The following is a 72089-nucleotide window of genomic DNA, read 5'->3' as shown; positions in this document are numbered from 1 at the left end:
TTATGGTTTTGATGGTTGCAATACATCTACTCCTTTCTGGAAAATTGTGGGGATCTCCAGCTAGGGGCAGAAATATTCTTCCCTTCCAAGTACAGGCAGGAAATAATACTTTTGTTCTAATTGGCATCAGAATGTAATTACTCTGTGAAATCTGTTTGTCCCAAAGTTTGTGATTTCAGCAAGAATGTAGAAAAATATTGCTGTTCTACTAAAGTGATTTGTGACAGCATCACATCCCTCAGTCTGGCTGTGGATGATCTCCTTGTGCAGTCGTACTTTGTTATTTGAAACTGAGTGACGCTCATGAAATCCTTCTCTTTGCTGGACTCAGTTTGCTTTGTGAGTTGATTTTGCCAGTGACTTTTAACCACAAAGAAGAATGGTTTGACCTGTGCAAGTGTGCAGAGATAAACCTGATCTAAATAAACAAATGCCCTGAAGCCTGTAATTGCATTCTATGACTTGCCAAAAATGGGCTTCTATTACCTCCTACTTCTTCTGCAGTTCCCAGATGTGCCTCTTGTTGACAACCAAAACACAGCAGATGTATTGTGCTGTTTGTCAGGTGTTTACTAAGCACCAACTGTGTTTTGCAAAACTGCCACCATCACAGTAACTCATACCTGAAATTGCAGATCTGCCCTCATCTAGAAAGTAAAACAAAACAGTAATTATAGTTCTCTTAGCAGTGCAGTGGGATCATGCACTCTCTTCCACCAATCTGCATTTCACCTTTCTAAGGCTTGTACTGGAAACTGGAAGGCTTGTAGAAGCTCTAGAGCAGTGTTTTTCAACCTTGGCAACTTTAAGATGTCTGGACCAGAATTCCCCAGCCAGCCCCAAGACACCCCAAAAGTTGCCTTAAATTATTACTTTTAATGTGAAAAGAAGGGGAACATTATTAAAGACACAGAGAGTACTCATATTCTTTGCATTTAATTAAACTGAATTGAAAGTAAATTAAATCACCTTCCTAGTCTTTGTTGCAGCTTAATATACTTTTTGGTGTGTTGCCCCAGATGTGCCATTCAGAAGCCTAGTGCAGCCCTCAGCTTGAAGAATGATTGACAGAACAGACGGCAGTTTGCTTTTGTCTCGTCTCTTTTCATTTCTGTTCCCTTTGAATTACACATCGCTGCTGCTGTATTTAAGAGACCAGACACCATTTGCTGTTTTAGAAAGGATTACATCATACCTGAATCTAGAAAGATGATTGCATTTATATTGGCATTATGATTGAATACATTCAGGTTTCTTCAGATACAGCGACAGACTGCTGCTGCTGGCTTAGCTCTTATCATTAAATTGTCCTAAATCTTCCTTCTGTCATCTTATAAATATTGCCACTTCCTTTTTACTCTTCAGGCAGCTGCTGTCTTGCCAAAAGAGAAATTTATCATTTTGCTGTGTGATAATAATTCAAAGTGGCAGTAAAGGCTTAATTAATGGCCCGAAATGGAATGAGTTCTTTAACAGTCCTTAGATTTCCCTGGCTGAATTGTCAGCTTCTTTTTGAACAGTCAGGCAAATCCCTAATTTGCATTAAAAGTTGAGAACAGACTTTTTGCAATGATTAGGAAAATGTGTTTTTAATTTTAAAAACTACAGAACAGCCATCATTTGTGAGTCTCTTTGTATCTCTTTGAAGGAAAAGAGAAGGAGAAATCCAAATAACCTTCAGATTTCAGTTTAAATAAAGGGGCAGCACAGGCATTTGTCTTTGGAAATAGGTTCAGTGAGACTTACTTCCAAGTAAGTGCACATCTTATTGTTTCCTTAGATTGCGGTCTTTGGTTTGGTCTGTACAAGGACCAAATAATAGAATTTGGACAATAGATTGCAGCGCTTCACACTGAGATTGGGTTATTTCTGAAGTCTCTCCGTTACTTTCCTTTGAATAAGATACACTGGCATATCAGGGGAGACAACTTGAGTTAGGTCATTCTCCATTTTGCCTGGTGAGTTCTTAGGCACAGAAGCCATCAGGATGAGTTTGGGCTAGTCGCTCTCATACAGCCCAACTCACTTCACAGGACTACAGTATACCGTAGGGTAAAGGTTTCCCTTGACGTAAAGTCCAGTCGAATCCGACTCTAGGGGGCGGTGCTCATCTCCGTTTCTAAGCCATGGAGCCGGCGTTGTCATAGACACTTCCGGGTCATGTGGCCAGCATGACGACACGGAACGCCGTTACCTTCCCGCCGAAGCGGTACCTATTGATCTACTCACATTTGCATGTTTTCGAACTGCTAGGTGAGCAGGAGCTGGGATGAGCAACGGGAGCTCACCCCGCCGCACGGTTTCGAACCGCCGACCTTCCGATCGACAGCTCAGCGGTTTAACCCACAGCGCCACCGTGTCCCTACAGTATACTGTACCTCTGCCTATTTGTGAGGAAGATAGGCAGAGGTACAGTACACTGCCTTGAGGCATACAAAATAAAGGTGGGGTGTCAATCAGTCAATCAATCAAATAACGAAACAAAAGCTGCAATGTTATACATTATTTTCTGGGAGTAAATCTAGGAAATGGGAATTATGTCTACTGTATTACTGTAAAAGATCTTCAGTCATGAAATAGTGTCCTTATGGCTTCCAATATGAGATAAAGGGGTAATTGGCTTATTTTGGCTGGTTGCCCCATGTGAAAAATGTATATAAAGGTATACATGTAAATGTATAAAGGTATGTAAAGTTGGGGTCTCCTTCTGTGTTGGTACAGGCCATACAGGAAGAAATATTGTGAGCCCAGAGAACTCTTCAGCTATGGCGCGGCTAGTTTCTGACTCTGCCTCCCAACATGCTCCACCTCCATGTGGAAGTCAAGGCAACATGATCATTTCATCAAGCTGAGCCAAGGGGAAGGTGTCCATGGGAGGAGTCATAGTCGGCAGGATAGCAGGCACAGCTTCACAGTCAAGGCCTCCACCTTTTATACATAAATATATTGTCCTAACTTAAGCAAAAAACCACGCTGAGACAAGGAATTAGTCTCTAGTGTTTATTAACTGCTCTAGTAGACAAAAATCCTACCAAACTGAAGGAGTGTGGGAAACTCAGACAGATAAACCCCAAAACTCAAGGCAGGTCTGCTCTGAGTTTCTTTGAAGGACAGTTCAAAGCCTCTAAGCTACGCATGCATTTTCCCCCCTGGATAGGGGCCCCCTCCTGCTCACCATCTGTAAGGTAAAGGTAAAGGTTTCCCTTGACGTAAAGTCCAGTCGAATCCGACTCTAGGGGGCGGTGCTCATCTCCGTTTCTAAGCCTTGGAGCTGGCGTTGTCATAGACACTTCCGGGTCATGTGGCCAGCATGACGACTCGGAACGCCATTACCTTCCCGCCGAAGCGGTACCTATTGATCTACTCACATTTGCATGTTTTCGAACTGCTAGGTGAGCAGGAGCTGGGATTAACAACGGGAGCTCACCCCGCCGCGCGGTTTCGAACCGCCGACATTCCGATCGACAGCTCAGCGGTTTAACCCGCAGCGCCACCATCTGTACTCATGATATAATCATGCAGGTATTGAGACCTCAGATGCCCCTGACTGAGGAGAGGGATTTTCCTTAATGCAACAAACAAACAAACAATTTAAAAAAATTCACAGAGGCCAGGTCAAGGATTGGGAGTGGGTAGAATTTTTAGATTTTCCTGTTTGATCAACCATAGGGAGTTCATGGAAGGTCTGGGCATATCAAGGATGATAACTGTGGGACATTGGTAGGGTGGCCTAAACAGGTTGGTGGATGGGTGGGATATGAAACCAGTGGCTCTGTGGAAATGTCCACAATTAATTCAGTAGAACATTAAGTCACCTCAATCCAGAAGACTAAATATATTACATGTAAGGTAAAAGAGTGACAGAACAATGCATTTTCCTTGGTAATTGAAAAGGCAGAAGTCAGCACACTTAACCTGATTGAGAGGCTTAATTTATTCTACAATCCAACAAACTCAATTTGGCTTGTCCAGCCAGTGTTAAAGGAGGGGAGAGGTCGGGCCTGAAGCCCCTGGGTTACAGAGTACAACAGGATTCAATACTTTTGTCCCTCCTGTTTTGAACCTCTAGATGATGTCATTCAGGGTTGGGTATCATCAATAGGCAGATGATACCTAGCTGTATATCTTGACCCTTGGTCAACAAATGATGCTATTAAGGTTTTGTGTCAGTGTTTGGAGGCTGTTGAGGTCTGGAAGGGGAGGACAGCTTAATCTCAACAAGACCAAGTAGCTATGGGTTTGTGGTTCTGGTGCCAGTGTTCTTCCATCTTCAGTTCTGAATGGGATGGTACTTCCACAGAGAGTATTGATGCACAGTTTGGGGGCCTTCCTGGAGTCATAGCTCCTTCTTGAAGAGTAAGTGGCATTTTGGCTAGGAAGGCCCTTGCACAGATTCACTTGGTATACTAATTGTGCCCTTTTCTGGAGTCCCTTCTCATGGTTGCTCACACCTCAGTCACCTTGTGAGTGGACCATTGCAATGAGATCTCCATGGGGATCACTTGGAAGCTACAGCTGATCCAGAATGCAGCAGCACGAACAGTTATGGATATGTTTCAGTATGCCTACATAATACCTCTGCCACATGAGCTGCAATGATTACCACTGAGCTTCCAGGTACAATTCAAGGTGCTGATTATCTGAGGGACTGCCTTTCTCCCATAGTTTCTACCCATCTCATAAGATCCAACAGAGTGGCCTGACTCCACATCCCATCTTTCCAGAAATGCCATTTGATAGGGCTAAGAAGCAAGCTTTTTCTGTTGCAGGGCCTGCCCTCTGGAATAGCAACTTCCTAGAGATTCAGACAGCTTCAGCTTTGCTATCCTTTAGATGGATGTTGAAGTCCAGGCCCTGGGATAGGTTGTGGTATGTGCCCACCTGGATCAACTATGTGGATTTGTTTATGGTGTAAGTTTGTTCCCCCATTAAAATATTTTTTAAACTTTTAATTAATTTAATTCTATCGTAGTTTTGTTTTTAATTTCTGAGCCCCCCAGAATTGCTGTTGAGTTGGGTGGCCTTAGAAATCTAAATGATAAATAAATGAGTTTTCTTTTGGCATGAAAATCCTATCTCAGTCATTTTTGTAGTTACTGTTTTTCCTTCTCTAGTGAATAGTAAATGTTGGCAGGACATTCTAAGGACATGCCTACTACAGTAAAGTTCTGCAGCTGTGGATGTTTTCTAAAAACCGATGGGCTCAGAAACCTAGGGACTATTGATAATAGCCATCAGTTTAGCTAATGCTTTTTAAAAGCTACCTAAGCTAATGTGAATACGATGGACTCTTGTGGCAGTAAATGTCCTAAATCAGTTATTCACTGCACAAGAACAGATATTACTGGGTGAGAAATGACTGAAATTCAGATGAAGTCCAACCCAATGAATGCATGAACAATCCCTAAGTATAGTTCTAAAGTGAAATTGTTTCTGTTGTAACATTGGCTGTGAAGATGGCAATTATTCTATTCCCCCTCAGTAGGCAAAATAACTACCCTTTCATGAAGAAAGCAAGCATGCAATGTTGGGAAAACTGGCATTTCAGATGGCACTGGAAGCAATATTATGGTATGAACATAGGATTTTAATATGATCCTTTGCAATTCAGCCCTCCATTTCCAGAGAATAAGACTCATAAGTGTTTCCATTAAACTTTTTTTTAAGGGCTCCAACAACAACACCTGTCAGACTTGTCCTGTCTGGGTGCTGAGCTCCAGATCTTCATTTCTGAGGAAGTCTATGTTAAAATCCATTTCTTGGTAAAAATGTTTGCCAGCTTCACAAGCTGTCTCTGCAATAAAGAATATGTAAGGTGATCCCCTCCAGGAAGGCAGAAAGTAGCAATGAAAGGAATGAAATCGACTTCAGTACTGGGCTAGCAAACTATTTTTCTCTGGCAAGAGATACGGGCAGATCATGAAGTCAGAGCCAGATGAAAGTGATTTGCACTTTTCTTCATAATTTTTAGGGTGCAACAGTAAGCAAGAAATGGGCTTTGATTCCGCTCAGTGGTCTTCTTGGGCCCTTCCCTTCATTCTGAGATTTATATTTCTTTTTTTTTAGCTCTTCTGGGTAGGAGAAATTACTTGCTCAGAAGGCATAAATCCAATATGCTGAAGCAAATGTAACACCATACTGTACTATGGTTTCATATTACACAAGCAGTCCTTGGGTTCATGTACAGTATTCCTTTTTCTTCCTTCTAACATACTGTAACTCATAATCTATCTAATCTATCCTTTTCACAGCAAATCATGGTTTGCCATACTTCGGACTGTTCGAATTGTGGAGTGTAATAGCCATATAAACTAGTACCATACTGAAATCATGATCAGACTATAGTCTTTTCGTTCTGGCTTGCAGGTAAACAAAAGTTAGTCAAGCTTTTATTAGCCCACTTTGAATGAAAAAGGAACCATGGAGACATGAGACAATTACATAGAGTTATGTAAAAAGATGGCTATTTGCTCTTGGCTAGATCATTTCAATGGGTGGGTTTGCATATCTCTCTAAGCCATGATTTGTAGGACATTGTTTTCTGAGTAAGCCACAATGGTCTGGGTTCACATGTTGCACCATGGTAGGAGAATGCAGAAGGTGGCAAATGGAGAATAATATCTGGATCTCCAGTAAGAACCTATAAATAAGACAGAATGGTTGCACAATACAATATTTAACTTAGCCTTGTCTTTCTTTTCATGTGCATTAATTTGTGACACTATCACAAGTAATCCAGTAGCTATGTTCATGCATAAATCTAAACTTTTTTTTTCACTCTGGTTTGTTGAACAAAGCATAATGGGCTGGTTCTCACATAGTGCTAAATTATATATAATGGTTTATAAAGCATAATGGGTGAATTCACACATTTTGCTAAGCCAGTAAGCATGATTGTGTTTGGGTTTGGCATAGCCTGATGTGGAAAACCAAGCCTATATTACTTCTATTTTACTGAATTGTATCATCCTTGTGTAAATCTCTTGCTAGTCTGTTAAGCTAGCAATTTCATTACTTCAGCTGTCCAGCATGATTTCTGCAAGTCTTTGAACCTATTAACATCTTTGGCACAGTTCCCTCTGGTGGCATGTTTAGAGGATATTAGTTCTCGCTTCCACAGCGACATTTGTAGCATTCCATTCTACATTTGTGGATTTTTGCTACATGCTTGTTCTTTGCAAACTGTCATGAAACTTCTCTTCCATTCATTAATCACATTTCTGCTGCAGATTACATTTTCATCCCAAATGAATTGCTTCCTTCTGCCAGTAGTAAGAAGGAAGGGGTGAAATTACTGAGTAGCTTAAAAATTTGTAATTTGCCTTTCAAATGCTTGGAGGGCTGTTACCCGGAAGAAGACAAAGACTTATTTTCTGCTGTGCTAAAGAGGAGGATTAAATAAAAGGATTTTAAATAGGCAGGGCATACACAAAAAAGATGGCATCATTAGCAAAGCCCTACCCTGTTTTACGTGTGTAAGTTAAGTTATGTTTGCATTCTGGCAACTTGAAACAAGCACCCAGAACTCCGAATTTCCTGCTTTGAGAAGGGGTTGACCTAGATAAGGGTGTGGGTGGTGGAAAATAATTAAATTCCTGTTCCCATTCACCCATAAAGGCATTGTCAACCCTGCTAGGTCAACCAGACAGGAAACACAACTAGATGAACTAATTCTACTTTATCATAAGGCTACATTAACAGAATTTTGCAAGTCTGAAAGTACAAATCTCCTACCGTCTCCTTTATAGCCTGGGAAGATAAGGAAGGTCACTTCTGAGCCTCTTTTTCTACCCATTATGCAGCTGCGGGCTATTCCCTCTCTTATCTGACCTGACAAACTATGATTATTGCTATTTGGTGAGTAAAATCAGATTTTGTTGCTATTTGAATCTTATAGCCTCAAACTCTCCGCAAAGGATCGTTACCTTGTCGTGGTGCTGGAGCTTGAGCACCTCAATGATGCCATGAGCTAAACCGTGAAGGGCCACCCAAGATGGGAAGGTCATGACAGAGAGGTCAGACTAAATGCGATCCCTGGGGAAGGTAATGGCAACCCACCCCAGTATTCTTGCCGTGAAAACTAAATGGATCAGTACAACCAGAGATATGTCGGTATACCATCGGAAGATGAGACCCCCAGGTCGGAAGATGGTCAAAATGCTACTGGGGAGGAACAGAGGATGAGCTCAACTAGCCCCAGTCGTGATGACGCAGCTAGCTCAAAGCCGAAAGGACAGTTAGCGGCCGACGGTGCTGGTGGTGAACGGCGAATCCGATGTTCTAAGGATCAACACACCATTGGAACCTGGAATGTAAGATCTATGAGCCAGGGCAAATTGGATGTAGTTATTGGTGAGATGTCAAGATTAAAGATAGACATTCTGGGCGTCAGTGAACTGAAATGGACTGGAATGGGCCACTTCACATCAAATGACCACCAGATCTACTACTGTGGACAAGAGGACCACAGAAGAAATGCAGTAGCCTTAATAATTAATAGTAAAGTGGCTAAAGCAGTGCTTGGATACAACCCCAAAAACGACAGAATGATCTCAATTCGAATTCAGGGCAAGCCATCTAACATCACAGTGATCCAAATATACGCCCCAACCACAAATGCTGAAGAAGCTGAAGTAGAGCAGTTCTATGAGGATCTGCAGCACCTACTGGACAACACGCCTAAAAGAGATGTTATTTTCATCACAGGAGACTGGAATGCTAAGGTGGGCAGTCAAATGACACCTCGAATTACAGGTAAGTATGGCCTGGGAGAACAAAACGAAGCAGGACATAGGCTGATAGAATTTTGCCAAGACAATTCACTCTGCATAACAAACACTCTCTTCCAACAACCTAAGAGACGGCTTTACACATGGACTTCACCAGATGGACAACACCGAAATCAGATTGATTACATCCTTTGCAGCCAAAGGTGGCGGACATCTGTACAGTCGGTAAAAACAAGGCCTGGAGCTGACTGTAGTTCAGACCATGAACTTCTTCTTGCACAATTTAGGATCAGACTAAAGAGATTAGGGAAGACCCACAGATCAGCTAGATATGAGCTCACGAATATTCCTCAGGAATATGCAGTGGAGGTGAAGAATAGATTTAAGGGACTGGACTTAGTAGATAGGGTCCCGGAAGAACTCTGGACAGAAGTTGGCAGCATTGTTCAGGAGGCGGCAACAAAATACATCCCAAAGAAAGAGAAAACCAAGAAGGCAAAATGTCTGTCTGCTGAGACACTAGAAGTAGCCCAAGAAAGAAGGAAAGCAAAAGGCAACAGCGATAGGGGGAGATATGCCCAATTAAATGCAAAATTCCAGAGGTTAGCCAGAAGAGATAAGGAATTATTTTTAAACAAGCAATGCACGGAAGTGGAAGAAGACAATAGAATAGGAAGGACAAGAGACCTCTTCCAGAAAATTAGAAACATTGGAGGTAAATTCCAGGCCAAAATGGGTATGATCAAAAACAAAGATGGCAAGGACCTAACAGAAGAAGAAGAGATCAAGAAAAGGTGGCAAGAATATACAGAAGACCTGTATAGGAAGGATAACAATATCGGGGATAGCTTTGACGGTGTGGTCAGTGAGCTAGAGCCAGACATCCTGAAGAGTGAGGTTGAGTGGGCCTTAAGAAGCATTGCTAATAACAAGGCAGCAGGAGACGACGGCATCCCAGCTGAACTGTTCAAAATCTTGCAAGATGATGCTGTCAAGGTAATGCATGCTATATGCCAGCAAATTTGGAAAACACAAGAATGGCCATCAGATTGGAAAAAATCAACTTATATCCCCATACCAAAAAAGGGAAACACTAAAGAATGTTCAAACTATCGAACAGTGGCACTCATTTCACATGCCAGTAAGGTAATGCTCAAGATCCTGCAAGGTAGACTTCAGCAGTTCATGGAGCGAGAATTGCCAGATGTACAGGCTGGGTTTAGAAAAGGCAGAGGAACTAGAGACCAAATTGCCAATATCCGCTGGATAATGGAAAAAGCCAGGGAGTTTCAGAAAAACATCTATTTCTGTTTTATTGACTATTCTAAAGCCTTTGACTGTGTGGACCATAACAAATTGTGGCAAGTTCTTAGTGGTATGGGGATACCAAGTCATCTTGTATGCCTCCTGAAGAATCTGTATAACAACCAAGTAGCAACAGTAAGAACAGACCACGGAACAATGGACTGGTTTAAGATTGGGAAAGGAGTACGGCAGGGCTGTATACTCTCACCCTACCTATTCAACTTGTATGCAGAACACATCATGCGACAAACTGGTCTTGAGGAATCCAAGGCTGGAGTTAAAATCTCTGGAAGAAACATTAACAATCTCAGATATGCAGATGATACCACTTTGATGGCTGAAAGTGAAGAGGAACTGAGGAGCCTTATGATGAAGGTGAAAGAAGAAAGTGCAAAAGCTGGCTTGCAGCTAAACCTCAAAAAAACCAAGATTATGGCAACCAGCTTGATTGATAACTGGCAAATAGAGGGAGAAAATGTAGAAGCAGTGAAAGACTTTGTATTCCTAGGTGCAAAGATTACTGCAGATGCTGACTGCAGTCAGGAAATCAGAAGACGCTTAATCCTTGGGAGAAGAGCAATGACAAATCTCGATAAAATAGTTAAGAGCAGAGACATCACACTGACAACAAAGGTCCGCATAGTTAAAGCAATGGTGTTCCCTGTAGTAACATATGGCTGCGAGAGCTGGACCATAAGGAAGGCTGAGCGAAGGAAGATCGATGCTTTTGAACTGTGGTGTTGGAGGAAAATTCTGAGAGTGCCTTGGACTGCAAGAAGATCAAACCAGTCCATCCTCCAGGAAATAAAGCCAGACTGCTCACTTGAGGGAATGATATTAAAGGCAAAACTGAAATACTTTGGCCACATCATGAGAAGACAGGACACCCTGGAGAAGATGCTGATGCTAGGGAGAGTGGAAGGCAAAAGGAAGAGGGGCCGACCAAGGGCAAGATGGATGGATGATATTCTAGAGGTGACGGACTCGTCCCTGGGGGAGCTGGGGATGTTGACGACCGACAGGAAGCTCTGGCGTGGGCTGGTCCATGAAGTCACGAAGAGTCGGAAGCGACTAAACGAATAAACAACAACAACAACAAGCCTCAAACTGGGGGACAGGAGGGGGAAATCAGGAGAAGTCTGTAGCCTCTTTTCTGACTAACAGATTTTATTAATGGGCATAAGCTTTTGTGAGCTGCAACTCATTTGTCAGCCCTTCCAGGTAAACCAGACAGGAAACACAATTAGATGAACTAATTCTACTTTATTGTAAGGCTACATTAGCAGAATCTTGCAGGTCTGAAAGTACAAATCCCCCGCCCTCCCTATTTATCGCTTGAGTGTTCAGGGTGGGTCTTTCCTAAGTTTCTTCTTTAGACCATCACCCTCTCTCCAACTCCCTTTCCTTTTATCTGATGGTTCCCTAGGCAGCATCTCTTCCCTCTGTTCTCCAAGGTCACCCTCACATTCCATCGCAGGCATTTACTGAAAGCAGGAGACTCTTCCACTGTTTTTTGAAAAGAAAATAATGAGAAAATCCAAAGTTCTCTTTATCTGGTAGTTTGACTCTTATCCTTCTGAAGGTCAGAATGAAGACAAGCATGATATAAAACCACAACTCTGTGAAATCTTTAGCTTTGGTATGACCCTGGGTTCTTACAGTTAAAATGATAGATAAAACACCAATAAATCAGTTGCTGGCTCTGCTGGCCTGCTGTAAACAGACTGAGATAGTGCAAGCAGACTTACAGGCCTTTTGCTCTTGCCTGAAGCTGAGTTCACAGTACTGTGCTAAACCTTATTTAGTTTTGGCTTAGTTGTTGTGTGAATCTACCCAATTTTTCTCTGCTCCATTGCCAAACAAACCATGCCTGAATGAGCTTTATGAATCCAAGCTCTACAAGGAGGCATGAGATACATGGGTTCAGGGGGAGTATTACAAATTTCCCATTCTTGTTCAGCATTTAACCTCATATCAAGGGGTGCTAATTTCTGTAGTAGTTTCCCAGGTCATCATAGCAGGTGGCAGCACCAAGCTGACTTTGAAGAACTAATGAAAGTCAGATCAGGTTAATATTTGCATGGGAGACTATAATGGAATTTCAGGGCTATTGGCTAGACCGAAAAGTCAAAAACCACTCTGGAAGAAGGCAATGGGAAACAACTTCCATATCACTGTTGCCAAGAAAATAACATGTCCATAAGATCAGCAGATGTCAAACCAAGTCAAGGAACTTTACTTTTATTCCAGGTTTCCTGAAAACTGAGCAGATTAATAACTGATATTAAATAAATAACTTGGTTGCAAGCCATATAGACTCTAGCATTTTGAATACGATCCATAGTACCTTCAAAGTTCTCCTTAATTTTCATGTAAAAAGGTGGAAAATTGTTGTACAAAGACTTTAGCAATCAGAAAATGATATAAAATCTATTTTCTACTGCTGAATAATTCCATTTTGTACTTGTCAGTAATTCATAATAAATATTTACTTTAGTGAATCTGCTGCAGTTAATCAAATAACTCATCTAAAGAAACCCATGTGGGAGAGATTCAAAGATTAGAGGAAAACCTGTTATATAACACAATGGCTTCCAAAATCAAACATATTGAAGCAATATCTTCCATTCAGCTGAAAAATACTATCTTTTTTGCAGTTTATGGCTTCTGCTTTTAGATTCAAATATTTTTGTCCATTTAGGGAACCATCTACTTAGTATACTTCTTTTCTTACATGTTTAGGCATTTTTTCCCATACAATCATAGACCTGGATTGGATCATTTCAAGTTCAACTTTCTGCTCAGTACAGGGAACAATGGATTTCACTAGTGGATCACTTAAGTCTCCTGCATTTTATAAAAATAGAAACAGGTTATATGGACTCAACTTATTTTATCCCAGTGTAGCAATAGAAAAATTGCAAAATGATGCAATAATATTTAATTATTCTTCACCTGGCCACTAAGTATGTTGACTTCATGAAGATCTGCAAAATTCATTCATGATTTTGAGTTTGCAGGTTGAAGGAGATAGTGATCTAACATTTTTGGAAGGCACCAAGTTGATAAAACCTGGAACAGCTATTTACTGAGACATTGGCCACTTCTAGTTACTCAACCTTGTCCAGAAAATGCTTCCTGGAACTTTCCTTTTACATATTTATCTTGGCAAAACCTAAAATGAATCTGTTTCATGGTTGTGAGTATAACAGTTAGGTTCATGAAAACCTTGTGTTTTGTAGTGTTTTTTTTTAACGTAGAGAAAGTGTGTTACAAATATGCACAATAAAATAAGAGCTAGGAATGACAAGATGTGATTGGAATCTTTCAAATACTTTTAGCAGCTCTGATAATAGGAAGTGCCAAGCTTTCGTTATAATGTCTCCATGTGGTTCTGTGATCTATTTTACTTTTGTCCTTGCCTGTAATGTGCACGAGAAATGAATGAATGCTGCTATAGGAAATAATTGAAAACAAAATAATAGAAAACTACAGGGCAGGCAACTGTACAAAATATTGTGAAAGCAAGCACCAAGATGGACACAAAGCGGGCGGGTTCTTATAACTAGATGAAGCAAGCTAGGATTCCCCCTGCTTGAGTATGGGGGACTTTTATTTTGGGGCGGGGCTTATACTGCAGGAAATCACATGCTCCCAATTTTCAGCAACAGTGGACAGAGGTGGCTGAAGGCAGAAGCATCCAGAGGGGAAGACAAAACAAGTGTTGTGCCATCACAGTGCAAGTTCTGCCCCTTTTTTACAGTATGTCTGGCATGATGCTTATCATTCTGATGAAACCATTGGATCCTTCAGATGCTGTTGGGTAAGGGGCTGAGGAAAATATAAGAACATTATAGAGTTTGCCTTTCTTAGAGGAACAAAAAAACCCCTGTAAATCTAACAATGTTAAATAAATGTAGGCTGTGTTCGGAGTAGTAGTTCCACCACATTGTGAAGGTGTCAGATTGCAAAAGCCTAATGCAAGAAATTATTGTAATGTAGCTACTGAGGGGAGAAACAAGGACTAAAAGGATCAGAGAAAGGGGAGGATATTTTCATCAATCTGTTACATCGTTATTTCAAGCAAAACCTGAAAGATAGCGTTTGGAAGCTTGTCACAAAAATCCAGTTTGGAATAAAGCAGTTGAGCATGCCACATTAAAAAGCAGATCTCCAACAAAAGCTATGAAAATCCCTTCCCACCCAGCACTGGTGATCTGCCATCTGCCTTACTATAATTGTGAATACCACCCTTGTGAAATGTTGCTGTGTTAGAACAGCAGGAGTATCAGCAAGAGAAGGATGTTCACTTGTTTCAGCAACCTGAATGGAAAGTATCACAGCAGCTAAGGCTTGGTCTTGACTGTCTGTTTCTAACACGATGTGTGATTAATATGGAGATTCGTGGCTGCAGATTGTTTTGTGCAATTGTTTCTGCAGACATTTGGCCAAGTGTTTGCTATTAGTGAACTGATCAGCATCTATTGGCGATTTTGAAATCAAAGTTGCATTTTATTGGCTGTACTACTGTAGTCCTAATGAAGAAGGTAACGTTGCCATTTGGTTCACAGTCCTATTGATCTAATGTGCCCTAATAGACCATTCTTCTGATATGGCTCTCACCTGGATCATAGCAGTTTCAAACCAATTGTCATAAACTCTCTTGCAATTTAGGCAGCTACCCCCTACTATCAGTAGGACAGAAACAGTAGAATGAGAAGCAGTCATGGGGTTACCTTCATCCCCACTGACTTTCAAAGAACTGTGGTTCCAGACATCTAATTTCTCTCTTCATTTTAAACACTTCTCAACTATAATCTAAAATATCAACTATAATCTAAAATATATTTATTCACTAATAAAATTTACCTAAATCTCATTGCAATTTCCATGTGCTGTATGAGTAGCCTGATTCATTTAACATATGCAGAAACACATTATTAATACATATCTTATATACAGACACAACATACAGGTTTTTACTGTATTTAAAGATACGAAATCTTGCCTCTTCTGGATGGGTGGATGCAGATTGCAAATACTTCAATACCAAAACAGAAAGCATTACAAAAGAAGACATTCTACAGCCATCTTGAAATTAAAGACATCTTGAAACATCCTTAAGGGAAAAAAAACTTTGAAGAGGAATAAATGTATCTCTGAAAAAAATAATTGTGTAACAACAGATTTATGACACATGGCATGAGTATAAGTTCAGTTCCCACCATTTCCAACTAATATAGCCACTAGTCGGTAACAATGTGAGTAGAATGCAAAAGCATTTCTTATCCTAGGTATGCCATCCCAGTATAAAGTATAGATAACAGGTAAAAGGGAGGAAGGAAAGGCATTTCACATTAAAAGGATACAAAATGAGCTGGATAAAAGAAATAAGAATAAAAAGACAGCTGCACACAAGGAAGGAGAGGTAATCAAATATGACTAGACACTTCATGATAAAGAGTGAAGGGAAACTGAAGACCATAAACTTAAATAAGGGGGAACACAAGGAAGAGATGAAAACATAGACACATCTAGAGAGAGAGTCGTTAAAGACTGGCTTATGGGGTGGAACATAAGAGAATGTTGAGATGCGTAACGTGATGATTAGAACCAACATTTAAAGGTATTATAGCAGGAAGTAATCATTCAGCACAAGTGCAGCATACCCACTATTCTTTACAACTTTCAGTACATCGAAGAATGAAAAACAAAAGCCCTGAGTAAAGTGCAAATTAATGAAGTTACTAACAATACTTGTGTCATGCTCCCCAAACGTTCCCAGAACATCTGATCAAACTCGCATGCATGAATAGAATCAACAAGTGTCAAGCCTTGTGAGTCACTAGAAGTGGGAGTGGGGCAAGCCAGGAGTGTGAAACCATCTTGTTTGGACTATCTCTGGCATTCAAGGTCAGACTGCTGAGAGCCATTGGAGACATCTGCACGGAGCTGAATGAACTGGCATGGGAAAGGGGGACTGCATAACGAAAGGAGGAGGGGTTGGTTTCATTGACCTGTTTAACCTGGGGAAAGTGCAAAAATTTCTATTTGCAACTTTTTCACTGTACTGCACACTGCACTCCATTGAAGAGATTTCTACTTTAACCATGTATGAATTGAATTTAATGAGAAGCTGGCTAGGGCAGTCATTACAACTTGTTTGTTTCCAAGTGTTGAAAAGGATATTATTCTCAATGTACCAAAATGTGTAATGTCACCTCAAAGAGATATTTTGTGCAATACCCCTGTCATGGAAATACAATTTTTGTATTTGTGAAATGAACTGTTTTGACATTTTGAAAATCTTTAATTGCATAAGTTGATCTGTACCTTTATCGATGCTTATTAAAATTAAACACATCCACATCACCAACAAATTCAGTTTTTCACTGAATTACCCCAGTGATCAGCTTCAGGGTTACAAATAATACATTATGAAAAGGCAATTGTACAGTGACATCTGAAAAACTTTGCTTTGTACACATTTGGAAGTTACTTGATTTGAAAGTTCAATTTTTCTGTTTTTTTAAAATCCATTTACATTTTCAGTAGTATTGGCAGTGTGTGGTGTTTGTGGAAATGCCCCTTGGGGAACTTCAAACTTATGAACAGAATGATGTTTACAGTATGAAAGGCTTTAAAACAAAAGGGTAAGCCAGGATGGATTTGGATGATACCTGGACAAATATTCAGAAGGCTATTGAAAATTTTAAGAAGCTAAGAAAAAGTATGCATACAGCTACATGGATGAAAGACACACATAACAGGCACTCTAACGTTTTACAAATCCAAAGATAACACATAGGATGACAACTATTGAGCATCCATGACTGCAAATGATTCTGTGATGGGTTGAACCAACATATAGTTTGCCTGTGAGAATTCAATTATGTAAAAACTGTGGTTTTGAAAACTGTAACTTGATTCAATTTTCAAACCCAGCTTGCAAGTTCCATTTTCCTCAGAATTGGCAATAAATGCAGTAATTCAAAGGCTAGGAGCCAAGATTGCAGAAAGGCACTGAGACTGCAGATTTTCTGTACTTCTTTAAATATGACTTACAGAATAATCCACCAGGACCTCAGCACCATAGAACATCTTTACATTTCTCCAAGTGCATTAAAGTCAATGTAAGATGAAACTGATGAGTTACTGTAACACAACAGGAAACTCAGGCAGAATCATGCTGGGGAAATCTGGCAGTTGATGTCCATACATCTGAAAGTTGCTGAGGTTGAGAAACACTGCTCTATTCAACTCTCAGTCTTGACTGTGGCTGGTTTACACATGGTTGTATGGATTCTTGTTTTCAGCTTAGCATGATAAGTGAACCCAACCTGTATTGCTTAGTGCTATGCATGACTCAACACTAAGTCTTAGTCCTACAAAACAAGTAACAAGATCACAATCCAATGCCCTGTGCTTCTGGGAACTGGAAAGAACAGAATCATTAACAACATAGGGATGTGGATTTAACCGTTTATTGGAAATGCAGTTTTCCAGAGTAAAATATTTTTGTTCTTAAATTATGCCGAGAAATACATATCAAGCATGTGTTGAAGATCAAAAAAGGTATTATTTAATGGGATGTACAAAATGGTTAACAAAAAAACACCCTTATAATAGTTCTTTGTTTACTGAATGACAACATCCCCAAGTTTAATGACAGCATACATGAGAACCAAATATTTATACCCCAAAGATAGAGCAATTCCAAGCTAGACCAGAAAGAATTACGGCATGAAGAACATATTTAAAAACACTGAAGAAAGTAAAAGTATCAGCCATTAACAAACAATTGCTTTTTTCATATTGCTCTTCTCTGTACTAATTCAGAAACCTGTTTCAAAGAGCTGCCTGGATATTTTGTATGAAACAGAGGAAATTGTTAAAAGAAGACATAAGCAATTATTGCAAAGATATAATTGATTCCTCTCGAAACCTTTAAATACATGACTGAATGACTTTTCATGGTACTGTATCTCAAAGCTTTCTGTAACATGAAATAAACAGAGCACCTTTCATCATGTACTTGTAGAAACAAACTCCAATTAAATAGAGTATTTGAACTGTGAAAAAAGTTTCTTAAAAAGTGTACTTTTGATGCATTTTTCCTTAAATCACATACAGATTTGACCCAAAGAATTAAGTCCATCACTTAGATTTAACTCTTGTCCTGTGCAAGCAGAAAGAGCACTTCGGTTCGTGCAAAGACCAAACCAACAACTGCCCCTGTAAGTTCTACAGTCCAGATGCTGTGGAGCAAAGGTCCCAAATCCCATGAGCCCCAAATGGAAATGGCACCTCCACCCCTCTTTTACAGCCCATAAAGCTCTGCAGCTCACAGTGCTGAAGTCCAGAGGCATGATGAAAAATAGTAATTTGCTCTTAAAAAAAAAAGGTTATGGTTCTGATTAGGAACACTTAACATCCCCACCCCAAAATAATGAATAGGCAAAATATTATCAGTTGCGCCTTCTCTGGTGTTGTCATTCTCTTACTATCCACTCTTTGAGATTCTCTACTGGAAAAATAATTTTCAAAAGTGTGGCTTTTGGCTGCCAAAAGTTGCCCATCTCTCTTTTGAAAATCTCTGGAGTCAGATTTAAGATTGATGTGAGATTACAAACATTACTTCTTCTGGTATCTCATTTTTCAAAACGTACTCTTTTATTCCAAGTTGTAATGACAAGAATTCAAAGAGCTACATAGCCTACATCACATTATTTTGGAGGAGAAAGATTTTTATTTCCCATCAGCGACTTTGAAGAGAAGACTGTCATATTTTTAATCTCTTTTCTATTTTACCAAATAAAATAAACATTTTTTCCTGTAAAACACAAATCCTAACACTCCCTGAACACATGGAACTAATTGTTAGGGCAGTGTAGCACTTTGGAACTAATTTTGAAAAGTGGATTCTGAGGCACATGGGAGTGTGAATGTGGCACTCGTATGCAACTCTCTAAAGTGCACATCTGGTCCGGGGATTGCATGGGTGCCCTCTGCATCTGCAACAAGATACTGGGAATGCTATGGCTGCTTTGAAAGAGTTGCAGATAGATGTGGCAGTCATAATCCCATGTGTTCCAAGGTACTTTTCTGGAATCGAAGCCATAGTCTTACCCAGCCCTAGTAGTTGCTTGCTTCTTTGGATCCTGCTCTACCAGTTTTAACCAGAAGGATTAAAATAAATAAGAGCCGCTAAACCTGAATTAAACCAAAAATTAACAGAGTTTACCTTGGACTTTCATTACATAACTAGTGGGTGATATTTTCATACATTTTTTTGTATTCACAATCTTTCTGTTACAAAAATGCTTTTTGGACAGCTGTTTTAAAATTAGAGTACTTAAATGTTCCTTTTAAAAATTATTCTAGAATCTAGTAGGCTTGGATTTGCAAAGAGATACTGCATTTATCTGCTTGTTAACTGCTTCCAGTTTTGAATTATTCTATATTTAAGACTGAACCCATTTTCTATTATTTAATTACACTGTAATTATTTCATGGAGATGCTTTTAAAAAACACTCAAATTCAATGCAAATAATCTAATGAATGTTAAGTTTAGGATTGGTTAAAAAAAACTCTTAAGTATGAAAAGAAAATTTGTGAATTCCAATGTTATTAACAAAGAAAAGAAAAACATTTTTATTACTCAGGGGCCTTCTTGAGCAGCATCTTATAAAACTGAAGGACGCTGTCACATGCATTCATCTACTTCCAAATGCCACTCAGTAGGTGGCAACATCTGACCAAGCTCAAAAGCTAAGAAGGGTTAGACCTGGCTAGCATGTGGATGGGTGATCACCAAGGAAAACAGGGTTGTAGCCTAGCCTGTGGAGTTAAAAACATCCTGAGGAAGGCAATGGCAAGCTGTTTCCATACTATTGCCAAGAAAACTATAAAGTTCCAGTAGTCACTAGCAGTTGACCTTGACTCAAAGGTGTCTTTACCTTCAAGTACAAGTAAAAAGACTTTGTGAACACAATCAGGACTTGCACCTCCTAAATACAGCTTAGCCAAATAGGCTAGTGCAATAATCACAGTTCGGTAACAAAGTATGACTTAAAATGATGAATGGGAATTTCTGGATAACAAATTCCAATCTTACTCAACTTCTGCTGAGATTTGTTACCAAAAGCATCTTAAACAGCTTGAAAAATAAGACTAAAATTTCATGAAAGCCCTCGGGAGCACATCTGTTACAAAATATCATGATCTATGTTGGATTTGTGCATTGTTATTTTGTCCCATAATTTCCAAGTTGGACTTGGGTAACATGTGAAAGATTTGGTTTGTTACTCTGAAAAAGCACCATGATTACAAAGTTTGGTTTAATCGTCCTTTTCTACAATCACTTCACCATGAAGCACTTTCCTTCTCTGACGCAGCATGTGAAAATACAGTTGTGGAAACACTAGAAAAGCAAAAAACAAAACAAGTTAGACTATGTTGAAAATGAAGTAAATGTGCAATGAAACTTCAGTACACTAAATTGGTAGAATATGGAATTGAATCTTAGATTAGTAAATTGGCTAGAATGATCCATATCTGGAAGTGTGACAATTACTTTCAGCTTATTATATATTAGACTCTGAAAAGGCTTTTATTACTATTTCAAAATGCTAATTGAAATAATATATTCATTAATAATTTAATGAATAAAACTGGATAGTAACTTTCCATATATCACTTTGAGCATCTGGGAAGACTTATTAACTTAATAATGATCCTGATTTATAATGAAGGCATGCTGGGAAGGAATTCTAGGTTTTGCAGATCCAATACATCTGGAACACCTGAAATATACCACTGGTCCATCTTGTGCAGTATGTATTGTCTGCTCTACTGAACAGCAGCCCTTCATGATCTCTGGCTCATTAAAAGTTTTTCCAGGCTATTCAAAATCCTTTTTAATTCTGGATACCAAATCTGAGAACTTCATCCCCAAGGCCCATGTTTAATCATTAAACTATAGTCCATCTCAAATAAGTATTACATTTATAGAATTCTTAAGAACTAGCACTATACAACCCAAAAACGATTATTTACTTACATGGTATGTAAGAGGCCATGACAATGAGCAGAAAATAGTAGTAGTCAAAAGACACATTGTATTTGTTGGGAAGTCTCACTGAAAACATGCCTGATCTCTTCACATAGGGTAATGCGGCATAAATCGTTAGAAGCTCACCAACAACTCCTACTGGATAGAGGATGATGAAAAAATTATACCTAGAAGAAACAACAAATAAACTGCTCCATCAATTACTTTATGTACGCCTTGTCCTCTAATTTGCCATAACACAACAAGTAGTAAAGTCAAGCAAGTCTATGCGCACTTATCAGAAATAACTTCTGGGTAGGATGGTTTGCTGTGTGAAGAATATGTTTGTGTCCAACACAGTGCTCTTAACATTGCTTTAAAATGTGTGTATGTGCTGGTGGGTGAGCCAGCAGAATTGAATACACATCCTTATTTTGTAAAATCAACATTCAGTAATAAAGAGAGCGGCATGCCTTTTCGCTATGTTGGCTGATAAAGTTGTCAAGGACCAGAGGAACACTTCAGCATCTTTTTCAGCTATTCCTGTTATTCTGAAGGCCTGTCTGAAAACCCACTCACAGAGATGTCAGTGGGGAGGGCCTTGTGGCCATCAGTTAAAGCTCCATCCTGCAGGTGCATGCAGATAAAAAGGGCTCCAATCATGCAGCTGTGGCTGCCATCCTGACTCCCCCCTTAGAGACACCCCTGCCCATTTGAAATGTACTTGTGTTAATGTACCAGCTATCTACTCAGAAGCAGGCTTTTTAACATGGAATGCCTCTATAAAGAGATCCACTGAATCTTTATACCAGGCAGAAAACTTAATTCTCCAAGATAAAATATTTTAAAGATTACTATCTAAAATGTTCTAAAATGTTATTGCTATGTTCATTCCTTATTTGCTTATAAATGTTTTTGTTCATTTATTAGTTTTTTCCTTCTCCATCTTCTTTCCCTATAAGAACTCGAGGCCTTAGATTATGGTGATACTTATAAACTAATATATAAATTATATTTCCCCTATTTGTCATCAAACTTAGAAGTTCAAGCTTTAGACTTTGGGGAAGCTTGGAGGATTTGCTCTAGTAGTTTAGGATGGCATTAAAAATGCTAGGTCCAATGTTTTAAAAATGAACTAAGGAAATGGTAGCCCAAGAACTCCCCACAGCTGTTTCTTATAGGCAACTATTGATGTTATACGGATAAAAGCTCACTACCAAAGGAAAAGCATCTTGGGAAGTGCCAGGATGAATTTTTGAAAATGAAAGACTCCAACTGCCTTGAGAAGCACTGCCTTATTTGCTTGTTGTCAAGTCACACACTGAAAACCTTTAAAAGGATATGGAAATACTTGAAGAGGTTTCATGCAAGATAAAGCATGCAAATGCAGTCTTCATAAAAAAAAGAAAGCTTTCTTCAGCTCATGCTGGGAAAAGCAAGGAGACAGTTAGCAAGAACTGTACAAAGGGCATTCCATGACCAAAATAGTTAAGATTTAAAATAGCAGCCGCCGAATCTGAAGCCTTCATTAAGATATGATAGACTTAGAGAATATATAGGTCAACTGCAATGGAAAGAATGGGATTCAACAAGAAGCCCAAAAAATTGCCTTGAAAAAGGAAATCGTTAATGCAACTTTAACAATTGCAAACCAATAAAGTGTAGGCTAAAGCCCTACATAGGCAAAGTTTTTGTAATTGCAAAACCAAAATTTGAGAGCTCAAACCACTGCAGAGAAAGTCAGCATAACATTTATTCTCACCATAATATTTAAAATGCACTGAACTAAAAAGTCCCTTGAATTCTGAGCACTCATTTAGAAAAAGACACAGTGGAAATGTTTAGATTAGGGCTGCCATTTTCAGGTCAGAAAAAATGTCTGCCACCTAATCGCCATATGGACTTTTGCAATCCTGTTTTAGATTATAGTTGTCTACTTTGTTCTGTGACATTCAGACAACTTGCAGAACTTTTGCTTTACACTCAGAGCTCAATCCCAGGATCTGAGAGTTAGTAAGATTGTGCTAGACAATAAATAACTTTTACTGTCATTGTGGATTTTCTTAGGCTTCAATCAACTGAACTCATTTGCTTGCTTTTTTTAAATCAATGAAGTACAGTAATCTGTTGCTGTTGTATATGGATCTTCTTCTGAAAAATAATCTTAAAATTGTTCTAGCCTTTACAAGTATGCAATCCTGTAAATCAGGTTTAGAAATTAAAATCTTTATACTCACAAGGAACATCCCAGCTGAACAATGTTTAATTTATTTTTATAACAAAGGACATATGTGAAAAAATAGTACATTCCATCAAATAGAACTACCAGTAGGTTTTTTCTCTTTCCTTTTAGTGCCATTCAAATGTTTGAAAATTGAAACTGCTAATTTACTGGCATTCTTTACTTCGTATTATTTATAATTTATTGCTAATTACTGCACATTTATGTAGTATTGCAATGATATACAGCAATCTTAACATTTAGCTTAACATCTAGTACAGCTTGGCGGAAAATGATCCGAACTTGCTGAAGAGACCCAAGTTCAACTCTCCATTCAGCTCTGAAGCTTTTAATAAAATTCAACTAATCTTATTGTTAAAATAAAAACTAGATCTACCTTGTGAAGAAAAAAATATGCCCCAAATGTTAATTGTATAGGCCTTTACAAAATATACTATGATTGGATCTCCAAAGTGAAGAGCATTTTTACTGGATGGATATAAAAGCAAGGTACATAATATATATCCATCATTACCATGATGTCCAGAGCCACAGTTTCAATCCACAGAGTAATTGGAAAACAGCATGGCTGCAACAACTGGCTACTGAAACATGCTTACCTGGGAGTATATCTCATATATATTTAACGTATTTCTGGGTTTTAGCTTTTTATATTCGATTTTAATGTACCTTCTATGTTTTTAACTGACCATACCCTACCCTTCTTATGCTGGTCTTTGACTGTAATAAAGATTTGTTTGTGGGTATCTCATGTTGGGTATTAATAGAATATTTGAAATTTGAGTTCTCCAACAAGTCACTTTCCAATTTTCTAGTTAAGATATGATCTGCCTTCCCAGAAACTGTACCCCACATATTTCTATTACTTCTTCTTCTATTACATTTAAATCCAGCAAAATGCTGCAAAATGACAAAACAGAAAACTTCTTAGGTTTTATATTAAGCAACATTTTGCATTGCAGCATACAAAAATATAGGACACCTTAAAATGGTACACTGACCAGCTTAAAAGCAGCAGGAAATAAACAATTTGTAATTGAATTCAATGTACAGTTTTCAAAAGACACACAAACACTCCCTAGGAACATTACCAGCATAAGCAAAGGGAAAGCTAAGGAAAAGTTAGAGAACTCTGCTTTTCAAACAAACCCAATTCTAAGAATTTACATATAGTTTTTAAAGCACATCAAATCATTTTATGCACATACATGAAAAGCTCTCAAATTTCTCCCTTGCTGATTAAGCATGCATGAAAAAGCATGCCCAGAACAATGAGAAACTAAACTGCGAGGCATTCTCCACCTGGCCCATTTTATGAAGTATGGCAAATGGTTGAGCATATTGAATGTGTAGAAGGAATATCGAGTAATCTCAGTCACAGTCCATACAACCAGAAAAAGAATAACACTGTCCTCATTCTGGATCTGTGGAAGTACAAAGAACCAAAGTTTTCTTGGATCCTTAGAATTGCAACAGACTCTCAGATCATTCACCAAAGCCAGTATCGTTTAGGATGAATATAGGTGCTATCAGATTTTTACTCTAAGTGAACAGGTTGTTATTGAACAGAAAAAGATGCAGAAGCAGAGAATTTATTTAAAGCTAACCACTATTTTCTGTTTCTAACAACCCTTTTTAAGATGGTGTCTATATTGTTTCTATTTGGTTCTATAAACACTACCTTCTGTATCAGCCTTCTCTAACCTGTGCTCTCCAGATGTAATGGAATTCCAACACTCGGAATCTCTCATCAAAAATGCCCAAGCTAGGTAGGGAATTCAGGATGTTTATTTATTTATGAAATTTCTATCACCACCCATCTCCCCCCCACGGAGGGACTCTGGGAGGTTTACAATAAAAATAAAATTTAAAATTCAGTACAAACTATAATTAATACATTAAAATAGAAGGTAAAAATATAAAATGCAATAAAATCCAGATGGCAGTAAGGTTCTACTTCAGTCCATGAATATACAACGGGCCATTCTAAGGTGCCAGCCATCTCCAAAAATGACTATTCCCCTCCCCCACCCAGGCGCACTGACAGAACCAGGCCTTCAGTTTTTTACGAAAGTCCAGGAGAGAGGGGGCTTGCCTCACCTCCGGGGGAAGAATGTTCCAGAGGGCGGGAGCTACTGCATAGAAGGCCCGTTTCCTGGACCCTGCCAGGTGAAATTCTCTTACAGATGGGGTCCGTAATGTTCCCTCTCTGCATGACCAGGTAGGATGGGTTGATGTAATGGGGACGAGATGGTCCCTCAGGTAACCTGGACCCATGCCATGTAGGGCTTTAAAGGTGATGACCAACACCTTGAATTAGACCTAGAAGCAGACTGGAACCCAATGCAGCTCGTGCAGCAAAGTTGTTACATGTGCCGATCTTGGGGCACCTAGAATTGCCCGCGCAGCTGCATTCTGGACCAGTTGTAGCTTCCGGATACTCTTCAAGGGTAGCCCCATGTAGAGCGCATTACAGTAGTCTATGTGGGAGATGACCAGGGCGCGAGTGACCGTTTGAAGGGCCTCTCGGTCCAGGAAGGGGTGTAACTGGCGCACAACATGAAGTTGAGCAAAGGCCCTCCTAGCCACAACTGCCACCTGCTCTTCGAGCAGGAGTCGTGAGTCCAAGAGAACCCCCAAGTTACACACTGGGTCTGTCTGGGGCAGTGCAGCCCCATCCAGAACTAGAGATGACGATTTCCCAGATCCCGAGGAGCCATTAACCCACAGCCACTCCGTCTTACCAGGGCTCAGCTGAAGCCTGTTGTCCCCCATCCAGACCCCCACAGCCCCCAGGCACCTAACATTTGAAATCCTAACATTTGGGGAGCAGTAGGTTAAGGAAAGCTACTATACATATTTTCTCAGAAGCAACTTCTATGATAAGTAGATGTAGGAATGCAAGTGACACTATTTAAACAACTGACAAAATAACTTTATTTTTCTACAGAGGTACTGCTTTCAACTGGACTAGCATGTCCTCTTTCTGAACTTATCCGCAACTTCTCAATCAGACCTTTTTTCCATTTATATTATATTCTCCACTGGTCTCCTTCGTACTGGCTCAGGTTTTGAGGGATTCTTTGGCAGAACACCCCTGAACCACAAAGGGATGAAACATACAAATTAAGAATTCTTGCACACTCTTTTCAAAATACAAATATTAACACTGCTACAATGACAAACTTTTCTACTGTTCTTTGGCTGATGGAAAATAGCCCTAAGTCATCGCATTGCCTCAACAGCTTGTATTGATCTAGCCACTCTTTTATGACATCAGCATCTATTGCAGATTAAATTAATTCCCAGCTCTACAAAATAAGGTGGGTAGGAATCTATTGACTACTTTCTGAGAATCGTTACAGACAAGTAATTTTCCTTTCATTAAAATGGGAAGAATTTTATAATAGATCTTCCTGCCCAAAGACTAACACACATTCCAAAGGTGTCTGTGAAATAAAGTACGGCAATACAGTTTGTTGTTGTTGTTTTTAAGAGAGAAAAGAGGACTTTGGATGCTTCCAGCTAAATGCACCATAATGACTAATCCAAAGACTGCACATTAGACTTAAGAATATTAATTCTGTCATTAATAAATGCATTCATTTTTTTCTATATTCAGGTAAAAGGAACACTATTTTTTTTTTTACTTCTGTACAAAAGTTTTTATATGCAGCAAAGCAAATATAAACCCTTAAGTATGGTTTTGGGGGAGGGGGATAAATGCCTATAAACACTGCGGATTGGTTGAGGCATAAAGAAGGGGAAAGACAGAAACCAAATAGCTTTTTAATTTTTTCTCTTTTTTCCTTTCTAATATGCATAAACAACAATAAATAACAATACAGTGAAGACCTTAGTATTAAGCTTAAGATAGAAACCTTTATTATATAACAAATAATTTAAGCATTTTGCAGTTATCAGCTCTAGATGTAAAATTTAAGCAACCTTATGTTTAGCAACGTTAACATTTTAGAAAATACAGTTAATATTGACATAAACCCTTTTTCTTTCTCTTTAAATGTTTAAGTTATCTAAATCATCAGTGTTAATAATCTCTAGTCAACACTGTATAAATACCACTGTACCAAATTCTGTAAGGTACTACTTGTGTTTTATAATAACACAATAAAACAATATTAAAAAAAAGACAAAGCATATATCATATGCAGGCAAGATACATAACCAGCATGGCAACATAGCTGAAATTCTAGTGCAAAGGATTAAGAATTTAATTGGAATTGTAATGAACCGAAGGTAGGCAGAAGGTGTTAAATACTTTTCCTTTCATTTCAATATGATCTCTTAGCTCTTTCTCACCTAAAGAGGAAAAGATAGATACTTGTGGGGAAAAACAACTTCTACCAGCTACCTTGTAAAGAATTTGTGTACCATATCCTGATTACTACTAGAGAAGAGTTAGCATGGAATTGTTAAATAATTGCCAGCATTTATGTTTTCAAAGCAATGGCTCTTTTGAAGCCTGAACTCTTGTTTTGTATCTGGCATAGCATAATTTAATTCTATGCATTATAAATCTCAAAGCTTCATAGCCTTTTTGTTGTTGCTACAAACAATATCATCCTATAATTATTTTTAGATTTTTTTTCCCTGTTGGACAGCCTTTTACTGTTCCCTCCTTTTTCTTCCTATATTGACCATTGTATGCTCCTGGAATCAGCGTGTTTTACATTTTTCTTTCTGGAAAACATAAACCTAACATAATCAATATCTTAGAAACAATGCAATAACTTCTATTGATGCTGAAAAAGTCTGTGTATAAAACATGTTTAATTATCTAGTCTAATAAAAAACTGTTTTAAAAATTTCAAATAGCATTTTGAAGAGATGGAAGAAAAAACCACAGGAGTTTTAATCAAAGGGAAGAGGCCATTGCTATTTATTATCCCACATAAGGAAATCACCAAGTGCCATCTGCTGGTGAGAGACTCAACCATTTAAAAATGCATATGGGTATACAAAAACAAACCAGCCTTACGTGACCAAAAGTCTAAATCTAAGATGCATTCACACTGTAAACACAATCAAATTAATAACTGACCCTAAATACAAGTATTGATCCAACAGGTTACGAGACAGCATAAAGCACTTTTTACATTACTGTAATTAAATCTGGGCACCATCCAACCAAAGTGGTATAAGGCAATCATGAATATTTTAACTCAGACTTTTTTCCCAATTTGTGGGATAAGAAATTATCTTCCAGTGAATACATTTAAGACTGCCATTTCAATGTCCACCTAAAGAGAATTTTTTCAGTTGAGGAGAATTACAGTCTTGATCCAATACATTAACTGATTGGATTGATAACATACCATGAACTGACAAGAATCCTCTTGTGGTATATCAAAATAGAAGGAAGCTACAAACTCTTATATGGGAGTAAATACAACAGAACTCAATGGGACATAGATAGGATTAGGTTCCATTCTTCTGTTCACTTCTATTTTCCAGCAAGTCAAAAGCATAGAAATACTACTCAATGCATAGCAATTCCTCTTAGGATAAATCCAAAAACTCAGTTGCCTAAAGCTGCATGTTTCTCCTCAAACCCAAATATCTTTGTCCAATTCCACTTCATAATATACACTGCAAGAATGGATACTTTTTCTTGGTTATTTCAACATGGAAGACTTTATTATTGGAATGGCAAAACATAAAGGTCATATATCCAGCTACAATGGCCTTTACAACCTCTTCAACCCTATGTAATTAGGGACTCTTAAAGCTCATCTTATAGGTCTGTGCACAGTTACAGTCATTCTTTATTTCAGTCACTCTTAAGACCATTGACAATGGGTCTATTCTAACTTACATTTTAAAAAATACAATATACCTCTAAATGCTTAACTGTTTCTGTGATACTAGGATATTATGAACTAAACATAGCAATGTTTACTCTGACACTTACCTGCTTTATACTATGTGTAACAAACCACACCATGAAGATTCTGGAACTCACTTGGACCCCCGTCACAAGCACAGAAGTGTGCACTACTCCTTAAAAAGAGAAATAGGTCACCGTTGTCCAATAAAGTAAGATGGGGCTTAGTTAACTGAGGAATTGAAAAGAGACTCACCAACAGCACAGTGGATTATCTGTAAAAATGAAAGGAAGGGCAGACAGAGGGAATACGTGAGTATTTAGAACTGATTTATGGCTCAAAAATCTCTTAGTTGCATTCTTTTCATAGATGTTTTTCATGAACTGCAAAAACACAAACCCTCAAATGCCTGTTCTTAAGTTTGAAGGTATATATACACAAAAAAATGGAAATAATTCCTTTAATTTGTACATCTTGTATACAAATTCCTTTAATTTGTATATCTTGCATCAAGGATGGGTTTTAATATGGAAAATTCAATTTACACAAGACACACAGTAACCATGGAGAAATTACTGGAAAAGTATGCTCACTTGCCAATTTTGGAGTATGACTCTGACAAGAAAGAGAGAATCATTACCTAATATAACTTTAGGAACAGTAATAAAAACCAGCATTATTAATGAAAAGGAAGGTAAAATAGCAGGCCATCCTTTCCTCATCTCAGCTAAGATGCATCAAATTTAGATTATACAGAGGATTATTGTTTATGGCACTTTCCCCTACCTGGCACCTTCCCTATAACTTGAAGATGCCAAGTTAGGGAAATGTAATGCAACACAACTGAATGGGAAGAGGCAAGCTGTGATGTTCCTCAAATATATAAGAAGTGGATAAAATAACATAGCCTGACTTGTTGGCACAGTGCTTACTACCTGTGCTATTTGGTGTAAAATAGTGTTATTTATCTATTAATATATTTTTATTTTTCTCTCCCTCTCCCTCTTTCATAGTTATATGATTGATATGTATCCCCAACTCAGCCATGACATATATATTGTGTATGTGGTTTCTCTATTAACTGCCTTTAGTATCCTAGGAAAGAGAAGCGTGATTACAAGCTGAAAAAGTAAGCAAGTATAAGAGTATTAGAATCCAGCATCTAATCAACCAATCCTGTGGTCTGTAGAATTCTGTAGTTAAGAGCTTGAAAAAACATGAAAATAAATCTTAATAAAAAAATAGCAAAAGTGGGAGAATTATATGGCCGCAACATACATAAGGGAGCGTATCCTAAAATAGAATGAATGATACTTTCAACATATCCCAGCAATCTTTACCAATGGCCATGCTGGCTATAGCTGATGGGAGGAATTCCAAAGAATCTGGATGGCCACATGTTGTCTATTCATGCCTTAAAGTAAAGTCCACCTTGAACAGCTAGGAGATTGTGCAAACTGAGATTCAAACACAGACTACAGAAGGTTGGTTTATATGATTTCCCAAATTTCTCCAGCACCTACATTCTAAGAGGCTTAAGGGACTAGAGCAAACCTGAAATTTAAAGGATTACAGTTAGGATTAGTGTTCTCTATTGTGGAGAAGTCAATTCATTTAAAGGTAGTCCTTGCTTAATGACTGGTCGCTTAATGACCGTTCAGCCTCGGAAAGGGTGCTTTACGGCCTGCAAAACACTTCTGGCCGTCATGAAACATTGTGCCACCCCCCCCCCCCCGTGGTCACGTGACTGCATTTTGGGCACTTGGCAACCAGCTCGCATTTACAACCAGTTCCCAAGCGCCCTGCGATAGTGTGATCACCATTTGCAATCTTCTCTGCCGGCTTCCCCAGAAAGTCAATGGGGAAGCCGGCAGGGAAGGTTGCAAGTGGAAGGGACGGAGGGGAAACCCTTCAGCAGGCTGAAGGAACAGAGCAAAAATCCTGAAGATTTATGTTTGTTCCAGCAGCCCCACAAAGGATTTCCCCTCTGTGCATGGAGGGGAGGGGAAACTCTTCACAAGCAGCTTTTTTGCTCTGTCCACTTAACAACCGGGGAGATCGCTTAATGACTGCAACCAGAAGTGTTGGGATTGCAGTCATTGAGTGAAACAGTCACGTGGGCATCTCGCTTAACAATCAATTCGCTCAACTCCTGAAATTCCAATCCGAATTGTGGTCATTAATCAAGGAGTACCTGTATTAGATTTTTATTCCGCCTTATCTCTCAAGGCAACTCAGTTGGGGGTTTCCCCTAAGTTCATCGCCACAGCAGGAACCCCATGAAGGAATTTGAGCTGAGAGAAAGTGATTGGCCCAAAGTCACCCAATGAGCTCCATGCTTGCATTGGGACTTAAACTTGAGTTTCCACAGTTCTTAACCACTATATCATAAGTGATGTGCTTTACTCCCTTCCAATCAGTGCATTTGTCATTGGGCATATATGATTACAAATACAAATTCTCAGGTTATCACAGCACAGGAAAACTCTCCCCATATTACTGCAAATAAGTGTGAATGGATTATAGTATTGATGAACTTAAAAAAAAACTCAGAAATAGACATTAAACCACCATAAGTCAGAGATTGACTGACAGGAGCTACATCATAATGGATAGAAGGGACAGCACAAAAAATAGAGGACTGGGTATCTGGAAATACAGAAGCCCAACAATGCAGATCTTCCTGATCCTTTAGGAATTCCTGAACTATTTTCAGATGTATCACAAAATGTATTCATGAATTTAGATTACACAGCAGCCACCTAGACAAGTGCTAAATGAACATACAGAGTTACTACCAAATTTGCAGCATTAAAGCCTGTAGGCTGAAGTGTTGTCACAGCACTTCTACATGGGATGTCTGTGAATTATATTGTGTTAGATCTTGATATCTCACAAAAGAACTGTTAGAGTCACACATATATCAGTAACAGGCAAGTACAGCTCTCATCTGCAGGCACTAGTTCATACAAACAACTCTTCAGTGTACCTCTGGAATCCTCTGGCAACTTCCAGGACTTCTCATTTTAAAAAGGTCTTGGTCTGGAAACCATCTTTTTAATTTCCCACAATATCCCACAGAGGCATTGTGGGAAATTAACTATCAACTCTGGGTCCAACTCCTTTTGGTGGTAATTGGTGCCAGAAAAACTAAGTGTCACAGAACAACTAGCCAAGGGCACCCTCAAAGCTACAGCTGACACTACAGATGTGTAACTATCTTCTGAGCTCACCAATGGCCCAACAGTCTCCAGCAACAATTAGTTTAGGCTGTAAACTATTTTCTCTCCAGACTCACATTCTCCTTCCAAATAAGATATATTAATTAAAAACTTACCTCAAGCAAAGCAAAAGTCTGGAAAAATTTAAGTGTCTTCTGAATGCTTTTATATAAGCCTTTGTATGTTCCTTTGTCCATATAGAACCGGGCCATGGCAATAGCCAGTACCAGCCACCTAAACAGAAAAAACAGTATCCTTAATGGAATAAGGAATGGTTAATTCATTTATTTAGTTCAATAGTTTTATTGTTCCATAAAGAGCGTCACCACCTCTTAGGTACTGGCATTTATCTATGTTTTGTATTTTTAACAAATTGGAAGTGTTTTTACACAGACAGAAATTCCAAAGTGTTGAAAAGAACATGCAGAATGAAGATGACTCCTTTCTCTAATCTCATCTCCTGTTAATGCTCCAACTGAATTTATTTCTTTTATTTCACATTTTTGTACCCGCTAACTTCTGTTAATTTACAGCTATGTAAAATCCATAAAATCATAGAAAAACACAAGCCTTGGTATTAAGAGCAAATTTTATCTTTTTCAATAGCTTTACAGAAGAGCTGCATTTTAACTGCCCATCACAAAAATTTAAGTGAGGCCACCATCCAGATTTCTGGAGTAAACTGTTCCATTAAAATAAACTGGGTCCTTGCTAGACCCAGATACACTAGGTCTAGGGCTATCCGTTCAGTCGTGTCTGACTCTCAGTCACTTTGTGGATCAATGCTCTCCATGCCTTTCTATCTCTTACAGCTTCCTTTAGTTCCATCAAAGTAATTCCAGTGTCCCTTCTGATGGTGTCAAGCCAGTGAGTCCTAGGGCGGGCCCTTCTCCTTTTACCACTGACCAATCCCAGCATAACTGTCTTTTCAAGTGAGTCGAATTGTGGTGCTGGAGACGACTACTACGCATCTCACGGACAGCGAAGATTGCCCACAAGGAAGTCCTAGACAGAGTCAAACCAAAAATATCCCTGGAAGCCAAGATCACCAAACAATGACAGATACACTAACATGCAACAAATTAGGAAGGCATTATTCACTTTTTACACAGAGCATTCTTAAATTACACTTCCAAAATTCTGGACTGTATCTACCATGCAGCAAAATGAAGGAAGATACAAAAGCAAAAATTGATGACCACAAGTCTCTTTAAAGCAATTTCCCTAGTCAAAGGGATGGTGGGAGTTGTAGTCCAAGAGAGGAAGCACGACGTTGCTCTCCACAACACAGTTCAAGGAAGCTGAGTTCCATTGCAGATAGTGAAATGTTTTCTGCTACTATTGTTAATTGAAGAAGAAAAGTTTGTCAGCTATCTCATTCTATAGTGTTTCAAGCTCTCTCTGCTTTTACAAAGCGTTCATGACATGTTGAGCTTCAGAAGAAACTTAACAAATGGGTAAGGGGCCACTTAGAGCCCAGTCTGGATTGGTTATGATTGACTATGCGCCATCACGTTGGCGCTGATTCTTAACAACTACACAAACAACTGCATAGATGGACCTTCTCCCGGATGAATTTGGATTGAAGTGGTATATAAGTAAATAAAACAAATCTTAACCCCCTCACTACCCACACATCTTACTAACCAGGAATGGAAGCTCATCGTATAGCCAAAAGTAGGCCCACTACTGTTGATCACAAGAAACAGAATCTGAAACGAAAGCTTTTGTGGGGAACTTTACTGTATACGTAAGACATAATATACATACCCTTGCAATAACTTGAGACATAGACTGGGGTCATACAAACACCGAGTTATGGCCTGTTTTAACAACTGTTTGCTAAATAAGTAACAATAGCTGGCTGCTTATAAACAGTAAATATAAATAGTTTATAATAGTAGAAAGACACATCTCCTGTGAATCAAGCCAGATTGCAAAGGCAATGGGCTAGAAACCAGGAGACAGTGAGTTCTAGTCCCGCCTCAGACATGAAAGCTGGCTGGGTGACCTTGGGCCAGTCACTCTCAGCCCAAGTCACTTCACAGGGTTGTTGTGGGGAAAATAGGATGAGGAAGGAGTATTGGATAAGTTTGCCACCTATTATTTATAAAAATAATAAAGGCAGAATAGAAAATAAAATAAATAAATAATAAATAAAATATCCATGAAGTCATTGGTTATGATTGATTATGTGCCATCAAGTTGGTGCTGATTCTTAACAACTGATTCAGCCGATGACTTCATGGATATACCTATGCAATTTGGTGGTAAAAGTACAGAAGTGGCTACATAGAACATAACCACAGCTCACAAATGTTGGAGTCACTTATGTTGAAGAATATGAAGCATGAAAAACAGAAAAAAAGTGATCCTCTGCTCATTCTCAGAGCTTTTTGGGCCTGGGGTTCTTTTTTAACCTTTTTAATCATTTGAAACACTGAAAAATTACTCATGCAAAAGCAGTTTTGATAAGGAAATCAACCTGCCTACTCTTCTTCCCCTGTAAATTGTACCCTGTCATTTAAATTTGTTATGGAAGAAAAGAACATCTCTTAACTTAGCATTCAGAAGGGTTTCAAGGTACAACTCCAGGTCAGTAATGTATTGTTATGCACTTAGCCAATTATGGTTTATTCAATATGCCATGATCAAAGCAACCATGTCTTACGATGATGGTCAACCAAGCCATTGTGCTAAGCCATAATTTCTTTTAAGCCCAGCTAAAGCAACACAACAGACTAAGATGAAACCAAACAAAGTTACAACTTGGTAACACAGTTACAACCAAGTTACTACATGGTGCATCCCGCCAACCGAATCTAACTCCCAATTAAATTCCTTCGGAAGGAAACCCGCCCTCGCCCAAGCCCTCCTCAACGGAGAAGAGGTCCCGGAGGCCCACCAACCCTCTCGTCGCCCAGGAGGTTTGGGGTTAATGCTCCCTCATCCACCTCAGGCTCGGGTTACCGCGGCCATCTGGCCGGGCAGGTGCGACCGAAGGAAGCCCGCTCGAGTCAGTGGGAGGGGACCGAGCGCCGACCGCACGCGCTCGCGTCCTCGGCGGCCGCCGCAATAAATTATGCCGAGGGAAGCACTCTGCCCCATTCCAAACCCCGGCCGGCATTCCGGGCTCGGGCTATACTTAACCTCTCCGGCGGGCTCGAGGGATGACGTGCTCGTCTTGCTGGAAGCCTGCACCGTATTAGGCAATGCAAGCAAGCCAGGGCTTATCCCCTAGTCGCCGCGCGCTCCGCCGCCTTCTCCCCCCGCCCCGGTGCCAAGCAGGTACTGCCCGGCCCATTGTTCGGGAAGGAGGACTTTCGTCTTGAGACGGGGAGAATGAAAGTTCCGCTCTCGCCCCGACCACCGGCTCCGCCTGCAACACCCCGCTCACCCGGCCGTCATGGTGATGTTGTAGAAGATCAGCCAGGCTGTGGTCACGGCGCCGCGAGGCCGAAGCACCTTCTTGCCATTCTCCTTCTCGTCCACCGAGCCGTTGCCAGACCCGCCGTCCTCTTCGCTGGACGCCATGGTTTCTCTCCCCCGAGGCCAGGCGCAGGCAGACCGAGGCAGGCGCGGCCGCGAAGGGGACGGAGGAGGAGGTGCAGGAGGGGGCAGGCGCGGGCGGGGCTGCCAGCAGGAGCTGATTCGGCTCCTCCAGCTGCGCGAAATCCCAGCGGAGCAGCGGCTGGGGGCGGCGACTTTCTTTCCCCCCTCCCCTCCTGCGCAAGGTCGGCCGACCCCTCCACTCAACGCTGGCTGCACGTCGGCAAGGAGCCGGCAGACTCGCTAAAGGAGTTGTCACTTGCCCGCGGGGCTTTCGTTTGTCCCCAGGAAGGGCCATTTTCAAAGGTGACCAAATGAACGTATTCCAGCCCTGATACATTGGGACCACCACCACCCCCTTGTCCCCAGGTAGGATAGTCAATAATGGGAACTGCAGAACCGTCTAGCAGGGAAGAGCCTTCTGCAAACTGGCGCTCTCCAGATGGCTTGCACTACATAGACCAACGTGCCACTTGCAGATGTGCGGGCTTCAACTCCCAGAATTCCCCAGCCAGCCTTGCTTTTTATTTACTTTCCGATGATTCAGACCGGCATTCTCCAATCTTAGGGCACTCTCATGGGGGATCTTTCAGCAGTGTCTGGCCATACTTACATGCATGAAGCTAAGGTGATACCCATTATACAATCCACTGGTGCATTATCTAGGTTTCGGTAATGGAAGTTGTACATTAAGAGCTTATACTTAAGTCCAGCTGTGTGCAAAGACAGTCCCCTGCTAATCATTTTTAAAGACGATATTGTCATAACGTAGACTTTGCCTCATTCCCAATCCACCATGGGGGCACTTTACATTCCTCTTAAGATGTCACGGTTTTAAAGTAATGTATTTCCTCTTTCAGAAGATGGGTAGACCTGTTTTCAGAAATAACTTGAGTGACAGGTTAATGGTGCAGAATATCTTCATGCTGGTTACCTATCTGTCAAACAGTTTGAAAGGTGGCTAAAGTCTCCAAACCAGGCACTTATCCACAATTCCCCAAGCCTCCCCATCATATGTTAAGGAGAGCAGCTGAAAGTGCTTTTCCCACTGGGTGAATACGTTGGGTGGGAAGGGAAATGAAGGCTGGGAAAACCACTGATCACTACCCTTAAATTGTCCCACAGGAAATCTATACAGACAGGCTCATTTGCAAACCTTGTCACCTAGGAAGAGGAAAGCTTGGCTGTAGGAACAGTGCAACTTATGCTGGCATACTTTTCTGCTGACTTAAAGATAGGAGGAATGCAGGTTACATGACTGTGAGGAAGAGCTCTAAAAAAAACAAAAAAGTCCATTGGTTTCAACAGAGAATTCCAAACCTCTATGTTGCTCTGCAAAATAAAATTCAGGAATATGTAGAAAGCCCAACTGGGATTCCAAAATACCTTAATCAGTTTCAAGTCACTTCTAGGCTGAATAATCACACTTGTTACCTAGATGACAAAGGGATTTTTTAGAATCTGTCAGCTCTCTTATTGATTAAAATAGGAAAACATACCTGGATGTAACTTTTATTTTTTCAACAGAATGAAATAAAATCTGTATATAAATTGGTGTTAAGCGAGAACAAAGCATAGCCATTTTCATTAAAACTAGTGCAAGGGATGTGGAGTGACTTATCTTGAAAAACTGGTTTTTAGTTAAAGGAGTAATTACTGTAAGTGTCCTGGAATGGAGTACAGTTTCAGCCTGTGATTAATGAAAATAAGCAAGGATGCAGGATACCTATTGTATAAATTACTTGTCTTTGGGTGAGAGGTTACGCATGGCTTAATGGATGTGGGTTGCTGAGGTTGGAGTTAGGGAAGTTACCATTTCAAAAGGAGTTGGGAAATAAAAAGACTGAGAAGATCTTAGATTTTTAAGAATGTTGAAATAATACTTATTCCCTGTCTTTAACAGTTAAGATAAAACAAGTCATGTATTTCTGTTACGTGGACATGACAATCAGAAAGTTGAAACAAACCAAACCCAGCAGTAGCTTGAGCACTGCTCCCATCCTTTTTCTAGTTTTTTTATTTTAAAAATGATTAATAAAGAAAAAATAAAAAAACAATCTGAAGACATAAATCTAATCCTCTAAACTTTTTTAGAGTGCACATGGGTTTCTGAGTTTCACATTTTCTTTCTTGGCATATATATCGTAATATAATGAAAGTGATGTCACAAGGGGGGAACTGTGATTTAGGTCAACATACTGTATCAAACTAGGATCCATTAATCATGACTTCTTGGGTATGCCAATCCAAATCAAATAGACCTTTAGCCTTTTCTTTTAAAAATTTGAAGGATATAATGGAAAGCTCACCCAAGATGCACAACTACAGAAGATCCAGCAATTGCTCTATTATTTCTAAATCTAGCAGATTATAGTGAGTCATGGTCTCTTGCATCCCAATGAACAAGAGCTCCAAGGTTACATAGATTTTACATAGAATGTTGATGAAACAGAATTCTACCGTAGGCACATTCTACAGAGGCCCAAAATACGGAGAATTATTTTACAACTGATAAGGATGCAATCTCCCCCTCTGCCTCTGACAAAGTATTATTTCATGATTACATCTTGAACAAACAATTGAATGCAGTGGAGGAGAGCTGCCTCAGTAGCTTTGCAGAATACCCTTTTACGAACTGCTCAGATTTACTGGCAAATGAACAAATGTATGCTGGGAAAGGTGGGAGAAGAGAGAAGAAGAGCATGACCAGCAGCAATGTTGATGGACTCAGTTACAGTGGCAATAGGTGCACCGTTGGAAGACCTGAAGTACCAGGTTGGGGACAAATTGTCATGGAAAAAAAATCTATATATGTTGTCAGTGAGCATTGACACCGACTTGATGGAACATAATCGGTCAATCACTGAAAACAAAGATGGAGATGGAGGGCTTGCATTCTGTTGGATTTCTTCTGTGTGGTGTGGTGACTAGTTTAAGTTTTACAAATGGAGAAACTGTAATAGGGGATGAGGCACTGACTGCCATTTTTTGTACTCTCCTATTGATCAATGGAGGAAGCATTATTCAGCCTGTGGTGATCTCTGCATGATTTTACAACTGAAAATGCTTTTGAGGGTTGTGTATCTATAGAAAAATGTTTGTTGTATGGAAATGTATGTGCAAACCAGCAGTGGGAAAGCACCAAAATCTTTGCATATCTTTTTTTTTTCTTTGTGATCCAGAGGATGAGGTAAGTGAATAAGCAGTAGCAAGGGAATTGATGGTGCCCTGCCATAAAATGAAATATCCTATAGACATAGTAGAATTGGAAAGGGGCATTTAAGCCATTGACGATACCCCTCTGTTTTATGCAAGAATCCAGAGTAAAGCATCCCAGACAGAAGGCTGTGTAGACTGCTTGAAGGAGCAAAGTCTTTGATGATCAATGAGGGAGAGCACACCACTTCTCTGGGTAACTGGTTCCATTGCTGAATTATTAGAGCTAGTGTGATACAGTGTTTAAGCTGCTGGATTGGCATATGTGAGACCCAGGTTTAAGTCTACACAGAGCTACAGAAACTTATTGTATGACTGGGCAAGTCACTTTTTCAACAGGCTAGAAACTAGGAGTCAGAGTTCTAGTCCCGCCTTAGGCACGAAAGCTGGCTGGGTGACCTTGTGCCAGTCATTCTCTCTCAGCCCAACTCACCTCACTGGGTTGTTGTGGGGAAAATAGAGGAGGACGGAGTATTAGGTATGTTCGTCGCCTTATTTATAAAAGTAATAAAGGCAGGATAGAAAATAAAGAAAACAAAACAAATACTGTTGTAGGAAATATGGGAGGATGGAGCAATATGTATACTGCCCTGAGCTCGTGTATGAAAGGCAGGATAAAAATCTAACAAACTGCTGTTACTGCTTTGTATGTCTACTTTTTAGTTTTATTAATAATTACAGGTTTATGTAGTTTTATTGTAGTGCTCTCTGGCCTAAAGGCTGTAATAAAGGATTGGATTTGATACAAAATTTCTGTAACAGTCAATTGGAATATCCTTTCTCAGAACTGAAATCTATTAGAGTATTCCATTTAATTTACTTTGAAATAATGGCCGTCTATCAAGTACTTGCCTTTTTTCAGGTAATTGAAGAAGTATAGTGGGTAGCAACGCCCAAAAAGAACAGCACACACTACATTTGATTCAAACTTCTTCCCATCTATCCCAAAATTCGTCCCTGCATCCCCCAATATTCATTTCATCTACAGAAGACGCTTCAAAGCAAAGACGTAGACAATACAACCCAAATGGCCCTTCCAACTCTATGGTTTTATGTCCAAGGGGGCCTGATTGGAAGGTCCACGGCTCTTGCCCTGAACAAGCCTGAGAAGGCTTCAACGTTTTACTTCAACCTCTTATCCCTTCGCGGTCACACAACAAACTTTGAAATATAAAGGAACCTGGGAAAGGGTAAAACTTTTTTCCTCAGTCTTGGCAGCTGAAATCCCCGACATCAGGCAAGGCGGAAGACACCTATTTCTTCCTCCCGGCATGCACTGCGAGGCAGGTTCCCACTGAGGCGGCGTCTGGAGCGCCAAGCGGAGAAAGAGAGGGGAGCTGAGGGAGAGGAGTGTGGAGCGGGCGCGGGGTGGAGCTTCGGCCGTTTCGAGTCTTGGGTCCTTCAGCCGAGTCGTCGGTGTCCGTCCTTCCCTACCTCGCAGGGTCGGGGGGAGCGGGGGCGACTCGCCTTTCTCAGCCGCTCGCCCACTCCGGAAAGATGCCTCTCTTCACCAGCAACCCCTTCGATCAGGATGTGGGTGAGTGTGAGGGAGGCCCACCTGTCGTCACGCCTGCCTGGGCCCTGCCCAGAGCTGACCTCTTGCTGGATCCTTTCCCTTCGGTCCTCACGAGGTCGTCATCAGGGTCGTTGTGAGCGCTGCTCCATCTTTCCTAAAAGTGGGACTGCTCCTGCTTCCTTTCTCGAGGGATGCCCTGCTCTGGGTTTTGTTCTAGGGGCTAAAGCAAAGTGGAGTTGAGCTCCCCGAATTGGGCCAGCGGTGTTTTAAACCATGCTTTCCTGGACGCGATGCCCTTCAGAACCATTAACTACAGTTCCCTTCATCCCCCGCCCAGGGGTCTTGGAAGTGGGGAAAGCTAGCACGTTAAGGAACATCGGGAAAGTTTGCTTATTTTCTATTCTAAACGTTTATAACGTAAAGCCGCTTAGTGTTTTTAACATTCTTTTCATTCTCCGAAGAGTTCGCTCCTTTTCCGTTTTATTATGACAATATCCCCCCTCCAAGGTGAGCGTGATCCAGATTTCGCCACATTCGCAAAACAAACGATTCTCCCCAAATGGAACTCCAGTAATCAATTTTAGTGCCATAAACCACATGGGATTTTGACCATATTGTAATGTTTAGAAACATTAAATAGAAATGTACTCCCTATTTTTATTTGGCTATTTTAAAATCATATTTCTTTAGTGAAAAGAAAAGACTCTGGAGTCTTTTAACTATCTCTTCAGCAACTTTTTAAGCTGATACTACTTCAGTATCATGTTTGATTAGTATATGATATTAATGGTTGCCAGTTTTACTGGTTTGTTGGCTTTGTCTTTATTTTTTTGTAAACTAACCTGAAGAAATCCTTATAGTAATGAAATAGATATTGCCTTATGTAGACCTTAATCTCTATGATTGGAAGTAACTTTCAACGTGGAAGTATATGAGCACCACTTCTATACAGATAAACATGAAATCATTGCATGTTATGATCTAATGGATGTTTATGATTTTCATACCTGATAGTGCCTTCAACGTAAGAGTTTATGCAATGTGACTTTAATATGATACTGCAAAGTTGGTTTGCTTATTTCTAGTGATTTATTAAATAGCTCTTCTTTTCCTATGAGAAAGATGTGAACCGAGGATCCAGAGGTTAAGGTAGAGTAGGCAACCTAGTGTTTTGGAGCAACATCTGTCATCCCTGGTTAACATGGCAACTGACTGACAATTATTGTCCAAAACCTCTGAAAAGAAGGGGTTGGAAGAATCTCTGCCATATAAAGCTTAACACGAAGAATCTTCAAATGTAGAGGTATATGATATGTAGAAAAACAGAAATGGAGACTACTGTAATTTGTTGCCAACAAAATATGAAAGATATTTAACAAATATGAAATGAAATTCTGTTTATTCATTACTTACATGCAGAGTCATCAGTGATTCACAGGAACGTGTGACATGTTTATCACAAGGCTGCATCAGTTAATAGGCAATAAACTGAAACCATGTGAATGGAAAATACAGCATAAAATACAGCATTTGTATTAAAGTTCTACATTGAGAAATTCAAGGATGACTTTTCAGAGTGACACAGTGAATGTTTTGACAAGAGCTGCCTTGTTCTATCAAGCTAGTTAGAGAAGCAATTTGTTAATAGATCATACAGACTCTCCTATCTACATTTTATTATCAGGATTTTCTAGTGGAGAATTTAGGAACAGGCCTTTTGTGTATGTGAGCTCATGAAATCACTTTCCTATACTTTCCTCCTATAATACCAGAAGAAGGGGACCAGTTTAAATAACTGGAATTTCCAGATTTGAAATTAAGGCACAGAATAGGAAAGAGAGAAATAAATACAGCTAAATCTATATTCCTTATTATATTTCTTGACATCTCTCTCTCTCTGCAAAAGATAATTGCTTTTACCACATCCATGTACTGCTTCATAAATTGCCTTTAGTTCTTTAAACATCTCACATCTCTCTTTTGAGAAGCTAATTAACTCCATCCAGCCACGACTTTTTCCTGTTTTCCCCTTCCTCTCAAGCCTTTCATTCTTCCTTTATATATCATCTTTGCTATTCAGTCCTCATTCATTCTGTCAGTGTGAGTAAATCACTTTAACCTACATCTTTCATATTGGTCACTCATTTTTGTATTCTATCCACATTCATTCAGCATCCATTCATTTTCTTATTGTGTGTACCACACATACTTTTCAAGTCACCCATTCCCATTTCATACAACTTTTATGTTTCTCTTGGCATAACCACTTCTTAGTTCCATACAACGTAGTGTGCAGAAGCACACAGCTACATGACGTATTTCAATAAACCATTCCTAGTAACAAACTGCATACTTCCTTTCTACCAGCATTTGCACATCTTAAAATTTCTTCATCTACTTCATCTATAGTCATATTTTAATATTTTCCCTGCTACCCTGTTTACAATTGCAGCCTTATTATTTTACAGGGTTCTCACAGCATTAAAGGATTTTAAAATGAAGGATACCAATAGTTTTGGTTCTAATGTAGCATGTAAGACATCTCTTTAAAATCTACTGTAGTTCTTTCTACCTCTCAGTATCCTTCAACCATTTAAGGTTTCTGATGGTGACTATATGCTATTCCATCTACAAGGCTTTTGTATCTTACTTGCTGGCTGACAATTGTAACACAATAAAAATGGAAAACATAATAATGGAAGGTGAGCATTTGATTTAATTACTGTTGACTGATTATGTATTATGGCTAGTGCCACTAAGTAAAACAGTACAGTAACTAGATTTACACATACTAAATTACATACTGCCTTATGCTTAGGCATCATCGTGAATAGCTGAGTTGACATGCTGTATTAAGCCACAATTAAGTTAATCATGTTTTCTTAAATGAACCACAATTAGCTGAATTTCTTCTATGCGCTACACCATAAATAGTATTTTACAAGTCACAGTAGCTGGTTCATGCAATACATTGAGCCATAACCAAATAAATCACCTTTTGCCTTAATATGATTTGTGAATTCATAGCACTTCCACATATCCACTATTCTCATTTCCCATACCCTTTTTCTGCAGATTTGTGCCATTGTGCAATTGTCCCTGCTGCTGGTACCTTGTCTTTCCATGGGGTGCCAGTCAATGTTCCCTGCAGCTGGCTAATGGAAAGATGAGAAAACAGTAGCTCACCAGTGCCTTATTTCTGCTCACATTCTTTCAGCACTGTATTTGCTTTTCACAGTGAGGAGGAGTAGGTAAAAGTCAGCAACCTCTGGGTTTGCGTGTTGGAAATTCAAGAAATTGATCTGTATATTCTCATTTGAACTGAGCAAATAATAAGTGATGAGGAGTCCTAAGGAGCCACTACCATAGTAGATGATACTGAGTTAAATAGGCCAATAACTTGTTCTCAGTATAAAGCAGTAATGTTTCCATATGTTATTATTTGTATAAAGCTGATTTCTATTTGTAAATCTATAATATAGCAGATCAAATGTATTAATGTACAGTTTCTGTGTTTTTTGTGACTATAAAGCTATAATCAGCTTTGTATTTTAATTAAGAGGACAGGCCTGTAAATGTAATATCCTGCAAGTTAATTTAAGATCTTTTAAGACAGATTTTTGCCTCTTGCTTGGTGTTCTAAATATTTTTGTTTGGTTACTGACTGTTCATAAGAAGGAATCACTTTGGAAGGGAATAGAGTTTTGTGTGCATAACCATTCACCAAATTAATCTTAAAAAATCAGAGATTGTCCAAGATTAGCATACTGAGGAGAAATGGTAAAAAAAAAAATCTATTGGGGAATTAATAATAAGAAATAATCATGCCAATTGTAGAAGCACCATTAAAATGACAATGGTATCAGTTACTCAGTTGTTTTGTGTGTATATGTGTGTGTGCCTTTGAGTCAGTGTTGACTCCTGGTAACTGCCTGGGCTAGTTTCTGCAGTTTTCTTGGCTAGTTTTTTTGAAGTGTTTTGCCATTGCCTTCTTCCTAGTTCTGAGGGAGGGTGACTGGCCCATGGTCATCCAGCTGGCTTTGTGCCTAAGGCGGGACTAGAACTCACAGTCGCCTGGTTTCTAGCCTGGTGCATTTAACCACTAGACCAAACTGACTTTCTCAAACCTATTATGCAAATAAAACCCTAGTTAGCGATTATGTGTTTGATCCATTATTGTGAAGTTTATTTTAAATATATAATTCAAATTAAATTTTGCACATGTAATTTCCTGGAGACAGGTAAATTCTAAATTTTAAGTTCTACTGTAGGACATACATGGATTGCTGCTCTTAATTGTATCACTTCACTAGTTGCAGCACTCCTCTCAGGGTCACTGTTAAAGCTTAAAGGCTTATTTTTTGAGGCTCTTCTGCTAAGTCACTGTAATATGGAACAAAAATATCTAAAGGTGCTGTTCTTTAGTACTTCTAGAAAGCATCTTTACTTAGGTTTTGACAATGTGAAATGGTATGCAGTCTCCATATTTGGATAAGTGTGTTACAAAATAGAAATGTAGAGTATAAATCAAACAGATAAATATTTCTGTAGAAGGAGTGTTGTGTGGCAGTGGCATGGGGATGCATTAGCAAGCTCAGCATGATCTGTAGGCTTAAATTGTCAGGCTTTGGGTTTAGATGGTATAAGTAAGCATGATTACAACAGATGGCAAAGATGGCGATGGCAAGAACTATGGAGCACTCACAAACATTGTTCCATATTTTCCACTATTTCTGTTAACTGAAGAGTTTAACTGCCCTACTTCTTGAGTTTGCTTCTAGATTAGACTTGCAAGTCAGAAGCACCAAAACTATAAACTATGTTTAAAAGCATGTAATGAGAAACTAAAATTATTATTACTGGCTTGCAAGACCCACAGTAGTGGCTGTAGCATAAATATATTGACTTGATGAACCAATGTGTTAATGTTTTCAGTAATGAAATACCGCTGTTGAATATGTTCACATTAAAAGTATATTATATGTTCTTAAAATAGTAAAATAATGCTGTATTCTGCCTGCTTAAAAGAAAGCTTTATCACCATCTTTTAAAAATAGAATGACTTGTATCCCTTTAAAACCAACGGCAATTTTGGTACTGAATTTTCACTCATACTCATTTCAAGTCTCTTTGTGTTGTTAAGAGAAAGCAACCAGTGAAATGAATACTGCTGAAGACTGGGGACTCATCTTAGATATCTGTGATAAAGTTGGACAATCACGAACTGGGTAAGTATAATTGTCTTGTTTGAATTAATCTGTCCTTATTTGAAATGAAGAGCCTAGAAGTCTAAAATGTGTAAGGCACCTCCTCAGGCAAACAGAAAATTGTATGTGGTAATGTTCAGGTTTGCAAATCATTTATAGATTTTGCCTTTTTGCAAATGGATAGGAAATGTGAGAATGCATTTAGTAGAACTGTGTGTGTGGCTAATGTAGAATATTTTATTGAGGACTGCATTAGGCATCCCATCTGTTTGTACCTTGCAATTACAACAATATTCATGTACCATTCAAATTGCAGTTGATCTTGTAAATAGGACAGGTTATTACTTGCTGTTTTCAGAATAAGTATTTCCCAGGCACTGAGTGGTCCCTAAGAGTTGACACCGACTTGATGGCAGATAATCATCATAATCAAAGCACTGAAGTGACTGAGCAGTTCAGTATCTTTTTTTTTTCTCCTGTCGGCTGCTGAAATATTTTTTACGTGATGTATAAAATGCCTCATTCAATTGTATTTCAGTTTTTATAAAAGTACCCAGACCTTTTAACAGTATTTTGGAAATCAGATTAAGAATAAACAGTTTATTTTAACAGATCTGTTTGATGCGTGTTGTAATTTGTTCTTTTACTTCACTGTCCTGTATAATACAGATTTAAAACTTTTATTGTAATTATGAAGTATTGCTTATATATTAGCATCATATTTCTCTCATACTCTCTTGTTTCAACTGATTCATGAACAAACTCTTTGGAGACAAACACAAACCAATTTTTATCCATTTATTTGCCTGAATGAATTCCTTCGTTCGAGTTTGTGTCAGATTCCAAAAAACGTAACACCGTGTTCATTTCTTTGCTCTTGAGTTTTTTGAAACAAGTTATGCTATTTGAAAAAAATGTGTTATGAATAAGGCAACTTTAAGAAGCACTGTGTAATATGGTACAAGGAGCCTCTTATTTAAGGCTTAGAAATTCAGAAGTTTCATTGGGCATGTCAGAGACTCAGATCTAAAATTACTACTTGAATTTCACTTTCCCACTGCAGGCTGTCTTTGTATAATAATAGAATTGTGCATTATTTGTTGACATTATTTTAATTTAGTTTGGAATTGTGTCCTCTTGATTTCTATAACTTGACATAAACTTTTAGATTACTGAAATGTATATACCATATTTGTTCTACTATGATAGGCACAGATAGTGTTACTCTTGAAATGTTAATTACCGAAAGGTAATACCTAGTTTTTAATGTGGGTTGATTTTAAAATAGGTTAAAGGGCTAGGAGAGTGTATGGAAAGCACTTTAAAATTATGATCAAATAGTTCTAGATGATAAAATTAAACTTTGTAATCTAATAGTACAGTTTACGTACTCAATCTGTATTAACTACTTAAGTGCCTGGAAATAAATCATTTATATAAATACAACTAAGTCTTGTATTTACACTATTTAAATAAACCAATACTTTGGAAACCAAGGTTTGTCTATATAATTTAGCACACATAACGCTTTGCTATATTTATCCTGTGTGAATGGTCTAATGAAAAGCATTGATTATTTACGTTTTTTTCCTTCAGTCTGTAATTCTGAGGTTATTGTCTGTTGATATGCTGTGTGTTACTTCTACTTAGTGATTATTGCATATTAGGGCAATGTGATTCAATGTTGCTATGAGGATTTTCCTTCGAGTGCATTTCAGGTCTATGACTCCCTGAACTATTGTTTAAGTTTCAGCAAAATTAAAATCCAGTTTTTTAAATAAAACTTTTAAATTATTGACTGCAGGTTAATTATTTGTCTAACTAACTACCTGAAATACCTTAACTGAAATAAGTTTCAGTTTAATAGCAGAAAAGCAAAATGAAATGTGCATTATCAAATAATAAAATACGTTTGAACTAATATTTTGTATTAGATGCCTTATTCTCTAGAGCCACCTTAAAACGTATGACTGTATTGATAAATATTCATTTTATTAAAGGGCTTCCTAATCAGTTACTTTTCATACAAAAGAAGAATATGAATCATTTTTCCAAACTCTTTTTCTTGTAATTTTATAGAAAACTTAATAGAGGCTACTGCCTGGAATAAGACAAGATTGCAGTTCCATACAGTGTGAAATGATCATATTATTTGGCTTATTTTCTGTAGTTAGTAGTGCCAGAATGATGCAGCAGTTTACAAAACACAGAGACTACCAATAAAGATAACCTATACTGAAATATAACCTCAACTACAGTTTCCTTCAGCTGGATATTGATACTTAATGAAAAATGAAATTGTATTTTTATATTATTCTTTTTTTTATCCCACCTTTTAGATAGAGAGAGAGAGATAGAGAGATATAGTGGCAAACATACCTAATACTCCTGCCTCCAATTTTCCCCACAACATCAACCCTGTGAGGTGGGTTGGGCTGAGAGAGAGCAGCTGGCCCAAAGACACCCAGCTGGCTTTCATGCCTACATTGTTCCCTGGTAGATGGCCTGTGTTGGGATCTAGAAGGTGGGAACTGGACCCTCTTCACCCTTACATTTCTCAGCAGCTTTTGATACCAACAGCTATGCTATCTTAGTGGACCGCCTGTGAGGGTTGGGATTGGAGGAACCTTTCTGCAGTGGTTTCACTTCTACCTTAAGGGCAATTCCAATCAGTAGTGGTAGGGGAGAAGCAGTTCTATTACTGGGTGCTTCAGTCTGGGTTGCAATAGGACTCTGTTTCTCCTCACTACTATCTAACATCTATAAGGCGCATTGGGAGAGGTCATCTGTTGATTTAGGGTGAAGTATTATCAGTGCACTAATGATATTCAGTTGAACATCTGCCACTCCAGGTCACACTGGAGATACTATTGAGGTCCTAACCCAATGTGCGTATAATGTACGTGGGAGTGACCTTGGGAGACAGGAGGAAGAGCCGCAGACTAGACAACAGACAAGTGGCAGCTGAGTCCGCAGAAGGAATGTGGGTGTGCAAATGTCTCAGAAGGGGCCCTTCCTAGTTTCTTGGAATGTAAAGGCGAGAGCGGGAGACATACTTTCAGACTTGCAAGATTCTTTTGATGTAACCTAACAAAGTTAGAACTAGTACTTCTGGGTGTGCTTTTTGTCTGGACTACCTCGCAAGGCTGACAGTGTGGAAGTTGTGAGGGTCCAGATGGGTAGAAACAAACTCCCAGCAAGAGTTAATTAGTGTTTGCCCTGAAACACGCTGGCTCCAGGACAGTGTTGGCTTTGGATGGGATCACTTTTCCCTGCAGGAACAGGTCCACCTAGGACTTGTGACTCATGCTGGAATGTGAGGTGGGAGCCATGCCAGGATTCCCTCCGGTCAGAGATGGGCAGTGACAAATTTGATAGATAGATAGATAGATAAATAGATAAATAAATACATGTCATTTGTTGAGCTGAGGCTGGTTGGGCCCACTGTCCTAACAGCCAGGAACCACGCTGAGACAAGGAGTAGGTCTCTAGTGTTTTATTACTGCTACATAACAGAATCCTAACAAACTGAAGAAGCGTGGGAAAACCCAGACATATAAACCCCAAAGACTAAGGCGGGCCCGATCTGTGTCTCTTTGAATGGCCACCTAATTCCTCAGTACTACGCATGTGCTTTACAGCCTGGATGGGAGCCCCCTGCTCGCCATCCTCACTCATGACACCAACTGCTCCTTTACCTAGAATGGGGTGCCTTGGCAACAATAAACTGAGTTATTTTCAGAGACAGCCCCATGTACTAAATGTGTGTGTCTGTCTCTGAAAATAACTCAGTTGATACAGAATGTGACAGGGATGCTAATGGGTAAGAACCACTATGCATGCATAACACTTTTTCCTGTGCTGCATTGGCTGCCAATTGACTTCTGAGTCCAATCCATTTTTACCTATAAAGTCCTATGGGTAAAAGTCCTATTGCTTCAGAGTATCTTAGGCACTACCTCCTGCAGGCTCTAGATAGCTTCTGTCAATAAATTTTAAAAACTACTTACTTTATTTGTTTAGGCCTAAGGACTGTCTTCGTTCTATTATGAAGAGAGTGAACCACAAGGATCCTCACGTTGCTATGCAGGCATTGACAGTATGTGGCTTTTTTTATTTAAAAAAAATCTTTTAAAATAAATTTGAATAGTTAAATACTTAACCTTGATTTTCCTTTCTTCTCTTTAGCTTCTTGGAGCATGTGTCTCAAATTGTGGTAAAATATTTCATTTAGAAGTATGTTCAAGAGATTTTGCAAGTGAAGTAAGCAGTGTGCTAAATAAGGTAATATATGTTTAAATTGTTTATACAGCTGTCAGTTTAAAGGAATCTTGTATTAGTATAAAAGGTAGATACACTTCACTATGAGTAATATACATATGGATAAAATAGCTGTACAATTGTCAGAGGAATTGCCATGATGCTGTCTTTTAGCAAAAGTAATACATTTCAGCATTTTTATGTTGAAGTGAGCACTAGTTCACGAAAGATCATGCGGTAATAAATGAATTGGTCCTTAAAGTACTACATGCTATTGTTAAACCTATCAATAGATGGTTGCTAATCCAGTTTGGGAAGGGAAGGCAGAAAAAAGCCCCTCCAATGTTTTAACAGCTAGTTATCAGAAGTCCCAATATATGAAATGTATTGATTTGAATGAATTTCCAAGGAAATCGAGCTCACTGTTGTCAGGACACTGTCTCTTGTTATTTGAATGCAGCACTTAAATAGAATTTTTTGATAATGAGAATGAACTCATTAAAGTTAATGCAACTCTTAAAGGAACTTTACCTTTTTTTCAGGAAGCCTGAAAAAAGACAGGCTACTTTAATGAATAGCCAAGAGGTGCTATATTTGCATGAGGTTCAAAGCACATTTTCAAAATCAATTTTTGAAAAATGGTTTTATACCCTGTGAATGGTCCTAGAAATTGGTGCCATTTGTCCCATGATACCAAGTCTGAAAAGGTAGTTAAGGCTAAATCTGATTATCTTAAACTAGGTCCAAATAATACAAATCTTTAATCCTTTTCACAGGGTCATCCAAAAGTCTGTGAAAAGTTAAAAGCACTCATGGTGGAATGGACAGATGAATTCAAGAATGATCCCCAACTTAGTCTAATATCTGCTATGATAAAAAACCTTAAGGAACAGGGTGTTATGTTTCCAGTTATTGGTTCACAGGTACAGTACTAATATATAACTATTATCTGTCTGTCCTTACAAACTGTCCTTGCTTCTACCATTTCTATGTACTGCTTCATATATTGCTTTTGTTCTTTAAACCTCACCTCTCTCTTTTTCAGGCTGTCATCAATTCCATATAACCATGACTTCCTGGGTCTTCCTCTTCCTCTTGCACCATTCAGTCTTCCTTTACATGGAAGGAATGAGCTTTAATTCTCTCTGTAGGACTAACTCACTTCAACACAATTTCATACTGTTCACTCATTTGGTATTCAGTCCATATTCATTTAACATTTATTTATTCTCCATCCTATCTCCTCTCATTTTACCATCTCAAATACACAATTCCTGCTATATTGATTTTCTGTCTCAGGCAACCAACTTGGTTTCTGATACATTGATTCTCAGATCTGCCAGTACATAATACAATTTGCCTAACATTTGCTGCTAATCATTTGGCTTCTCCATCACTGAGGGAGTTGGCAAGACCTAACTTGACGTCTTTTAATCCTCTTAGCAAAATTTACCACTGCTTGTGCTTCTGCAAGCAGTAAAACTGTCTGCCATTGTTACTGTATCCAGAATCATAGATTTGAAAACTGGGCCTGTGCCAAAAGTTGTCAGAGTTATGTAGCCTGTTCTGTGAGGAGTGAAGAGATGAACACATGAAGAACACAGCTTTGTAGAGGCTAAATACCTCCAGGACTCATGAACCCTTTCCCAGCCTTCAAAGATCACATGCCTAACCTGTCGTAGCAACTACAGACTGATTTTTTCCTGACCCCAGCAAAGAAATCAGTGGAGTGAGCATAATGAAGTACCACATCCATATCCATTTTTGCTGTTTTTATGAAGACAAGGGAACTTACGTGCAAAAAAGATTTTGCTTTTTAATTAAAGAAGAAGTCACTGTTAATTAGTTCACATAGATTATGCTCTTAGGTGTCACTTGTTTATTGAATTTGAAACAGATACACCAAGTACTGTTAATTCCAGAGTCATGTTTATATACCCATGAGTTTAGGCCTAAACTGTAGTAGTCCTCGACTTACGACTGTTTAATGGTGGTCCAAAGTTACTACGGCCTGGGAATGGGTGATTTAAGTCTTGTAAAGCACTGCCGAGTGTTGCAAAACATTGCGCACCCCCCCCCAGTCACATGATTGCATTTCAGGCACTTGGCAACCAGCTCTCATTTACGACTGGTTGCAGCGTCCCACGATCACATGGTCGTATTTTGTGAATTTTTTTGCCATGTTCCAGCAAAAACGCCCATCGAGGAAGCTGGATTCGCTTAATGGCTGCTGTGATTCGTTTAACGACCACCATAAAAATAGTCATACAATTGAGTCTGGTCATGTGGTGACTTGACTTAAGACCACAATGACTTATGATGGAAATGACTTACAGTCCCAATTGTGGTTGTAAGTCGAGGACTACCTGTACTTTCTGAATGGGTATGTGTAGAATTGTGCTTTTTAGAGCTAGCCGTATTTTTAGAGCTAGACTATTACTCTACTTGACTTTTCAAAATAGATTGGAAATATACTAAAGAAAAATACGGGACCACTTTTAATGGACTGAATATATTGCAGTGATTTTTTATTTAAGTATTGTCCTCTGTTCTTTGGCCAGGCTGCAGAACAAGCAAAAGCAAGCCCAGCTCTAGTGGCCAAAGATCCTGGAATAGTAGTGAACAAGAAAGAGGAAGAGGACCTAGCTAAAGGTTGGTTATGACATGATGATAATATAAACATTCCATGTTTACAGCAGGGATTGTTAAAATGTTATAAAAACGTATGATTCTACAGTTAGTAAGCTATATTAGCCTGCTTTATTTCCGTTCTTTGTATGAAAATGTAGTTTTGAAAATGTGGCATATATTCAGTAGGTTTTTGTTGTGAAATGAAAAAGTAGAAAAGAAGCTGGCCAAAACAATGATGCCAAAACCCATTTGGTTCTACAACAGATGTCCCTGGACTAAGTATTGCTCAGGACCAGTGGTGAAAGCAATGGCCATTTTCCAAAGAAGTAGAACACCAGGATAGCTGGCTCCAAAAGATGAATTATTATAAAACCAGCCTTGTAAAGAAGGAAGTCAAAAAAATTCAAAAAGAGCTTCCATGAGGCTTGCAGGTTGTTTGAAATCTTAGTGGAGATTTGGTCAGAATGTATTCTGCAGAGCCTTGAGAGTAAGATAAGATCAAGACAACACCACTATAGTTCATCAAGAATATAAAAAAAGGAAAAGAAAAAAAAACTTAGAAAAAGCTTTCTTCAAAATATTAAACTGCTATCCATATAGGTAAAGGTAAAGGTTTCCCTTGATGTAAAGTCCAGTCGTGTCCGACTCTAGGGGGCGGTGCTCATCTCCGTTTCTAAGCCTTGGAGCCGGCGTTGTCATAGACACTTCCGGGTCATGTGGCCAGCATGACTCACGGAACGCCGTTACCTTCCTGCCGAAGCGGTACCAATTCATCTACTCACATTTGCATGTTTTCAAACTGCTAGGTGAGCAGGAGCTGGGATTAACAACGGGAGCTCACCCCGCCGTGTGGTTTCGAACCGCCGACCTTCCGATCGACAGCTCAGCGGTTTAACCCGCAGCGCCACCGCGTCCCTGCTATCCATATAATAGCACCAAAAAGAGATACAAATGTGTGAAGTCATGAACACTGGGGCAAAAAATCCTAACTTCTGCACAGCTTGTAATTATAGGTGCATGATAAATAGTTTAATAATACTGCTGTTACTTCTTTGCATATGTGTTATTGAAGATTAAGCTGACCAGAAAGGGATCTAGGAGATATAGTAGACCTGATAATAATACTTGCATTGGATTTATATTCTGCCTTTCCATCAGAGGAAAATGTTATTGAAGCTGGCTAATAAGAATACTGTACAGTATAAAACAAATTAAAAAAAGAATTAAGCCAATAACAGAAAAACTAAAAGCCAACAAAAATCTGATGAAGACCATTATTAGTCTATTAGCTAATGTATTAGGTTAAATTGGAAAGTTATATTTTAACACTGTTTTTGATGACAGAAGGGATCAGTCGCTACTCCAAAGGGAGGGATATTCCACTGTGTGGAAATGAAACAGGAAAAAGCCTTTTTTGTTTTAGACAAGCAAGTCTTACTTACTTATATATCTAAGGTATCTTTTAAGTAGATAGGAGGTAGGTCTTCTTATATTTATATTGAAATGTAATTTATGAAGCATTTCCCCTTTCTTCCATTCTGCATAATCTGCTCCTCCCCAGATAACAGGTGTCTTAAATTTGAGTAATTTGTAAAAGTTGGAGTATGTCACCTGAGAATATTAAAACGGCAGATATGAAAACCAGTTCATGAACTTTATCCATTTTAGTAGGCATAATCATATATCTTCAATATAAGTTGTGTTGAGCTAGCTTAGGTGAATATTTTCACTTATTTTATTTTTGTGCAAATATTGTGCAAAGAAATTAATATTGCACAGCTGAAATGAACTAAATTTAATGAGAAGTCTTTTCTTGGTTTTATTACTTCACAGCTATTGAATTATCACTGAAAGAACAAAGACAACAGCAAACACCACTTTCCAGTCTTTATCCAAGCACTACAAGTCTCTTAACAAATCACAAACATGAGGGGCGGAATGTTCGGGCTATTTATGATTTTGAAGCTGCTGAAGATAATGAATTAACGTTTAAAGCTGGAGAACTTATCACTGTTCTTGATGACAGGTAAAAGGAATGCCTCTTAGGCACATAGAATTGTGAAATACTTTTGTACGTACTAGTTACTTTCAGTTTTTATAATGGCATTTCGATGCTGTTAGTTCAGCAGTCCTGAATGATCTTTGGACTTCACAGTTTTAAAATTTTTTGATTCACTTGAGTCAAATTATGCTTACCTTTTAGGCATTGCCTGAGTAGCCTAATGCTACCAATGCTGTTTTTTTCAGTCTTTGTGCTTTTTTTTAATGAAAGGACCCACTGAAATGAAAAGCCCTTAAACATAGTGGGCTGAATCCAGATGTGCCATTCCCAGAAAAGAAGGCCTTTTCTTCATGAGGTCTGTATGTGAATACAGCTGTCTGTGTAATTTGGATCTCAGAAGGTTGCACTGATGGCTGTCCTTGCTTTTAAGTGAACACAAGTGTAGCTTTCCTTTAGACCTCCTGCCTGAATAGATTGAGGTTGGAGAGTGGTGGGGCAGAGCTGCATCTCTGGCCTGTTTTTTCTCCACTTTGAGCTCTCCACACAAATGTCTGAACTGGGCTGGTCTTTTCAAGCATCAAAAAGTGTGGTTCTGTAATACACAATATTATACAATAGCCTCTGGTTCACACATAGGACAGCCATTTGTTTGGCATGTTAGTGATATGCAAACCTGCTCCTTAAGGCCTCAGTTTACATTTAAATCAGGTAACTGTGGCTTATTCAGCAGACCATGGTTTAAAAATCCTGACACGTATGAATTCATCTAGTATCTTCTGATAGATACAAATGTATCTTCTGCATTTGTTCTGGAGGATCAGCCTTCAATAAGACTCTTTACATGGCCTAATTTTGCAGTTAAGAAAATAATTGGGATTTAAAGAAGCATGAGCCGAATGAATTCATTTATTGTCATCTGAGAAACTTCACATCCTAAGGCGATAGCATATAACCATTCCCTTTCACAAAGCAAGCTCTAATGGCTGGAGAGGCCTACTAATGATTTGCAGTGCTCATTCCCCAACCATTTGGTCATTATAGTAAAGCATGGCCTCTCTTCTATCTTGTGCAGCATTCTTTTGCTGTATCAGAAAACAGTTCTTCCATGAAGGCCTCTTTGGATTCAAGTCAATATGTCATCTCGTATGATCATACTCAACAGTTCCATATATCCCTAACCCATTCAGAAGGTGATGGACATTGTCTAGAGAAGACAGTAAAAATGTCTAAAGCCTAAAATCTTTTTAAAACATCAACAAGAATGCATAAATCTCACTGGGAGGAGATGAACAGGGACAAATTAAATAAATAAATAAATAAAACAATTTACTACAGTGCAGTGAGTACAGGTGACAGGATACTAAAACTAAAACCTGAATTATAGAAACAAAAATGGCTAATTAATCAAAATAATTTAGACATAGAAAAAGTTCTACCTACTAAATGTTAAGACTATTAAGTAAAAATATAGAAATATCAGTTAATGTGAACATGAATATGTTTATATGGGAGATCATATATCGGTCAGTGATAGATAAGATATAATAGGATATAAAACCTGGACACAGTGTTAAGTGACTTATAAAAAGAGTAGTTTCCTATGTAGGACAATAGCAGAAAAAAAAATTGCCACTCTCCTGGTGATGTTTTATGGCTTTGGTCTGACAGCAATGAACAAATAAGATTGTCCTGAGGCCTACAGAAAAACTGAATTCAGTATTTTTTTTAATCCTTTTAAAAGTTGAGAATAGAATTTTATAGCAGTAATATATTTGAAATTGTGTTGTATTTTTTCTATTATTTACATTGCAGAGTTTAATGCTTGTATTCCCTGTGTTAGTATAGATCCAGTTACAGTTCTTGAGAAGGATTAAGAAACAGGTAGTCCTTGATTAACTATGATAATTGGGAGTGGAATTTCCGTTGCTAAGCGATGCGGTTATAAAGTGCGATGTCACGTGACCATGCCATTTTGTGATGGCTGTTCTGGCACTTCCGGTTGCCATTGTTAAGTGAATCCTGAACCATTGTTAAGTGCAACATCACATGGTCACCATTTGCAAATGGCGATCATGTGATTGTGGGACACTGTGACATAATTGTGAGCTAGTCACCAAGCATCTGGACTGCAATCACATGAACATAGGGACACTGCAATGGCCGGAACTTCGAGGACCAGTCTTAAGTACCACTTGTTCAGCACCATCATAAATTTGAATGTTCTCTGAATGAGTGGTTGTTATGTGAGGACCACCCAGTACAGTAACAGCAAAACACATTCTTGTAAGCAAGAAGACATTTTGGCTCTTGACAATCTATTGAATTTTGCCATTTGTTAGTAGTTGTGTGAATTATGCTTCCATCTTAATTATTTAGAAAAAAAAATCTAACAGCTGAGTATTTAAATGTAAACAGAAATGGAGTCTATTCCCATTCATATGCTCCTAGAGTTGCAGAAGTAGATAGCATATAAATGTGGATAAATTAATTTGCAGAATAGTATTCACATATATGTTCTTAATAAGTTTCCAGTTTTATTTAGTATAATTAATTTTTTTTAAATCAGTGTATTCCAGCACCCAAGTTCTTGTTCATTTATTATTGCTTAAAAATGAACAAAACCCAGTTTTTTAAAATCAGTTTCTCTGATTTTAGAATAGCATAGAGCAGTCTTTTTCAGCCCAGTGCCATGCAGTTTAATTTTGGCCATGGTGGCTAGGGCACCAATCTAAGAAAATTAATGTATTTTAGTGCCTGATGTCCTTTGGGTTTGGTTTCATTATTATAAAAGGGCACTAATTTCTAGAACATTAATTTTAAATGTTTTTTTTAAAAGTTTCAAGTCATAATTCAAGGCAGGTATTTTGGGTATTTTTAATCTCTTTATTTATGAGCAGCAACCCATTTGTAATACAGTCCCAGTCACCAGACATTGCAGGCAATGGACAAAAAACTGAATTAAGATGTTTAATGTTGTTTATTTAAATTGTATGTAAATTATGTAAAATTTATTACACTCCATAATTTAGGCTTCATAGACACTTAATTTTAACCAACACCATGTCCTCCCACTTGTTCTGTAAAATCAAGGTTTTACTGAACTCATGACTTTTACTAGTAGAAAGCTGCTCTTTAAAGATTCCTTGTGCGCTCATATTCCTTACAGTTCTCTGAAATAGTGGCTCCTTATCTTATTAGTTTCACATGAATTATTCATTTCTTAATAAATCTACAGCCAAATAAATCAGGGGGTGTATTTAATTTAGTGGCTGCAAGAATTAATCAAGGATGCTGTCCAAACGTATTTTGATGGGTAGAAATGGAATGCAACTTGTCACGCTGGACCCTTTATTTTCCCATTCTAAGTAGTTATTTTCATCTTCCATAGTGATCCAAACTGGTGGAAAGGTGAAACTCATCAAGGGACAGGATTATTTCCTTCCAATTTTGTAACTGCTGATCTTACTGCTGAACCAGAAATGAGTGAGTAATACAGTGAAAGAAAAGCCAAGTGTCGTGGATCTTTTGGGGGAGATGGTGCAAGAGCCAGAAACAGGCTAAATAATTTCCTTCAGAAATTACTGCTACAAAAAGTTTATTTTCCTTATAATATAAAGCCTCTTAGTTTTAGATTCTTATTTCTTTATTTTACTCTGTGTTCCTCTATCTTATTCTCTATCTAGTTCTACTTTATTTAAAATTCTCTATTAATGATGGTTCTGTCTTGTAACGATTCTAATATCTGTCACTTTTATCTCTGTCTGGGCTACTTCTTTTTAGCTTTTCAGCTTTCCCTGAGTCCTTCCCCACCTGCTCTGTCCTGCAGTCACGTGTGTAGCCCAAGAGACTGAATACTGGGGGGAGGCTGGCATCGCGTCAGCTCTTTCCATGCTGTGTGAAGGCGGTAGTGCTGTCAGGGATTTAGTTTTACTGACAGTTGGTGGCTGTGACTGCGGTCAGGACTCCCTCTTCTTGAATTAGTTGCCTTGTCAGAGTATAGCTTCTGGAGTTTCAGGTTTCTGTGTCTCCCTGCTGTCCACTTTCCATTGCTGTGTTGCAGGGTTGCTAGAGCTAGGCACAGCACCCTGGCGTTATTATTTTTGCTGTTGATGATACTGCATCTGCTAGTTACTCTTACTTGTTGGTGCTTGCTTATCAGCTGTTCCTATGGGGAAGGGCTGTGACCTCCCCTTGGCTCAGCTCCATTCTGTTGCCTTCAGCTCTTTCTTGGGCTTCTTTCTTTCTCTCTCATAATTCCTTTTTTCGCCATCACTGTCACACTTTCTCTTCAGCCCTCTTTAAAAATAGGGCCAAACCACCAAATAAGGAAAGGGCAGGCCACTTATAAGGTAAAAGGAGAAGAAGGGGGGCGTGAGCAATTTCTTTGCTGTGCATTCTCCCTCACAAGCATTAATTGTGACTTTTCTGTTCTTGCCCATCTTTGCCCTGATAAAGTGAGACCATTTGCAAGTTGTCTTCCCTGTTATTTATTGAATCATTAACTTTGCTGTTGAAAAATCCTTTCACTGTTTCCATAGACCATGTGAGAGAGGCTTTCTCACACAACATTTATTCCCTGTTAGAGAAGAATGAAGCTATGATGTCAATAGTGACCTAAACTAACTAACTAAACTAACTCATATAATGGAACTACAGAATAGTCTGACCTCAGTACTTGGGAATATTATAGAACTAATCAGAAAAGCCTTCCTGTGTAAGCACCTTGAAACCAATTGGCAATTACCAGAAGTCAGCATGTGTTTGTCAAAAACAACAACTAGCCAGGATAATACCTCATTTTTTGATCAGGTAGCTTCTTCAGAAGATTGTGGAAATGTTGTAGACATAGTATATCTTGATTTCAGCAAAGCATTTTACATTGCACCTCATTATATTCTGATTAGGCAGCTAATAAAATAAAGCTGGATAGGATGACAATTGTGTGGACATAACTCACTTGAAAATTATATTCAATTCATCAGTGATTCCTCATCGAATTGCAGTGGAAGTGTTGAATGGGCTATTACAAGATTCTGTCCTGGGTCCTGTTCTCTTCATTTTTCTTATTAACTGGAATGAAGAAGTGGAAGGAATGCTTTTCAGATTTGCGGATAACCCAAAATTAGGTGTGATACCCTAGGAGACTTAAATAAATAAAATTGATAGAGAAATGTGCTAAAAATAACAAAAAGAAAGTTTAAAAGACAAATACCAAGTTTTTTATTTAGGATACAGAAATCAAATGCACAGGAATAGAAATAGATTATTTGTCAATAGTTTGGTGGGAGAGTACTTGATTACTAATTGAATAGGAATCAGTAATTAAGTGGCTACAAAAAAGGGTAGGTACAACTTGAGTACAAGTACAATTTATTTCATTCCATTTTATTCTGCATTGGTCAGACTCGAGTTTTGCCTTCAGTTCTGGGCACTTCAGTTTAAGAAGCATTGAGGCAAACTGGAATAAATTCAGAAAAGAGCAACAAAGATGATCAGGGAACAAGAAACTAAGTCCTGTGAAAAGAGGTAGATGGAGCTGGGCTTTGAGAAGAGAAAGCTGGGATGGGGTGGGAATTGGGATACTACGCTTCAAATACTTAACAAGATATCACGAAGAAGCCAAGACCAGTTCTCTGTCATCTCAGAGGGCAGAACACGGACTAATGGATTTAAATTACCAGAAGGCTGGTTCTAGTTCAGTGTTGGAAGAAAACCTGGATTCCTGCACTGAGTAGGGAGTTGAATTAATGCCCTAAGTAGCCCCTTTCAGTTCTTCGGTTTCATAATCTATTTTAAGCCATCTAAGACAGAGGTTAATACCATGTTTGGAGGCACTGTTTTCCTTCAAGCCATCTTTTTTGTTTTCCCAGACCTACTTTCAGAAATGATAGAGAGGGTGCTTAATAAACAGATCTGAAAACAAAGAAGAGGGCTCAGTTTGTTTCTTGAACAACAAATGGGAAGTTGATTACATTTTAATAAGTTTATCTTCATGAGCTTTCTGAATAGAACATGTTTTTGAAATCTGTTCTATTCAAAAGGCTTGAAAAGACCATCTTATAATCAACTTCCTGTTTTAGTGATTTACAGAAGATGTCCTAAACATTAGAAAGACATATTTTGTGATGATATCTTATTATCATTTTACACATCCACCAATTGTCTATTAATTAATAGACATTTGAGATGCTGAATACTGATTTCTTCTTGTCCTTCTGATTTCCTCCTCTGTAACAGTTTGTTTCCAGCCCCTGAAAATGCTATTCTGCCTAATTGGCAGCCCACTGCCAGCAGGGTGTCTGAGCCCAGAGTAATATTCTGGCTGGAGGTAGGAAGGCACTGGGGGGTTGGAGCGCATCAGGAACCTGAATCTGTGTCAACACCTGATCTAAAGTTGTTTTCCACTGTAAACATCTGTCACTTTGTTCAGTACTCTTTCAATTTTTTTTTTCTGCAGTGAAGTCTGAAAAGAAAACGGTACAGTTCAGTGATGAAGTTCAAGTTGAAACAATTGAACCTGAACCTGAACCAGTTTATATTGATGAAGTACGTACAAAATCCGGGCATCAGTAAAGAATATGTGAAGTACTGTACTACCTTTTGATTTCAGAATTAGCAGTGTCCTTTCAATTGATGGAAGTACTAAAAAAAAACTGAACCAAATTTTCTTCTATTTTAAACATCCTAGGTTGTCACAATAGCTTTTACTTTTGGCTAAACAACTTTTTTCTTTTTTTGTTTTATAACGGCCTTTTCCCCTGTCTTTGAGTTTGATGATTCCCTCATTGTCTCTCCTTAGTAATCCCTGTATTATTTGGATCTCAGTTTTCTTGGGGATAACAGGATTTTCATCTTCTACTCTCTCTCATTTAATTGAAACGTTAATAAATATACTTTCTGGGCAGTAAATATAATGGAAGCTGATAGTATTTACCAGGGTTGTGCATGCTTCAAAAATTATTTTGAAGAAATGCTGCAGAATTCACACCAGCACAGTGCTGTGAAAGCATAGAAGCCTGAGAGAGACACGGTCACTTAATGAGAAGCACACAAGGTCTTCTCAAAGCCTTTTCTGTTTGAGTGCAGAGATTTAATATTTACTTCCAAATTACCATCCACTGGATCACACTTAATTATTACTTTTATGGTCGAGTGTCTGTTCCTGCATATAGATTTTTTGGAGTGATGAACAAGTCAAATATATATCAAAAGACAACGGAATAAGTCTTTTGATAAATGTTCCATAAAAAGATTTAAATGTTTTAAAGCCTAGTTTCTTGTTTCATTATAATATTTACCTTTTCTACAAAAAGATTTGTCATATGAATGGCGTAGAAGAATTTAGAGGATTATCTGTGTTATATTTTATCTATTTCGCTATCCCTTCTTTCATTTTATTTGCTATTATATCACTAGGTGGTAGTGTTGCTGCAGTTAATGAGTAGCAATCAGGTTCAGCTATTGCTTCATAAAGATTTCTGACAATAGCCTATATGTGTTAGAAATAACCTATATGCGTTAAGGATATGGTCACTGGAAATTATTCTTAGTATTGTGAATGCTTTATATTTTCGAACATATGAATTATTACTTTTATTTTATGCCAGTTAATAGGTTTGCTGCAGTTACCTGTAAATATCCTTTGAGAACTATATTTACATTTGCAGAACAATTGTGTAAAACTTAATTTGACCAGTATTGCTTTAACTCAGTGATATTTATTAAACATTTACATGAATATATTAAAAATGTATTTTTGTTGTTGGTTTACCACAATTTATTTTCTACAAATCATATTTGAAACTTCCATCTTCATTAAGAAATGCTGTTCATGTAAAGATAGGTTTAATTGAAATAAATCTGGTGTAAATATACAGTTGTATTATTAAACCTGCTTGCAGCTGGCCTGATAATGCTGGTAATGTTCTGTCATAAAAGTGAGTCTTTGAATGTTTGGCATATAATTTAAGTTTTAAAAAAAACCCGCTATTACATAGTCTATGAGAGCCAGTTTGGTGTACTGGTTACGGTACCAGGCTAGAACTTGGGAGACCCTGAGTTCTAGTCCTGCCCTAGGCACAAAGCCAGCTGGGGGACCCTGGGCCAGTCATTCTCTCTCAGCCCTGGGGAGGAAGCAGTGACAAATCACTTCTGAAGTCTTGCCAAGAACACTGCAGGGACTTGTCCAGGCAGTCGTCAGGAGTGAAGACTAACTCTAAGGCACCAACACCGCCAAAACACATAGTCCATACATAGAAACAATGTAATTACTTCTGCATGTTGGAATGAGGCTTGATCTTCTGTTTTTCATCCACCTCAATGCCACATGACAAGCCTGTTTGCAGTTAAATGGACTTTTAAAATTAAGTTCTGATACCTTGGGGCAGGTGAGGGGGGAAGGAGAGGACTGGATTTTGAAGGAAAGAAAAAAAGTATGTTCAAGTTGTCGGGCACACCTCATGCAGTTACAAATATAGAATTTGTATGTCATATTCTAGGATAAAATGGACCAACTGCTGCAGATGTTGCAAAGTGCAGATCCAACAGATGATCAGCCAGACCTTCCAGAGCTAATCCATCTTGAAAGTAGGCGTTCTTTCCTTAACTCTCTGTATAGATTCACACAACTGGCCCCTTCCTAAGAACTTTTGCTTCAGAAACTGTGCTAAGCTAAACTACTCCTACTACTTCTGCAAAACTAGCTTTCGTTAACTGCCTTAAATCTTTTTTGTTTATTAATTCAGTTACACAAACCATTTTAGTTAGTTCTGTTGTCTGATGACATCATTTATCTACCACACTTGTTTATTTGTTTGAAATGTTATCGAATAAGGAATCTGGAAGTAATACAATGCTAACATCTACAACAGCTGGAGCAACTAAAGCGTATTAATATCTCTACTTTATTTCTAGCAATGTGCCATCAAATGGGACCTCTCATTGATGAAAAGCTAGAAGATATTGACCGGTAAGCATAGCAGTAGACTTGGTATCTTATAGTAGGGATTGGCAACCTTTTCATGGCCAAAGACAGTATTAACATTTGTGGGGGGTGGGGGGAAGAGCTACAAAGTTACGAGATTATATCCCACAGGCTTGGGCAACGCTGGGTTTCAGAAGAATTTTTGGAGGTTTGTAACTGTAGTGTCTTCAGCAAAGGATCGTTACCTTGTTGTGGTACTGGAGCTTGAGCACCTCAATGATGCCATGAGCTAAACTGTGAAGGGCCACCCAAGACGGGAAGGTCATGACAGAGAGGTCAGACTAAATGCGATCCCTGGGGAAGGTAATGGCAACCCACCCCAGTATTCTTGCCGTGAAAACTAAATGGATCAGTACAACCAGAGATATGTCGGTATACCATCAGAAGATGAGACCCCCGGGTTGGAAGATGGTCAAAATGCTACTGGGGAGGAACAGAGGATGAGTTCAACTAGCCCCAGACGTGATGACGCAGCTAGCTCAAAGCCGAAAGGACGGCTAGCGGCCGACGGTGCTGGTGGTGAATGGCGAATCCGATGTTCTAAGGATCAACACGCCATTGGAACCTGGAATGTAATATCTATGAGCCAGGGCAACTTGGATGTGGTTATTGGTGAGATGTCAAGATTAAAGATAGACATTTTGGGCATCAGTGAACTGAAATGGACTGGAATGCGCCACTTCACATCAAATGACCACCAGATCTACTACTGTGGACAAGAGGACCACAGAAGAAATGGAGTAGCCTTCATAATTAATAGTCAAGTGGCTAAAGCAGTGCTTGGATACAATCCAAAAAACGATAGAATGATCTCAATTCAAATTCAGGGCAAGCCAACTAACATCACAGTGATCCAAATATACGTCCCAACCACAGATGCTGAAGAAGCTGAAGTAGAGCAGTTCTATGAGGATCTGCAGCACCTACTGGACAACACGCCTAAAAGAGATGTTATTTCCATCGCAGGAGACTGGAATGCTAAGGCGGGCAGTCAAACGACACCTGGAATTACAGGTAAGCATGGCCTGGGAGAACAAAACGAAGCAGGAAATAGGCTGATAGAATTTTGCCAAGACAACTCACTCTGCATAACAAACACTCTCTTCCAACAACCTAAGAAGTCCTTTATACATGGACTTCACCAGATGGACAACACCAAAATCAGATTGACTACATCCTTTGCAGCCAACGGTGGCGGACATCTATACAGTCGGTAAAAACAAGACCTGGAGCTGACTGTAGATCCGATCGCAAACTTCTTCTTGCACAATTTAGGATCAGACTAAAGAGATTAGGGAAGACCCACAGATCAGCTAGATATGAGCTCACGAATATTCCTCAGGAATATGCAGTGAAGGTGAAGAATAGATTTAAGGGACTGGACTTAGTAGATAGGGTCCCGGAAGAACTATGGACAGAAGTTCGCAACATTGTCCAGGAGGCGGCAACAAAATACATCCCAAAGAAAGAGAAAACCAAGAAGGCAAAATGGCTGTCTGCTGAGACACTAGAAGTAGCCCAAGAAAGAAGGAAAGCAAAAGGCAACAGTGATAGGGGGAGATATGCCCAATTAAATGCAAAATTCCAGAGGTTAGCCAGAAGAGACAAGGAATTATTTTTAAACAAGCAATGTGTGGAAGTGGAAGAAGACAATAGAATAGGAAGGACAAGAGACCTCTTCCAGAAAATTAGAAACGTTGGAGGTAAATTCCAGGCCAAAATGGGTATGATCAAAAACAAAGATGGCAAGAACCTTACAGAAGAAGAAGAGATCAAGAAAAGGTGGCAAGAATATACAGAAGACCTGTATAGGAAGGATAACAATATCGGGGATAGCTTTGACGGTGTGGTCAGTGAGCTAGAGCCAGACATCCTGAAGAGTGAGGTTGACTGGGCCTTAAGAAGCATTGCTAATAACAAGGCAGCAGGAGATGACGGCATCCCAGCTGAACTGTTCAAAATCTTGCAAGATGAGGCTGTCAAGGTAATGCATGCTATATGCCAGCAAATTTGGAAAACACAAGAATGGCCATCAGACTGGAATAAATCAACTTATATCCCCATACCAAAAAAGGGAAACACTAAAGAATGTTCAAACTATCAAACAGTGGCACTCATTTCACATGCCAGTAAGGGAATGCTCAAGATCCTGCAAGGTAGACTTCAGCAATTCATGGAGGGAGAATTGCCAGATGTACAAGCTGGGTTTAGGAAAGGCAGAGGAACTAGGGACCAAATTGCCAATATCCGCTAGATAATGGAAAAAGCCAGGGAGTTTCAGAAAAACATCTATTTCTGTTTTATTGACTATTCTAAAGCCTTTGACTATGTGGACCATAACAAATTGTGGCAAGCTCTTAGTGGTATGGGGATACCAAGTCATTTTGTCTGCCTCCTGAAGAATCTGTATAACGACCAAGTAGCAACAGTAAGAACAGACCACGGAACAACGGACTGGTTTAAGATTGGGAAAGGAGTACGGCAGGGCTGTATACTCTCACCCTACCTATTCAACTTGTATGCAGAACACATCACGCGATGTGCTGGGCTTGAGGAATCCAAGGCTGGAGTTAAAATCGCTGGAAGAAACATGAACAATCTCAGATATGCAGATGATACCACTTTGATGGCTGAAAGTGAAGAGGAACTGAGGAGCCTTATGATGAAGGTGAAAGAAGAAAGTGCAAAATCTGGCTTGCAGCTAAACCTCAAAAAAACCAAGATGGCAACCAGCTTGATTGATAACTGGCAAATAGAGGGAGAAAACGTGGAGGCAGTGAAAGACTTTGTATTTCTAGGTGCGAAGATTACTGCAGATGCTGACTGCAGTCAGGAAATCAGAAGACGCTTAATCCTTGGGAGAAGAGCAATGACAAACCTCGATAAAATAGTTAAGAGCAGAGACATCACACTGACAACAAAGGCCCGCATAGTTAAAGCAGTGGTGTTCCCCGTAGTAACATATGGCTGCGAGAGCTAGACCATAAGGAAGGCTGAGAGAAGGAAGATAGATGCTTTGGAACTGTGGTGTTGGAGGAAAATTCTGAGAGCGCCTTGGACTGCAAGAAAATCAAACCAGTCCATCCTCCAGGAAATTAAGCCAGACTGCTCACTTGAGGGAATGATATTCAAGGCAAAACTGAAGTACTTTGGCCACATAATGAGAAGACAGGACACCCTGGAGAAGATGCTGATGCTAGGGAGAGTGGAAGGCAAAAGGAAGAGGGGCCGACCAAGGGCAAGGTGGATGGATGATATTCTAGAGGTGACCCGTCCCTGGGGGAGCTGGGGGTGTTGACGACCGACAGGAAGCTCTGGTGTGGGCTGGTCCATGAAGTCGCAAAGTCAGAAGCGACTGAATGAATAAACAACCACAAAAAACTAGTGTGCCTGTTTTAGAGCTTATACTATGGACATTTCTACCCAACTTTTTAAAAATAATGTATGTTAATACCATTTAGCCTTTTTAATAATAGTCATTATTGTTTCCATTTTCCCATTTGAGAAGGCGTGCATTGGTTCCTTACTGGCAGCTACTTGGGATTTGGGCCATATGGTCACTACCTTTAGGCAGTCAGTCTGTTTTTTCAGGTATTTCCATCCTGTGAAAGCATTAGATTATTTCCTTGCAATTCTTTTCTTTTTTAAAAGGGTTGTGGGAAGGGTTGGAAGGTTTTTGGGTTGCTGTTAGGAAGCAAGAGAGCTGTCCTTCTGTAAAAGGCTGTTACTGGTAGCTTTGGGCTTCTACTTTTAGCTTGCAATGGAAGGATTTTTATTTCTTTTTAACTGATAAACTATTAACAACTAAGTCATGAAGCTAACCTGTATTCAAAGAGTATTATTTATATTGATTTGTTTCACCCAGGAAGCATTCAGAACTTTCGGAGCTCAATGTAAAAGTAATGGAAGCCCTCTCACTATATACTAAGTTGATGAATGAAGATCCAATGTACTCCATGTATTCAAAATTGCAAAACCCACAATACTATATGACTCAGTCTAATGTTTCTAACTCTCAGGTATGCACCTGGATGTTTTAAAAACCTGTAGAGATAATTGTCTCATGTTTGACCCAAATCTTTACAAAGCTGTTAATATAATAGTCACAAATTATCAGTGCTGTTCAGAACTAGTGAGGCTTGTGTTGTACATTTTTTTTAAAATTATGGGGAGGGGAGGCAGTATTAATGTGAAATAAATCATAAATATAATGAGACTACATTATCTGCCCAGAGTCATGAAACCTAATTTATTATACTCCAGTTTTACCAAATAGAATCAAGACACATAGTAAACTACATTCATCTTGGACAGAAATGATCGATGGATAGATGATATGCCATCAAGCTGGTGTTGCTTCTTAGCGACCACATAGAGATTTTCTCCATGACAATCTATCCCTAACCTGGTCCTTCAGGTCTTCCAATGGTATGCCCATCACCACTGTAATTGAGTCCACATGGAAAAAATGACATAGCGTTTAAGAGTTTGTAAGGGATGGGGTGTATTTTTAAGATTGGGTATGAGGAGAGACTCTAGTTAATATATTGTCAAATAATAATGAAGAAGAGATTAGTGAACCTGGATTTCTGTTCTTAAGCTGCAAGTAAATATTGCTAGAGTCTTTTGGTTTTTTTGGCTTTAAATTAATGAGCATTAAGTTGAAAATGAAATGGCTTATTCTTGTGTTTTGTCTCGTTTTTTTAGGTTTATCCAGGACAGCCTCAAAGCAATGCTTATTTGGTGGGAGGGAATGCACAGATGAGTCACGTGCAAGGCTACAATCTCCCATCAGAGCAACTTCCATCCCTTAATCAAGGCACAGCTCCTCCAGTAGCAAGTTCTGGGTTACCTAGCCAGTCCGTCCAGGCATCTTATACAAAGTAATTGTAAAAATTAAAATATCCAACTTTTAATTTAAACTCAACTAACCAGTCTTAAAATGGAAATTGACAGAAACTTTCAGCATCAAATTATCTTGAATTGTTCATTTCCATGAGCTTTTTAATGTATTTGATTTGTTCTTCATTTTAAAAGAACATGGATAAAATCAGAATGAAAACACTAATTGTAGTAGAGTTCCAAAAATTAGTTTTATTATTTAGGATTACTCAGGAATGAGTCTCATTTTGAGTGTTAATATAATCAGAGATGTTTAGAATTCTCTGAAAAACTATTTTGGGAGGAAAAGCCATAACATTCCTGTTCATGGTAGCCAGAAGACTGCAGACATCTTAGGAACAATATGTCCCTCCCTAGATACCCAGGGTGACTTTTCCTTCTCTTACCTTAAGCACTTGTTTGTGATAAAGGAGCTTTTTTGAAGTTAAATTACAGGTTACCATATCTTGAGATACTCTGTGTAATCAAGCGTGGAGTGTGAATATCTTCCAAAGATAATCTGCCAGGACAAAAAATTGAACGTGTTTTATAGAGTAGGGTATGGATAAGAGCCCTGAAAACTTGGTATGTCCACCAATGACGTTTAGTAATAATTCACATTAAATATCAATAAATCATGTGACCTAACTTGACTAGCCTTCCGAGAAGTCAGTTTGTGTTCTTTCTTAAATTGGATTATATTTCAAGCATAAAAACAGTGAAAAATTAAGGCAAGGCTCCAGTGCAAAAAATAAAGAGAAGAACCTCAAAAGATAAAAGTCCTAGTTTATCTGAGCCCAATTAGTACAGTTAAGAGATTACTCATGTAAACAGAAGAACTGTCGAAACAGTTTTGTATGCACTGAAACATCTGAAGAAACTGGTTTAAATGCCTGTGCTGGGAAGACTTGACTAAATGCTTTAGTATTTATTACTCCAAATACTTTGTCTTAACTATTTCTTTACTGGGGTTGGAAAAGAAGCCCAAATTTGTTTGCATGTATATATTTATAAAATAATTTTTATTAATTTTGTGAACCTTGTTTTGTACTCTTTTGTTTATCTTGTTTTCCTTCCTATCTCTGTTTTTAGCACGATGGTTGGTTCTGTTCCAGGAAGCACGTATTCCAGCCAAGCTTCAGTCTACAGTCCTTCCCCTGCTGCTCCTGCTGATGCTGCTGCTTATCAGAATTCTGGAACTCTGTCTCAGGTGCCAGGTTATAATTTAGTCACCTCAACTCTTCCCCAGCCTCCGGGAAACCAACCTCCTCCTCCACCACCACCACCACCACAGCAGCCTCCATCATCACAACAAAATACTTATTCACAGAAGGCATTACTATAGGGTACAGGACTTTGGATTCCTAATCTACTCTAACCTCTGTTGAAGGCAGTTTACAAAGTTACGAGTTTATTTCTTTAATATCTTAAACATGGGTTATCCTTGGCTTAATAGGAATCTCTCTTGGTGAACAAGTATAATGATTCTATTTGCACTGACTTTTTAGGATTTTTTTTAAGTTTGGAAAAGGAATTAAAATATTTAGGATGTTTAATTCCTTTAAAAATGCCTAAACATTGGTACAAATTATTTATGTCTGCTGAAACTGTTGAGTTTGTGAAGATTCAACTCAGCAAATTGTTGTGGCAAATATGTAATGTACATATAATGTGTTTGTGTTAGTGGCTGTTCTGAATTACTCTAGTGATCATGTGAATATATAACAGTGTTAAAAATTTACATTACTGTTTTATTGATCATGAACCATGGTCATAGATGGACCATGTTCATGAATTTTGTAAGAATGTCTGCTCTACCCACATACTGTATCTCAAATTTTTACAGGTTGTGGATATGTTCTTGAACCTGAACTGCTTGGTTTTCATTGATAATACACTGAATGCAGTTGTGTTCCTTTCTGCCTTCCTGTAGCCTGTGGATGCTATGAGATGATTATCTACCAAAGTAGGCTAGAACTTCAGACACTCTTCATTCAGAAAACAATTTGTGCTTATCAGTAATGGTTTCAAAACAATAAGTGGCAGGCTGCTAAATTTATGGGACCATGAAACAAAACTGTTTTATCTTTACTGTTTAAATGATATAACTTACATTTCCATGCTAGTTTTATGTAACCTGGATGCTGAGTGGGGCACTTTGGATGTGAGTGAATGACATTTTTAAACTGGAATAATGAAAGCACTACATTTATTAAAGTCTTGTTGAAGACTGCCATAATTGCCACATTCTTTGTGTGTTTTGTTAAAAACATTCTTTTTCCTGGTTTCTGTGTAGTCTTTATAGGGATTCTGTATCTATGCAGAGCAATTTCAAGTGCATGGTGAAGTTCTAGACAGAGAAATGCCTCCAAGATCAACTTCGATTAAGGAAATAATTAATTTAACTACTCGTGGCTCAAGTTGTTGAACCAGGCACCTTAAAACAGCTATATGAATGAGAGCCCTGGAGTTTGTTACCTGATCCAGCAAAGGAATCATATATGAATGAATCTAGTTAAGGACACCAGTTTATTATTGGTTTCTTTGGCAAATACTATTCTAAATTGATAATTGCTTAAAAAAACAGTTTTTTAAGCAGCAGCTTCTACATTCTTTTGGATTCTTTCTTAGGTCATAGTATGTGGGTTTGGATATTAATCTATTCATCTCGTTTTTAGAAGGGCACTGAGAGTATTACCAGATGTATCGATATACTTCTCAGACCATTTCTCTATGCTTCTAGAGCTACAGCCACCTCCATTTTAGATACTAAATACTAAGAAATTCATTCTTTTTACTTTCCAGTAGCAAAAGACTTAGGGAGGCCAAGATTTGCTCTGATTCTGATTAAAATAGGAACTTGCATGCTTAGTCAGTTTCCTGCTCAATTTGCAGAGACCAAAAGCCACATCAAATGATTCTTCCGCACTCAGCTGTCCTCCTAAAAGCTATCCTTATTAACAATGACTACTACTTGTTTGGGGTGCTCATAGGGACTGAACCTTAAGAAGTCAAAATGCATCTCTTTTATTTACTTGACTTCAGTTTTACTAAGGCTACAATCCTAAATGTATTTACCTGTAAGTAAGTCCCATTCAATTCAAACAGCTTTACATTTGAGTACATACGCATAGAAAAATCACATTTTTTAAAACAATTTCATCTCTACTGACATTGTTACACATGCCTTTGTTAACATATGCTTCAACAATTGTCCTTAGAATATATAAGTACCAACTAGGAATTGGAACTATTGCTTTCTTTGTTTTGATTATGATCCTTAAGTACTTCTTTATTTGATATCCTGATAATAGTTATTAACATAGAATCCTATTTGCTGTTTTGTTGCCTATTAGCCTAGTTTGGAGAGGGACATTTACAGGGCACTGTATTGGGGAAAAAATATTTCAGTGAGTCTTATTTGCAAGTTAATGCATATTATCTATA

General features: G+C 38.7%; 2 protein-coding genes across 4 annotated transcripts; one reads left to right on the top strand and one right to left on the bottom strand.

The window, feature by feature from the left end:
• Nucleotides 1-17502: 17502 nt before the first annotated feature.
• Nucleotides 17503-35982, bottom strand: HACD1 (3-hydroxyacyl-CoA dehydratase 1). 3 transcript variants are annotated; one of them, XM_063303551.1, is made up of 7 exons: nt 35795-35982; nt 32514-32631; nt 29432-29450; nt 29263-29351; nt 24633-24754; nt 21098-21276; nt 17503-20458 (listed from the first exon to the last, which is right to left on the bottom strand). In XM_063303551.1, exons 1-7 carry the CDS (start codon nt 35929-35931, stop codon nt 20376-20378), a joined length of 747 nt encoding a protein of 248 aa, XP_063159621.1. In that variant the 5' UTR covers nt 35932-35982; the 3' UTR covers nt 17503-20375. The 3 variants fall into 3 exon arrangements, with proteins under 3 accessions (XP_063159621.1, XP_063159623.1, XP_063159624.1); XM_063303553.1 differs by having other exon boundaries at nt 29263-29348; XM_063303554.1 differs by having other exon boundaries at nt 29263-29345.
• Nucleotides 35983-40574: 4592 nt separating this feature from the next.
• STAM (signal transducing adaptor molecule) lies at nt 40575-70887 on the top strand. The gene is made up of 14 exons (XM_063303550.1): nt 40575-40699; nt 45822-45906; nt 49909-49984; nt 50074-50169; nt 50922-51068; nt 52707-52797; nt 54610-54802; nt 58167-58261; nt 61236-61324; nt 63277-63364; nt 63692-63746; nt 67627-67780; nt 68469-68644; nt 69735-70887. Exons 1-14 carry the CDS (start codon nt 40660-40662, stop codon nt 69985-69987), a joined length of 1638 nt encoding a protein of 545 aa, XP_063159620.1. The 5' UTR covers nt 40575-40659; the 3' UTR covers nt 69988-70887.
• The last annotated feature ends 1202 nt before the right edge of the window (nt 70888-72089 follow it).

The sequence above is a fragment of the Candoia aspera genome, chromosome 4 (genome assembly GCF_035149785.1).
Source record: "Candoia aspera isolate rCanAsp1 chromosome 4, rCanAsp1.hap2, whole genome shotgun sequence".
NCBI lineage: Eukaryota > Metazoa > Chordata > Lepidosauria > Squamata > Boidae > Candoia > Candoia aspera.
The sequence above is the reverse complement of the archived record's forward strand: the minus strand, read 5'-3'. Positions and strand labels throughout refer to the sequence as shown.

Bases quoted from the DNA above. Each gene is read 5' to 3' on its own strand.
- HACD1 (XM_063303551.1), bottom strand. From the start codon at position 35,931: ATGGCGTCCAGCGAAGAGGACGGCGGGTCTGGCAACGGCTCGGTGGAC. The intron at 24,755-29,262 runs GTAAGTGTCAGA...GTACTTCCACAG, and splicing joins TTACACATAGTATAAAGCAG to ATCCAGAATGAGGACAGTGT. The intron at 20,459-21,097 runs GTAAGTAAATAA...TTGCTTTTCTAG, and splicing joins CATGGCCTCTTACATACCAT to TGTTTCCACAACTGTATTTT.
- STAM (XM_063303550.1), top strand. From the start codon at position 40,660: ATGCCTCTCTTCACCAGCAACCCCTTCGATCAGGATGTGG. The intron at 40,700-45,821 runs GTGAGTGTGAGG...TGTGTTGTTAAG, and splicing joins CCCCTTCGATCAGGATGTGG to AGAAAGCAACCAGTGAAATG. The intron at 54,803-58,166 runs GTAAAAGGAATG...CATCTTCCATAG, and splicing joins ATCACTGTTCTTGATGACAG to TGATCCAAACTGGTGGAAAG.